The sequence below is a fragment of the Armigeres subalbatus genome, chromosome 3 (assembly GCF_024139115.2).
Source record: "Armigeres subalbatus isolate Guangzhou_Male chromosome 3, GZ_Asu_2, whole genome shotgun sequence".
NCBI classification, from domain to species: domain Eukaryota; kingdom Metazoa; phylum Arthropoda; class Insecta; order Diptera; family Culicidae; genus Armigeres; species Armigeres subalbatus.
In genome coordinates, this window is record NC_085141.1 from 401,484,852 (window position 1) to 401,556,940 (window position 72,089).

Genomic DNA, 72,089 nt, shown 5'->3' on the forward strand with positions numbered 1-72,089 from the left:
ATCTGTGCCCTTTCTTATAGATTGGGCATATGAGGCCATCCAACCAGCCGACAGCCAGTTCTTCATCCTCCCATATTTTCTGGATGATGTGGTGGATCGATTGAAGCAGCTGCTCACTCCGTGTTTGAGAAGCTCGATCGGGATCTCGTCCGTACCAGCAGCTTTACTGTTTTTCAGCTCGTTAACCCTTATGTGAGTGACGGGGTACCCGGGTACCCATTCTGATATTCAAACTTAAATAACTTGTTATATGTGAGTTCAAATTCTATGAAACTTTCTGACATCTCGTAGAATGTTGAGACGAAGCGACGAGTAGAGTTTGAAGTCTAGGTTGCAATTAGAGCGCTAATTAGGGGTCGAAAACTATTTTTAAACGGATGACGGGGTACCCGGATACCCAATCATGAAACAGTGGGCCTGTATATTTATACTGCCGCTAACCGCAAGTCTAGCGCATCTGTATATGGACGTCATATACAGATGTGGTCGACTTGCGGTTAGCGGCAGTATATGAGTGTTTGATTATGAGAATCTTTGCGTATGTCACTGGCGCAAAGGGTGTTCAAGTGCATGTATGTATTTTTGGAGGTATGTGTGTGTTTTAGAGGCCACCGGGTGGTCCCCTGGAAGATCCGGAACATCCGTAAAAATGGTCAATTCGTAAATTCCATCGTAAAGCCACGGATTTTTTTTTAGAATTATGTTACGTCTAACCCTGAGTATGGAATTAATGCTTTGACCCACATACGGACCATTGTGTCCACTGGGTGGTCCCATGGAAAATCCGGAACATCCGTAAAAAAGGTCAATTCGTCAATTCCATCGTACAGCGACGGGATTTTCTTTAGAATTATTTTTTTACGCACCCTGAGTATGGAATTGATACTTTGACCCACATACGGACTATTGTGTTCACTGGGTGGTCCCCTGGAACATCCGGAACATCCGTAAAAAATGTCAATTCGTCAATTCAATCGTACAGCGACGGGATTCTTTTAGAACCATTTTCTGCCGAACTCTGAGTATGGAATTGATGCTTTGACCCATATACGGACCATTGTGTCCCCTGGAAGATCCGGAACATCCGTAAAAATGGTCAATTCGTCAATTCCATCGTACAGCGACGGGATTTGTTCAGAACCATTTTCTGCCGAGCTCTGAGCATGAAATCGATGCTTTGACCCACATAAGGACCATTGTGTCTACTGAGAGGTTGCCTAGAATATCAGGAACATCACTGAAAATGGTCAATTCGAATATTGCATTGTGAAGCGGTGGGATTTTTCAGAACCATTTTCTGTCAAACCCTAAGTATGGAATTGATTCTTTGACCCACATGGTTCGGCAAAAATTAGTTTTATAAAAATGTCGTCGCTTCAGTTTGCACACTTCTCTGAAACCACACTCACACACATGCGCATACATAGTCACAGCGATACACACGAACATACACACATACAAACATCTACAGACACATGAATGCCCATTGTAAGACGGTTGGGTACCGGGTACCCCGGCACCCATCTTCGTTGGGAAAAATCGTCACTCACATAAGGGTTAAAAGCCTTCTTTACCCCGTCCAGCGTTGGTGGTTCCATAGCTTGACCATCGCTGACAATGTCCATCCTGCTGCTTAATACACCTTCATTTTCACCGTTCAACAAATCTTCGAAGTGTTTCTTCCACCTGGCTGCCACCATAGTCTAGTCTGTCAGAAAATTCCCCTCTCGGTCATTGCACATGGCGGGCACTGTCGCACGCCATTGACAGTCGCGTAAAACCTCCGCATATCGTTACTATCCATGTTCTCCTGCGTTTCAGCTATCGCACTCTCTTCGTGTTGCCTTTTTATCTGAAGTGGATTCGTTTCTTTTCTGCCCTTGGTTCACTGTACCGCTTTCTGTTGGAACGGGTACGAGCCACTAGCATTCGACTCCTAGTATGATTTTTCTCGTCCGTCACTCCTCATCAAACCAACCATTTTGTTGGCGTCGTTGTGCAGTGCTTAGCACTTCCTGCATTGTTGTAGTCACAGCTTCGTGGATATTTTCCCACAATCTGTTGACGTCGCCAGATCCGGTGGCATCTCCTATCCGCTCGTCCAGCTTCTGGTGGTACTGTTCAGCAACTCCTTCAACTGACAAGCGTTGGATATTGATACGCATCGTTCTGTTGTTTCGTGAATTCATGACGCTGGAAAGTCACGCCCGAATTTTTGCAACTACAAGGTAGTGATCTGAGTCAATGTTCGGACCTCTGAAGGACCTTATATCTATAACATTCGAGAAATGTCGTCTGTCGATCAGTCTATCTGTGAGCAAGTGTCTCCACTGGAAAGTTTCCAGGTGTGTTTTCGGATTTTCTTACGTGCGATACGAAGTAGGTAATACTGATTGCCATCCCTCTAGCAGCAGCAAAGGTTACAAGTCGCAGACCATTATCGTTGGTAGCGGAATGAAGGATTTCGGGCGAAAGAAGCTTTCTATTCTAATCTGCGCATTTGAATCCCCGATGACAATCTTTACATCGTGTGTTGGACACTGTCCGTAGGCCTTATCAATGCTCCGATAGAACTCATCCTTCACGTCATCAGGCTTATCATTCGTTGGGGCATATATGCTGATCAGGATATAGTTGAAGAATTTGCCCTCCATTCTCAACATGCACATGCGGTAGCTTATCGGCTTTCACCAAATAACACGCTTCATCTGCTTTCCGACCACCTAGAGGCCAACTCCATGTTCTGCTCTGTCACCGCCGTTATAGTAGATGTGGTACTTGAGTGAAGTGTTAGCTATGGGATCCGCCCCGAAATCACGTTCTCCAGTTCTTTTTTTTATTATCAGACTAAGGCCGGAGTGGCCTGTGCTGCACATAAAAGTCTTCAACGTTCTCCAGTTCTGGGCCACCGTATTTCCTGGATTGCTGCCACAGTGCCACACTCACGCCAACCTGCTGCAGCTCACTACCCAGGAGCCCAATACATGCGGGTACATTCGACGGAGGTAGGGATAGGAAATACTGGGTTACAGGCTAAGGGACGCGAAATTTTATTCCTTCAGGTACGCATTACCCAGCATTTACCATGCCACTCTGAGTGCTCCTCCTCCTAGAGCTCCTCTGGATGTCGACAGATGCTTTCAAAGCACGCTTTTTTACTCACTTTAATGACCTTGTTGATGACTGACTTCGCAGTGCCAAACTCTATGCGGCAAGCGATCCTAGCCTCGTCTATACGGGTTATTTGCATCTTTCTCTTTGCCATAAGGCAAATTGTCCAAAGGCTTGCGATTTTAGCATTCCACCAGTAGGTTGGTGGCTTACTGTTTCTCGGTAGAGTTTCTAAGGGCTACCCATAGCCTGAAACCTTTCACATACGGGCTTGGTGAGTGTTGGTTCATCTAGCTTAGTGCCCGCCATGGCACAATCTCATAGTGAACTGCCTAGTGGTCGCTATTTGTGTAGCCTTCGTCTACTCTTCAGTTCATGGTCTTACATGAGTTGCACAATAGCAATATGTATGTGCTACTTGGAAAGAAGAAGAAGAAAAGCAGTTGCTGAATGGGTTGAGGACCTATTACATGACCGTAATACCGTTACAAACCTTCGATAGGATGTGGAAGACGTGTTGCAAGTGATAATCTAAATCTGGATGTAGATCTGTTAACGGAAACTTTTATGAGGGCATGCGACGACGCATAAATATTGAGAAAATAGAAACCGCGGATCAGGTGCCGTCGAGCTTACTGAGGGAATGAGTCACTCATCATTCTCCGTGCTGTTTGTCTGATACTTTCGACATCTTAATACCTCGTTCTTCGCAACGAGCTTTCCAGTGATGAAGGTGCAAAGCGATCACTACACATGCGTTGCTTCCACTTTCAGATGACAACAGTAGTTCATTTCATTCATTTATTTAGTCTACATCTATACAGATAACACTGAATCAACAATTTGAAGCCACAATACACGGTTCGAGGCCGCATCTCTCCATCCTCGAATACGCCCCACGCTCGCCAAGTCGTTCTGCACCTGGTCTGCCCATCTCGCTCGCTGCGCTCCACGTCGTCTCGTACCTGCCGGATCGGAAGCGAACACCATCTTTGCAGGGTTGCTGTCCGGCATTCTTGCAACATGCCCTGCCCATCGTACCCTTCCGGCTTTAGCTACCTTCTGGATACTGGGTTCGCCTTAGAGCTGGGCGAGCTCATGGTTCATTCTTCGCCGCCACACACCGTCTTCTTGTACACCGCCAAAGATGGTCCTAAGCACCCGTCTCTCGAATACTCCGAGTGCTTGCAAGTCCTCCTCGAGCATTGTCCATGTTTCATGTCCGTAGAGGACTACCGGTCTTATTAACGTCTTGTACATGACACATTTGGTGCGGTGGCGAATCTTTTTCGACCGCAGTTTCTTCTGGAGCCCGTAGTAGGCCCGACTTCCACAGATGATGCGCCTTCGTATTTCACGACTAACGTTGTTGTCAGCCGTTAGCAAGGATCCGAGGTAGACGAATTCCTCGACCACCTCGAAGGTATCCCCGTCTATCGTAACACTGCTTCCCAGGCGGACCCTGTCGCGCTCGGTTCCACCCACAAGCATGTACTTTGTCTTTGACGCATTCACCACCAGTCCAACTTTTGTTGCTTCACGTTTCAGGCGGGTGTACAGTTCTGCCACCTTTGCAAATGTTCGGCCGACAATGTCCATGTCATCCGCGAAGCAAATAAATTGACTGGATCTGTTGAAAATCGTTCCCCGGCTGTTACACCCGGCTCTCCGCATGACACCTTCTAGCGCAATGTTGAACAACAGGCACGAAAGTCCATCACCTTGTCTTAGTCCCCGGCGCGATTCGAACGAACTGGAGTGTTCGCCCGAGATCTTCACACAGTTTTGCACACCATCCACCGTTGCTTTGATCAGTCTGGTAAGCTTTCCAGGGAAGCTGTTCTCGTCCATAATTTTCCATAGCTCTACGCGGTCTATACTGTCGTATGCCGCCTTGAAATCAACGAACAGATGGTGCGTTGGGACCTGGTATTCACGGCATTTTTGAAGGATTTGCCGTACAGTAAAGATCTGGTCCGTTGTCGAGCGGCCGTCAACGAAGCCGGCTTGATAACTTCCCACGAACTCGTTCACTAATGGTGACAGACGACGGAAGATGATCTGGGATATCACTTTGTAGGATGGTGATCGCTCGAAAGTTCTCACACTCCAGTTTGTCGCCTTTCTTGTAGATGGGGCATATAACCCCTTCCTTCCACTCCTCCGGTAGCTGTTCGTTTTCCCAGATTCTGACTATCAGTTTGTGCAGGCAAGTGGCCAGCTTTTCCGTGCCCATCTTGATGAGCTCAGCTCCGATACCATCCTTACCAGCTGCTTTATTGGTCTTTAGCTGTTGAATGGCATCCTTAACTTCCCTCAAGGTGGGGGCTGGTTGGCTTCCATCGTCCGCTGAACTGACGTAGTCATCTCCTCCGCTGCCTTGACTTTCATTGCCTGTACTCTCAGCGCCATTCAGATGTTCCTCGTAGTGCTGCTTCCACCTTTCGATCACCACACGTTCGTCCGTCAAGATGCTCCCATCCTTATCCCGGCACATTTCGGCTCGCGGCACGAAGCCTTTGCGGGATGCGTTGAGCTTCTGGTAGAACTTGCGTGTTTCTTGAGAACGGCACAGCTGTTCCATCTCCTCGCACTCCGCTTCTTCCAGGTGGCGTTTCTTCTCCTGAAAAAGGCGGGTCTGCTGTCTCCGCTTCCGTCTATAACGTTCCACGTTCTGCCGGGTACCTTGCTGCAGCGCGACCGCCCGCGCTGCGTCCTTCTCCTCCAGAATCTGTCTGCACTCTTCGTCGAACCAATCGTTCCGTCGACTTCGACCCATATACCCGACGTTGTTCTCCGCTGCGTCGTTAATGGCTGCTTTGACTGTATTCCAGCAGTCCTCAAGAGGGGCCCCATCGAGCTCACCCTCTTCCGGCAACGCTGCCTCGAGATGCTGCGCGTATGCAGTGGCGACATCAGGTTGCTTCAGTCGCTCTGGGTCGTACCGCGGCGGTCGTCGGTACCGAACATTGTTGATGACGGATAGTTTTGGGCGCAGTTTAACCATCACCAGATAGTGGTCAGAGTCGATGTTAGCGCCACGATAAGTCCTGACGTCGATAATGTCGGAGAAGTGCCGTCCATCAATCAGAACGTGGTCGATTTGTGATTCTGTCTGCAGTGGCGATCTCCAGGTGCACCGATACGGGAGGCTGTGTTGGAAGTAGGTGCTGCGAATGGCCATATTCTTGGAGGCGGCGAAATCAATTAGTCGTAGGCCGTTTTCGTTCGTCAGCCGGTGAGCGCTGAACTTTCCAATAGTCGGTCTAAACTCCTCCTCTTGGCCAACCTGAGCGTTCAAATCTCCTATGATGATTTTGACGTCGTGGCTTGGGCAGCTGTCGTACTCACGTTCCAGCTGCGCGTAGAATGCGTCCTTATCATCATCAGTGCTTCCGGAGTGTGGGCTATGGACGTTGATTATGCTGAAGTTGAAGAACCGGCCTTTGATCCTCAACCTGCACATTCTCTCGTTGATCGGCCACCACCCGATCACGCGCCTTTGCATGTCGCCCATCACTATGAAAGCTGTTCCCAGCTCGTGTGTGCTGCCGCAGCTCTGGTAGATGGTATGATTATCTCTAAACGTTCGCACCATTGATCCCTTCCAACAAACCTCCTGCAGCGCTACGATGCCGAATCCACGGTCCTTGAGCACATCGGCGAGTATGCGTGTGCTCCCGATGAAGTTGAGAGATTTGCAGTTCCACGAACCGAGTTTCCAATCGCTAGTCCCTTTTCGTCGCAGTGGTCTTCGCCGATGGTTCCGGTCCGTACTCTCTTGTTGATTGTTCGTTGCTTATGATTTTTTAAAGGCTGGCTTGCAGGGCCTGACACCAAACCGCAATTTCCGGAGGACCATTCCTCCTTATTTCCGGTGGACCATGGTGCACAGTTTCACTTAGAGTCCCTCGCTGGCACTCGGACGATGATCAGCCGCCCCTAACACGGAGAACAGACGCTGTTATGAGCCGATCCTAACATGGAGAACAGACGCTCAATAAGATTTGCACCTCCGGAGAGGAGCAAAACCCCCCTTCCCTGTCAGCATACGACCATAGTTCCCACCGGGTTGGTTACCCGATCTTCCCTAAGGTTGCTCGTATCCCGGCCAGCACCGCGGGAGGTAGGGATAGGAGTTGCTGGGTAAGAGGCTAAGGACCGCGAGATGGGGTCTATTTTATTCCTTCAGGTACGCGAAGTACCAATGGTACGCTTTACCCAGCATTTGCCGTGACAACAGTAGTTCATTGTTTGTTAATCTCAAAATTAAAATATGGATTAATCAAAGACTTATTGATTAATGATCATTAAAAAGAGGTGACATTTTTGCGACAACGTTTTTCGAAATGTATCGATGACCTGCCATAAGTCACCTTATAAGTTCACAGGCTGGTTGAGCAATCAGATCACTATCAATTCATTTTTATTTACTTACAACTTATTTTTCAAGAGGAAGTAGTAAGTGGTAGAAAATTTGAAGGAGAACAAACCACGAGCCACTCCACTTCTGCTCTGATTAAGTACTTAGTAATTAAATTGCCCTATATAAGCACTAGTTTGCGCTCAATCCGCAGTTCACTCACAATGAACCACGTAAAACTACTAACATTGTTTGCAGTCGCAATCTGTCAAGCTTTGTCGGTGTCCGTCTCAGCCACAAATCGCATCGTAAATGGATCAACTGTCGATATAGTGAACTATCCCTATCAGGTGGCAATCATAGCCTGGCCCAATACGGATGAAGAAATCGGTTACGCAGGTGGCACACTGATTGCCGATACTTGGGTACTTTCGGCTGCGCATCTGTTTCGGTACAAAAGTAAGAAGTAAGATCGTAGATAATGACTAACATTGCCAACCTTACTTCTCAGATCCCAGAGAGCATCTCATACTGGAGTACGGGTGGGTTCATCCGAGGTCAACGAAGGAGGAACCGTTATTGAGGTCGCTGGGTTGTCGTACCACCCGAACTACAATCCAAAAAATGTTGACAATGATTACGTATTGCTTCGACTGAAGCAATCCTACAGGATAGATCCAGTTGCCCGGGCGATTCCAATGGTAGATGACGGCGAGGTGACGGCCGATGGGACTGTGTGCACGGCCAGCGGATGGGGTGATACCATGGGAACCGGCAACAACGATACCTTGCAAGCTGTGGATGTTCCGATTGTCAATCACAGTCAATGCAAGAAGAATTATGCTGCATCGAAGCTGAGCATTACTGACAGTATGCTGTGCGCAGGCTACGATGAAGGATTGCAGGATTCATGTACGGTGAGTGACCTGAATCGGGTACGGTAGGGTAATAGAGCTGTGAGTTGATAATATTGATTCTATTTTCCAGGGTGATTCAGGAGGTCCTCTTGTGTGCCAAGGAAAGTTAGTTGGAGTGGTATCGTGGGGAAGAAAATGTGCTTCAAAGAACTTCTATGGGGTGTATGCAAATGTAGCCAAAGCTCGAGATTGGATCAAACGAAAAACTGGAATATAAATTGGATGTTTTTAAGTCAAACACTTCAAATATATAGGGTAAAACGACCTATTATGGAGGGGTTAAGCCCCGTGTCAAAACAAAATTGATTTCAAAAATTCTTTAAAAATGACCTGTTGGTCTTTTTCCACATTGCAATAGTCGAATAGGTTGCTCGTTAACTATAGATTCGTAAATATTACGTCAATTGTGGTAAAATTATGTTGTTTTGTTATTATCACAATAAAAACAAACTACCGCAATAATAGGATGCTGTTGCCTATCGTTGCGACATTTTTTCAAGGTCAGTCCTATTGTTGCGGTATTGCATGCAATTCTTATGGAAATCGATACCACAACAATAGGACCTTAGCACTACTGCAATAATAGGCTCAAAGGATTCAAATTTTTAATGAAAAATGTTGATTTTTCATTATTTTGAACGGAATTTTATCAAACAAAAGCTGTTCTAGTCGTTCATTCGATGAGTTTTAGCGTATCGACAATTGTTTTTATGCTATTTTAACACTACCGCAACATTAGAACATACCACAACGATAGGACGTTTTACGTATTTTATATTCTCCATATGTGTTGCCCACTACTTATATACATAGTGCAATTGTTCCATCATTTCACTGAAACAAAGTTATTTCATGTCTAATTAAAGAAATAAAGCACCACATTTGTCGGATTTTACTTACATGTGTGCCTTTAATCCTTTCGTTTTTGAGTTTACGTTTTCCCTGGCTGAAATGATTTACATCCTTGATTTCTTGAATCTTGATTCTAGACTATTGCTTTAAAGTTATTTTTCATATATGTCCTAAATGCCAAGTGTTGATAGTTTGATTTATTACACGGAAAGTTCTGTTGTAAAATCCTCTAACATGTGTTCATCATTTGCCATTTATTTCATGTCTATGGTAATGTAAAGGGAGTTGAGGATTAGATCAAATACGGAAGGTAAAGTTCAGAATAAACATTCAGATGTTTAGCATCCTGTGAAATAACTATCACTACAACGAACATGAAACTAGCAAACGAAATTTATCACATCCTCTAAATCCAATTGCTCCGTAAACAAAATTTATGATCGTGATTAAATGTAACAAATTTCTTTCAGGAAAGCCGTGACGTCTCTCGACGGTTCTCAAACATCTCGTACGGTACGTATGCACGTTTGCAAGCGAGACGTGCAGATGATGTGTCGTCGCTGTCATCGTGCTCATCTCCATAAGCTCTCTCCATCCGGCAAACGCCCCAGCAGCACTGATGACGGTATAGCTGCAGTCAGCGGGCGGGTGGGCTTGCTGCCTGACGCGACGTACAAACAAGAATAAGCACAAGGTGACGCATCGTGAAGCGTGCATAATTTTCTTTGCAAACAAAACTCTCAAGAAGCATATCCTTCCGCTTTTCATCCCGACCATGGCATGGATGGTTCACAGTCGGTACATGGAATCTAGCCCGAGGAGGATCAACGTGTGTCGCTCGACCAAGTCGTATGTCTTTTCTTATGGTGGATAGGAGCGAGGATGCAGCCGACACGCCTGGGTTGTAATTGTTTGTAGCTCATTTTTCACGTCTCTGCTAAAACCAACCGATTACAGTTTTCCATTCAGTTATAATGATTTTTGAACTGAGATATTAGGACAGGATAAACGGATTTTGTGTTCTCTGGAAGGGGCACTACAATGAGTTTACTGTAAGAGGACAACGCCTCTTGTGACATTCCCCAGAGGATGGACCATGGAATGAAAATTCTTCCATTGTTTGGCTGCTATTTTCCTGCCTTTTTCAACAGAAGTAAACAGCGGAAATTCCGTTTGAGTGAACTTCTTCATAGGAAGAGGCTTGTTGGCGAGAAAGAATTTCGCCAACGTCGTAGTGTCGATTTTATGCATACATGCAGTGGCTTGTTTTTTCCGAGAGCTCTTTCTTTCCTATTGTTTGACTTTGGTTGAATTGAAATTTATAAACATTCTGTTATCTGATTGAAATTTATAAACATTCTGTTATCTGATTTGCAACATTGAATGTAAAAGATTAAATGTAAAAAATGTTGTAACTCGATTTCCTTGCAGGTTATATTTGACGAGGAATGCAATATACTTTTTCATGATTGAAAATAAGCTCGATTGCTCTTGCTTTCTGAAGTTATTAATTACTAAAAATACACACCGGGAAAAAAAAGTTTCGGAGATTGCAGCGATGCATTAAAATGAGTGCATAAAAAAATGATCTATCCATTTTACACAATTCCGAGAAAACAACAAAAAAACTGTTTTTTGAACAAATTGGCACCGAATCTTTATGAATATACAGGACATTACATGGACGATCTTTAATTTCTTCTCAATGTATAATGATTAGATGGTATTGTTATTTCTCAATACTGGGGCTACTTTGTACATTTTTAAACAGGAATTATAACATAAATTACTATCAAATTGCTACTATCACCATTCGGGTGTCTTGTTGATAGTTGGATGGCGACTATCTGTTTCAATCTTGGTATTGTTTTCGTTTAACTTTTTTAGAAATCAAAAATACAAAGTAGTTCCCGGAGTCAAAAGAAGCCCCGCACGACGGTACCATTTTCACAAAGTATATTTATTGAACTTTGTTAAAAATTTCAAAAATACTCAGTTTAATATTATGAACTTCTTATTGTTCATATGACAAGTAGTCACTACGTTTGTTTTTTCTTTATTATAGTTATTTTTTCGCTGGATGAAATTCATTACTTGAGCTCCGCAAGGGGGTGTAAGCGTGGGCTTTGGTACAGATCGTCGAATGACATTGAGTCAAAAGGACAGTTGGGCGAAAGGACAGTTGGTCGAAGGGACATTTAGTCGATTGGAAATTTAGTCAAATGGACATTTGGCCGAATGTTGAAAGTGTTTAGTCGGTTATAGGTAATTAGTTAAATGAATAATTCGTCAATGGATTTTTGGTTGAATTTGAATAAATAATCCACAAGTTACATGGATAAACTGATTAGATGAATTTAATGGACGTGAGGAAGTTCAATCAGCAATGGTAGAAACAAATACGGAAGCCATTGAGGGTTTTTCACCTGAGCTAACGGAAACTTCTGAAAACCTAGGTGGATTATAGAAAAAATGAAAACCTTCATAAAAAGCAAAATATTGTTTTTATTTTTCGGCACATGGTCAAAAACCAATGATATCAATGTTATTTTGCCAATACTTCCTTCTAGTTGGCTTTGGAACATTTCGTTGTTTGTCATTTAGTCTAATGACATTTGGTCGGAAGGACACTTAGTCGGAGGGACATTTGGTCGAATGGAAATGGTCGGGAATATTCTCGACATATTCACGTTTTCGTATTATTTATTCTTTTTATGAACTCATCATTCTTCGAACAATATTGTAGCAATAATTATGGGACTTTAAGGAACACCACAATAAATCATTTATTTTTTCATTGATGTTGACAAAGATTCTGTTCTTTCAAAAAGCCATTCGACGGAACATCATTAGACTAAATGTTCCAAGATTATTAATTCGAAAATCCGCTTTCGACCAAATGTCCTTTCGAACAAACTTCATTCGACAAAATGTACGAAGATTCTTTATTCTAAAATATAATTTCGCCTTAATGTCTATTCGACCAAATGTCCATTCGACGTAGTGCCCTTTAGACCAAATGCCTGCGTCTTTTTCGACGAAATGTCCATTCGACGTAAAGTGCTTTCGACCAAATGTCATACGACTAAATATCATTTGATGAAATGTGAAGGCGTGAGATGGTACTAATCAAATAAAAAATGGATCCTTTTTATTGATTGTGCTTGTTGGAGAGAACTCAGTTTGGTAGTTTTGTTTCTCAAAATCATGCAGATCAGGACAATGATTAGGTTGTAATCACTTAGAAGACACTTGAAAATTAGCACGTTAAGACTGGCGGTGCCAGAGTTCTGGTTATGTTGATTCACCAGCTATTTTGGCGAAATCAATTCATTCATAATTTGGCGTCGGCAGTAAGAATTGTAAGGTCGGAACCAGTTTAATCCAGAAACAAAACAAAACTTTGTTTGGCTCTGAAATTTGAGCTGCATACCAAGAAAATCCCCCAAAATATCGAGATTGCAATCAATCCATTTCCACCAGGAAATTTTAGGACGAAAATCCAGGAATACCCAAACGGAAGAAAGGAAGAAAGAATTATAAAGTTCCCTAATTTTCTAAGAGAAGAATTCTACCAAAAAAATATTTGGAAACATATTCGGAAATTCCTATAACGATTTCTTAAGGAATTCCTTCGGAAACTCTAAGATGAAATTCTTGGAATTTCGTCGAAAATTCCTTCAGGAAGTACTTCAAAACTTACATAAGGAGTTTTTTTTAGAACATTCTTATGAAATTCGGCTAGAACTTTCTTTGAAACTGCATTAGGAATTCTTTTGGATGTTCCTCGCGAAATACCTTTAGAACATTTTCCAGATATTTCTACAGGCATTCAAAAAATCCGTCAGGGATTCTTTCGGGAATCTTTTTAGAACTTTATCTAAAGTTCTCATTCTTCAATGAATTTCGGTAAGAACTCCTACAGAATTTCTGGACGAATTCCTTAGAGATTATTTTTTTATATGGATTTACTGAAGGAATTTCTGAGGAAAATTCCGAAGGATTTCTTAGATTTTCAGAGAGTTTCCCATAGGAACTTTCTAAGAAATTTCAGGGGAAATTTACAAGGACTTTAACAAACAAGCTCCCGAGAGTATTTCTAGAGGAATTTACAAATAAGCTTTTGAAGAAATTTTACGGAACCGAACGGATTTTTGAAAAGTATTTCTAAAGGAATCTCTGAAAAAAATGCTAGAGGTATATCCAAAGAAGTTTCTAAAAGAATACCTTAAGACACTTCCAGATGATTTCCTGACGGGTTTATTTTAATTAAATTTGCGATGGAATGACGAATGGTATTTCTGAAGATATGCCTAGATTTCTCCAGGAATAATTTCGGGAATTACATCAGGGCAGCAGGGACTATGTCCAAGGGCTTGACGATCCCTTGGCCATCTGCGAGTTGTGGGGCTTGCCTAGGATGTGGTGGGGTTTGACAGTGGGCCCTGTTAAACCTCTATAAAAAGCTGCATGTATCCGCAAGTAGGCCCCACCAAAGCGACCGTGTGCCGCTCAAAGCGCACAAGCCCAAGTCCTGGTGTTAGGTGGAACGCTAAACAGCCCTGACACGACGGCCCTCCGACGAGACAGGAGGTTTGTGCAGGCCCAATAAGCCGCCTGGAAAACCAATCATTACGAACAATATAAGAGATAATGCGACTCGATATAATCGGCAAAGACCTAGGCGACGAATACAGGATCACGATTGGAAGCTTGGAACATGGAACTGCAAGTCGCTAGGTTTCGCAGGTTGTGACAGGATGATCTACGATGAATTACATTCCCGCAACTCCGACGTCGTGGCGCTGCAGGAGATTTGCTGGACAGGACAGAAAGTGTGGAAAAGCAGGCATCGGGCGGCTACCTTCTACCAAAGCTGTGGCACCACCAACGAGCTGGGAACCGGCTTCATAGTGCTGGGTAAGATGCGCCATCGTGTGATTGGGTGGCAGCCAATCAACGCAAGGATGTGCAAGCTGAGGATTAAAGGCCGTTTCTTCAACTATAGCATCATCAACGTGCACTGCCCACACGAAGGGAGACCTGACGACGAGAAACAAGCGTTCTACGCACAGCTGGAGCAGACATACGATGGATGCCCACTGCGGGACATCAAAATCGTCATCGGTGACATGAAAGCACAGGTAGGAAGGGAGGAAATGTATAGACCGGTCATCGGACCGGATAGTCTGCACACCGTATCGAATGACATCGGCCAACGATGCATAAACTTCGCAGCCTCCCGCGGAATGGTAGTCCGAAGCACCTTCTTTCCCCGCAAAAATATCCACAAGGCCACATGGAGATCACCTAACCAAGAAACGGAAAACCAAATCGACCACGTTCTAATCGACGGTAAATTCTTCTCCGACATCACGAACGTCGACACTTACCGCAGTGCAAATATCAAATCCGACCACTACCTCGTTGCAGTATGCCTACGCTCAAAACTCTCGACGGTGTACAACACGCGTCGAAGTCGGACGCCGCGGCTTAACATTGGGCGGCTACACGACGGTAGACTAGCCCAAGAATACGCGCAGCAGCTGGAAGTGGCACTCCCAACGGAAGAGAAGCTAGGCGCAGCGTCTCTTGAAGATGGCTGGAGAGATATTCGATCCGCCATTGGTAGCACCGCAACCGCTGCACTTGGCACGGTGCCCCCGGATCAGAAAAACGACTGGTATGACGGCGAATGTGAGCAGTTAGTAGAAGAGAAAAATGCAGCATGGGCGAGATTGCTGCAACACCGCACGAGGGCGAACAAGGCACGATACAAACGGGCGCGGAACAGACAAAACTCGATTTTTCGGAGGAAAACGCGCCAGCAGGAAGATCGAGACCGTGAAGAGACGGAGCAACTGTACCGCGCTAATAACACACGAAAGTTCTATGAGAAGTTGAACCGTTCACGTAAGGGCCACGTGCCACAGCCTGATATGTGTAAGGACATAAACGGGAACCTTCTTACGAACCAACGTGAGGTGATGCAAAGGTGGCGGCAGCACTACGAAGAACACCTGAATGGCGATGTGGCAGACGAAGATGGCGGTATGGTGATGGACCTTGGAGAACGCGCGCAGGACATAATTCTACCGGCTCCGGATCTCCAGGAAATCCAGGAGGAGATTGGCCGGCTGAAAAACAACAAAGCCCCTGGGGTTGACCAACTACCAGGAGAGCTATTAAAACACGGTGGTGAGGCACTGGCTAGAGCGCTGCACTGGGTAATTACCTGGGTAAGTTTTGGGAGGATGAGGTTCTGCCGCAGGAGTGGATGGAAGGTGTCGTGTGTCCCATCTACAAAAAAAGGCGATAAGCTGGACTGTAGCAACTACCGCGCAATCACATTGCTGAACGCCGCCTACAAGGTACTCTCCAAAATTTTATGCCGTCGACTAACACCAATTGCAAGAGAGTTCGTGGGGCAGTACCAGGCGGGATTTATGGGTGAACGCTCTACCACAGATCAGGTGTTCGCCATACGTCAGGTATTGCAGAAATGCCGCGAATACAACGTGCACACACATCATCTATTTATCGACTTCAAAGCCGCATAAGATACATTCGATCGGGACCAGCTATGGCAGCTAATGCACGAAAACGGATTTCCGGATAAACTGATACTGTTGAATACGAAATGTCCACACCGTTCAAACACTAAAGCTTCTAGAACAAGCGCTACGCTATGCAGAAATTGCTAAGCAGTATCAACACCTACAGGATCTTCCGGTGGTAGATTACGAAATGGAGCCACTGAAGATTCTTATAGGTTTAAAACATTTGCATTTGTTCGCACCACTAGAGTCGCGGATTGGAAAACCAGGGGAATCAATTGCTGTGAGATCTAAGCTAGGATGGACCGTCTATGGCTCTCAAATTCCTGAAGAAATCATATCACCACACGTTGGCTATCACTCATGTGATGGTATAAACAATCAAGAATTACACGATTTATTGCGCTCACATTATGCTTTGGAGCATATGGGGTTTCCGTAAATTTGCTGCCAGAATCAAGCGAAGATCAACGAGCAAGAAGAATCATAAAGAACACGACAATAAAGATAGGTGACCGGTTCCAAACGGGGCTATTGTGGAAAGAGGACGATCCACTGTTTCCGGACAGCTATGGCCGGAGCAACCAATGATAAAACCAAATGTTCAAGAAGAGCTTCGTACAACGTTCCTCTTCCACGATTTAGAGCCATCAGAATCGTGGATAGATGTGATTAGAATATCTAGATGGAATGTGCTTGTGAGGACGATTGCGTGCGTTTTACGTTTTGTAGCAAATATCTACTGAAAAAGTCGTGGTCAACTGATTGAAGTTCTTCCGACAGTAAGCAAAGTCAGTGGTATAATTAGGCGATCGGTTCCATGTTTAAAAAAATCATTGAGAAGGGAAGAGTTTCAAGAAGCAGAACGATTGCTTTGGAAGATAGCGCAAGGTGACTGTTTCGCAGCGGAGATCCGAATTCTTCATCAAGTGACCAGCGATGGAAAACTTCCTAAGGCAGATAAGGACAGTGACCTTTACAAACTCACACCGATACTAGATGAATTTGGCATACTCCGTCATGAAGGACGAACAACGAAAGCAGAATTTCTTCCGTTTGAAGTGCGATTCCCGATAATTCTGCCTAGAAAACATCCGATCACTATGAAGTTAATGGAACATTACCACCAAAAGTTCGGCCACGCAAATCGGGAAACTGTGGTAAACGAAATGAGACAAAAATTTTACATTCCATACATCAGAGCTTAAGTTAAGAAAGTTATGAAGGAGTGTGTATGGTGTCCAAAAATGTCCAAGTCCAAAAATGTCGACCAAGAATCCCACGAATGGCTCCACCTCCCATTCAACGGCTGACTCCAAACCCGCGACCATTCAGTTTCACCGGAGTCGACTACTTCGGCCCGTTAATGGTCACCGTCGGCCGTCGCACAGAGAAGCGTTGGGTATCATTGTTCACCTGTTTGACAACTAGAGCAATACACTTAGAGGTGGTGCACAACATGTCCACCCAACGTTGTGTGATAGCAATTCGCCGCTTTGCCTGCCGGCGCGGAATGCCGGATGAGTTTTTCTCCGATAATGGAACAAACTTCATTGGTGCATGTGAAAAAGTTACCCAGCAAATAAGCGTAGACTGCAGTGACACCTTTACTAACGCTAGAACAAAATGGAACTTCAATCCACCATTGGCACCGCATATGGGAGGAGCCAGGGAAAGGTTCGTTCGTTCCGTGAAGGAGGCAATGAAAGTATTTGACGATGGGCGGACGTTGACAGACGAAGTTTTACTGACAACGTTAGCTGAGGCAGAAGATATGATAAAATGCCGTCCGCTAACGTATGTTCCACAAGAGTCGGCCGAGGATGAGTCGCTAACGCCCAACCATTTCATTCGTGGACACATGTGCACGAGTGGTACGACTTTCACAAAGTCCGTCCAGTTATTTGGTTTCGCCGACGACATATATATCATGGCACGTAACTTTGAGAGGAGGGAGGAAGCTTACATCAGACTGAAAAGCGTAGCTAAACGGATTGGACTAGTCATCAACACGTCAAAGACGAAGTACATGATAGGAAGAGGCTCAAGAGAGGTCAATGTAAGCCACCCACCACGACTTTCTATCGGTGGTGACGAATTCGAGGTGGTTGAAGAATTCGTGTACTTGGGCTCACTGGTGACCGCCGATAACGATATCAGCAAAGAAATTCGGAGACGCATCATGGCAGGAAATCGTACGTACTTTGGACTCCGCAAAACGCTCCAATCGAATAGAGTTTGTCGCCATACCAAACTGACAATCTACAAAACGCTCATTAGACCGATAGTTCTCTACGGACACGAGACCTGGACGATGCTCGTGGAGGACCAACGCGCACTGGGAGTTTTCGAAAGGAAAGTGCGTACCATCTATGGTGGGGTGCACATGGTGGACGGTACGTGGAGGAGGCGAATGAACCACGAGTTGCATCAGCTGTTGGGAGAACCATCCATCGCTCACACCGCGAAAATTGGAAGACTGCGATGGGTCGGGCACGTAGCCAGAATACACAGTCAGTCACAGGACAGTAATCCGGTGAAAATGGTTCTCGACAACGAGACGGGAACAAGAAAGCGAGGTACACAGCGGGCAAGGTGGATCGATCAGGTGGAGGACCCTCCGCAGACTGCGTGGTTGGAGAAGTGCAGCCATGGACCGAGCTGAATGGAGAAGACACTGGCAGCAGAAGACACTATTGCACAGGCCACTCTGGCCTTAGTCTGGTATTAAATAATAAATCGGGAGGCAATACTTTATATTAAATTCTTTTAAAAAAGTTCCAATTGCTGGGACATCGGTTCTTATGATGCATTTCAACTTGTTTCACACGTCTGGTGCACAAAAATATGATCCCCAACGTAAAAATGAAAAAAATAAACAATGATTTCTGGTTTTCACGCAGGGACACGTTCCGTGTAAATTAAAACCGCGTAAATCTCAGTAACCGCACACCGTGTACATCTCAAAACCTGCAAATCCCGGAGCTCCAAAATTGGTTTCTGTCTGTTTTAAAGTGCACGTTGATATGCTTTATTATTGTGCATTATGTTACAATCATACATAACAGTGATTTTTTTTATTACCATACAGATTTATGAAAACAATAGACGAGCTCGGTGGTCTAGTGGCTACCGCTTCTGCCTTATAAGCAGGAGGTCGTGGGTTCAATTCCAGGCTCGTCCCTTTCCTAATTTGTATTTCTATCATAGTTCTTTCTGTGTTTCACGTTCTACCAACACGATTCCTACTGTTATAACCTTCCACACTAACAATTCCAAAACCTCCCGTGGCACCTATGAGAGGTCGTAGAGTTCTCTGCATCTTTCTTAAGTAAGTGTCCGACTAACCATCCTACCCCTTCCCCAGCATTCGCAAGGACGTGGCCAGGACAGATCTGGACTATTGGAGAGTACATTGCTTCCATCTAAGAGATAGTGATTAGTCCCAAATCAATATCTGTGGTAACGGATGAAAGTGATGCTACTCTCATACAATAATCCAGGCTTGTACCACCTACGAATTTGTGCGAATTGCTCAATGCTAATGCTAATGCTAATACAGATTTATGAAAGCAATATTGTGCAGACCTGGACAGTTACAATGCTGTAATGCCAACAAAGAAGAAAAAGAATATGAATTCTAATTTGAAGGTAGAGTTAGAGGAATATATTTTAGTTGTAGTCAGAACCAATCCAACAAACAATTTAATCTGAATAAGCTAGTTTTTTTAGCTGCAGAAGACGATTTTTGGTTGAATAAGCGAGTGACCACGAATGAATTAATTTGTCAGGCACATTGAAAACTCCATACTAAACCAGCATAATTTTGATTCATAACAAATGTCTGCCTATGTTGTATTAAAGAGTTCTGAAATTACATCTCAACAAGCTTTCGGAATGACCAATCGAGCATGCTTCCCAAATAAACCGAGGGATGCCCAACCATTTTGGGAAAATGTTGGCATTCATGAAAGTTGGTTGCGTCCCTCGTGCCTCACCGTTTTGTGATCTGATGATCTGTGAAATTTAATTTGAAAAGTTCAACCTCTCGTCACATCCTCAACGCTCTACGACGATACTAACTTCTACCGCGAGCTGCCAGTGACAGCTTGAACCGTTTCCGATATGGTTGGGAAGACACGCGCACCACGCAGTCGGTGTGATGGGGCACAATCAGTTCCATTGGAATGAAACTTTTGCACTTCATGGCAAGAAGCACACTAGACTAGACTAGGGAGAGAGAGAATGGGCAAAGGAGCTCCGGCAAACCTTCTGGGTACTGATCCAACGTCACACTATGTGGATAGATTTTCTCGGGGTAAGGAGTGGACGATGGACGGATGGGGCACAAAGTGCAATTTATCTTGAATACGCGCAAAAAGTTTGTTTCTCCGTATTCTGAGTTCGAAGATTTTGCTTCGTTGCCTCGATAAACAGGTGACACCGGCACTGACTTACGCACAGTGTTGCATTGGGACGGATTTTCCGATTTAAAACTAATTTAACATGTCGAAACATACGTTCTAATTTATTTCGACAAAATCGGGAACCACCGCAGCTCAGTAAATTATAAAACAAAATTTGGGTAGAAAAATGTCATGTCCTCTAACTTTCATCTTCTCAACTGAATAAAATTTTATTGCGGTCTCTTTTGTTCTTCAGGAAAATTAGCTCAAATTTCGTTAAAAATAGGAAAACACAAAATTTAAACAGAAACAGAAGATTTTTTTTTCCTTTGAAAAAAAGAGACAACAATATACATATGTTTAACTTATTCGCTGAGTAGATGAACGTTAAAGTGGTTTAAGTTTTACTGATTCTCAGCTAAATATTTTCTGTATCTCAGCAACCGAGACGTAAGTTTTACTGAGATTTCGGTAGAACTTATTTTTTGTCAAACTGGGCAGTACCAACTTTGGGAAAATAAAACAAAAATGCTAAGACCCTGAGAAAAAATGAGGATATATTATTTGAGATTTTGCTTTTCAGCGACTTAGTTTTGCCTATTCGTGATTGGCAATTCATTAACTTTTTTGATAGCTCTTCTTTTAAACTGGAACTTGAGCTGCTTTTGAACTTAGTATTTATACTCTATATATTTTAAAACTCTAAATGATCGTACAAGCTTAAACTTCGATATTTTTCCATTGCCGAGATTCCAATATCTTAAATGTCGGTTAAAATGTTTAGGAAAATTCAGTCAACTTTATCGAAACATAGTTAATCATTGCTCATTGCTGGTAACTCGGTGAAAAACTCTTTCACAAAAAAAAAGATTGACTAAATTTGAGTAAATAGACAATGATTCTTGTAGCATTATTTTTCAAAAATAAGAAACGCTGCTAACAAATTGTGATTGGAACCGTGCATTTTTGAGCCTTGGTGTGGATTTGCTTCTTTTTTCATTTCCTATAAAATTAATATTAATAACCATCGAAATTTGTGCAAAATTCATTTTTTTTCGAAGTAAGATGCATTTGTGTTCATGAGATGCGAAATTTATTAGATTCCACTTAGTAATTCATTGTACTGTCGTGCGGAATTGTCTCATTTTGATGGAAAAATCTAAACTCAAGTCAATTTTCTCCATCGAAAAATGGAGTTGTCGTTTGATGATAATGTAGACTGAATAACGTATAAGTACAAATGAATATGTACAAATATTTGTCAAGTTTATTCAGATATCTATCGAACTGATTATATCTTGACATGGATATTATGCTTTAGAATATTTTAAAACAAGTCGCACAACACATTTCAATCACATGACTTCGCCAGTCCCCGCTTTTTGCTATTTTTTTCCAAGTTCGTTTATTTGGTAGGCTCAGGCGTGTATAACACTTTACGGAGCCACGTTTCTTTGTGATATGTACAATCGACATAATCTTATTATTAAAATAGTAAGAAAGGGAAATAAGCCAACGTACTCGTGGTGACTCGAGGTTAGGTTTACAATGTTTAAGGATGGATGGGGATTAGGATTCGGGAATCAGGGAATCATCATAATCAAGGAATTTCAGCAGCTCATCCGGTCATTTGGCGTAGGGGACGATGTGGTGTGTCGTCGTGCTCGAAGAATGGTTCGCATGGGAGCATCTTCCGGATGGCCAGAGCTACGGCGCTCTACGGGACAGAAAGACAGAGACAACACAAAAAAACTTCGAAGAAAAAGAAAAAACAAAAGTATTAGACTTTTATGTCAGAGGAACAAAGAAAACTATAAATGGCTTGCATATAGACCACATAACGATCCCCCAAAACACCTCTCCTGGAAGGGTTGTTTACCTCGGGTCACTAGGGTATCCATTAATTGCTCTCTGGAGGCGTCGTTTTCCGAGCAGAACCAAACTACGTGATCGATGTCATCATAACCGGCTTCGCACCTACATAAGTTGCTGTCGACAAGGTTCATTCTGTACAGATGTGCGTTTAGTGAATAGTGATTAGACATAAGTCTCGACATCACGCGAATGAAGCCTCGACTTAAGTCCTCACCTCTGAACTACGCTCGCCCAGAAACTTTTGGAATTATGGAAAATAGCCAGCGTCCAAGTTCGTTGTGTGTCCAATTTCTTTGCAAACTTTGAAGAGTACTCTGACGGACTAATGGGAAAAACTCGTTGCTCGAGAAGTGTCTATCATAAACCTCACCTTCCTGTGCACCCACCTTTGCTAGCGAGTCTGCCTTCTCATTGCCGTAGATTGAGCTGTGAGATGGGACCCAAACAAAGGTAATCTTGAATGATCTTTCGACCAAACCACGCATCTGCTCTCTTATGTTTGTAAGAAAGTAAGATGCGTGCTTAACAGGTTTCATCGACCGGAGTGCCTCGATAGAACTAAGACTATCCGAGAAGATGAAATAATGGTCTACGGGCTGATTTGAAATTATCCCCAAAGCGAAGTTAATTGCTGCCAGCTCAGCAACATAAACCGAACACGGTTCCTGAAGTTTTCGGAAGGTGGTTGAAGTTACATTGAAAACACCGAAGCCAGTGGATCCGTTGATGCGAGAACCATCAGTGAAATATCTGTTGTTGCAATTGACATGTTCATATTTTTCAGAAAAAAGTGAGGGAATGGATATTTTTCGAAGATGATCTGGTATTCCTTGAATGGCATGTTTCATGGACAGATCGTATTCAATTGAGAAACTGTCATTGGTGAAGTCAACTCGAGGGAGAGTATAACAGGGAAGACAAAGATCTGACGATATGTAGTTGAGATAAACTCTTAGGAATCTTGACCGATGAATCAGTTCAAGCATATTATCGAAGTTATGTAAGACAAGTTTGTTACTTGTTCCACATTTGATTAGTATTCTTAATGAGAGCTCCTAGTAACGGTGCTTTAAAGGAGTGACTCCAGCAAGCACCTCCAGGCTCATGTTATGCGTTGAATGCATACAGCCAAGAGCAATACGCAAACAACGATATTGAATTCGTTCCAATTTAATTAGGTGGCAATCAGCTATTGAGAGGAAACAGAAGGAGCCGTACTCTAAAACAGAGAGAATAGTCGTTCTATATAGTTTGATGAGGTCTTCCGGGTGAGCACCCCACCATGTTCCGGAGATAGAACGTAGGAAATGGATCCTTTTCCAGCATTTCTCTATCAAATACTCAATATGAAGTCTCCAGGTGCATTTAGAATCAAACACGACCCCAAGGTATTTAGAAGATAAAGATTGGTTGATGTCATCATTCAACAGTTTTAGTTTCAGTTGAGCAGGATACCGCTTCTTAGTAAACACAACCAACTGAGTTTTTTGCGGTGAAAACTCGATCCCTAAATGTCTGGCCCAAACAGTCAGATTATCCAGGGTACTTTGCAATGGTCCTTGCAAGACATCTGCACATGGACCTCTTAGAGAGACCACGGCATCATCTGCAAGTTGTCTCAGCGTGCATTGTTCTTCCAAACAATTGTCAATATCTTTAACATAGAAATTATAAAGCAAGGGACTTAAACATGATCCTTGGGGAAGGCCCATGTAGCTAGTTCTGGAAGTTGTCAGAGTGCCGAGTGTGAAGTTCATTTGTTTTTCTGACAACAAATTGTACAAGAAATTATTCAAAATAACGGGTAATCCACTACTGTGCAGATTGTCTGACAGTACTTCTATGGAAACTGAATCAAAAGCGCCCTTAATATCCAAGAATACTGAAGCCAATTGCTCTTTGTGCGCAAAGGTCAGCTGTATATCTGAAGAGAGCAACGCTAGACAATCGTTTGTTCCTTTACCCTTACGAAATCCAAACTGAGTATTTGAGAGTAATGCATTATGTTCAACCCAATGGTCGATTCTTGAAAGGATAATTTTTTCCAAAAATTTTCTCATGCATGAAAGCATGGCAATCGGTCGGTAGGAATTGTAATTAGACGCTGGTTTCCCAGGCTTTTGAATAGCTATTACTTTTACCTGTCGCCATTCAGGTGGCACAATGTTGTACTCCATGAAACAGTTGTACAGGTCAAGTAATCGTCTTTTTGCGATATCTGGGAGGTTTTAAGAAGATTGAATTTGATGTTATTGCATCCCGAAGCAGAGTTATTCGATGAAAGAAGAGACATATAAAGTTCCAGCATTGAGAATGGTCCGCCCAAAGAACCGGGATCATTGACTGATTCTCGAAATAGCGGTTCTGCTGGTTCGGAATCTGGGCAGACCTTTTTGCGAAGTTAAATATCCATCGATTGGAGTATTCTTCACTCTCATTAGTGGAAATGCGGTTCCGCATGTTGCGGGCCGTTTTCAAAGTGTTGTCATTGAGGTTTCTCGCGATAGTCCCTCGACAAAACGTCGCCAGTAGCTACGTTTTTTGCCTTGAGAAGATTTTTGAGCTTTCTTTCAAGCCTCAAATACTCTTCAAAAGCTCAGACCTTCCGTGTTTACGGAAGGCCTTGAAACATCAGATTTCTCAGAATACAACTTAGTACATTCATCATCCCATCCAAGAGTGGCTGGTCTTCTTATGACAGATGTACTTGGAACGCGTCGTTTCTGAGCTTCCAGTGCGCTTTTATGAATCAATTCGGTAAGGAATCGATACTCATCCAGTGGCGGAAGAATATCAGTTGATTCAATACCAATTTTCACCGCCGATGCAAATTTATGCCAGTCAATGTTCTTCGTGAGATCGAAAGGAACATTAACTGGCTCAGATTCTTGTAGCCATTTTTAATTGTGGTGACTATCGGCATATGGTCACTACCATGGGGATCTTGAATTACCTTCCACGTGCAATCTAATGATAGTGAATTTGAACATAAAGACAGATCAATATGGCTTTGTTGCCCATTTCGTCCTATTCGAGTTACTTAACCAGTGTTCAAAATATTCACATTGAAATCGTCACACAAATCATAGAAAACTGGCGCTCGATAATCGCCAAATATTTCGCCCCATCCAATACCATGTGCGTTCATATCACCCAATGATAGAAGGGAGACTGAGCTCCAAAGTTGTCGATGATTAAGTGATGCGTTTGATGGAATATGAACTGAAGCGATGCAAAGATCTTTATTCTATACATTTACTTGCCAGGCGACGATTTGTAAGCCATTTACAATCGGAATGGGAAGTCTGTAGAAGGAGTAGCATTTTTTGATCCCCAAAAGAACGCCACCATAGTGGTCATCCCGATCTTGGCGAATAATGTTAAAATCGTGGAAGTTGATTTCATCTTCAGAAGAAAGCCATGTTTCACAGAGTGCAAATATATCGCAATCGGAGTTGCGAATTAAAAACTTAAACTCGTCCAATTTATGTTTCAGACTATGACAGTTCCACTGCAGCACAGTGATTGTATCTTGTATGGTCGTATTATCCATCGAAAGATACAAGTACTGCAAGAAGGGGCCATGAAACAGTCAATTGCTTCAGATAACTTTCAACTGTTGGAATAAAGAGGTCAATGATTGGCCTCAATGAATTCGGAATATTGAATAGATTCAAAAAGCGGTCCACGAGGTCCTTAAAGGATATCAATCCTCGCATGGACGAGATTCTCCCTTCGGAAGTGCGAGTAGCATTTTCCTTTCCATTGATAATCCTAGCCGGATGTTTCTTAGGAACATCGGTTTTAGGCAATGGCGGGAATGTCTTAGTGCAGCAAGGATCTGCAGACTGGTTGCTTCGGGATTTTAAATAATCCCCATTACCTTCAGATTTTGCCAAGCCATTATGAATGACTTTTGTTTTCTTTCGGCGCGATCCAGGAAGACGGTTGCTTCCTCTTTTCGGGCGCGTGTACCTCGAAGAATCATCCATATCGGCTGCGTCAGAGTCCGATTCATCAATGGAGATGGAATCATAATAGTCACTTACTTGAACGGTAGCTGAAAAAGCAATCTTTGTGGTGGCAGTGGCGGATGTGTCTTGCGCTTTAACCATTTCCGCATAAGACTGCTTGGAGCGCTGTACCAACGAGCGCTTCACTTTTTGGGTGCGCTTTCTGTACACCGGGCAATCTTGCAAACCATGGGCAGGATCCAAACCACAATAAGCACATTTTGTGGCTTGTTGCTGGCAGGTATCCTCCCGATGTCTTTGGAAACATTTACCACAAAGTGGTTTGTTGTCACAAAAGCTTTTTGCTATTTCTTATCACAGAACTAGTTATGGCCATTTTATTCTTAGCGAGTCAAAAGATGTTATTTGATATAGAAAGTAATGATGAAGTTATTTTAATACTTCTATCATGGTTAACCAATCGATTTTAAAATTAGCATGAGCATGAGCATTATGACCGCACAATTCGTAGTTGCTACTCCGTAATTGACTGAACTTGCGAAATTGTACAGAGAACACAATGAATGGGGCTTGGGATCAGCTACCCATTCTCAATGTACGTACATGTTTCGGGAGCTCTAATATTTAAAGTCAATAACGGCGCCGGCCACGTCCTTACGGCCATATAGGAATAGAAGGATTGTTAGTTCGATTCTCGTTGCTGCTAGAGACAGAGTATACCTCTGCATCTCCACGATTGTCTTGGGATAGGATATCGTTTTAGTTACAAAGGATAATTTATCTGGATTCACTTTGATAAGCGATGCTAAAAGTTAAAACATACACACCCGGTGGCATATGAAAACTGAAGAGAGTCGCGTTTTGGACGACCGAACACAATATAGATATTTTATTTCTTTTCCGACGACTAAAACACGCCCTGCACTTACTTGTTCGATGGCTACTCTTATTACCGGCCGTGAAACAAAAGAAAAAAAAAAACAAAAGAAATCACGCACAGAACTCTAAATCAATCGATTTTGAAATTAGTGAAACAAATTGGCGCTAGTTTGATTTATTTTTACATAACATAGGACAGTTATGTGTAGAGCGGCAGTATAGTGTACCACCCACAATATATCTTGCCTGGTATGTTGGCGGAAATAAGACTAGTGCAGCTTTTGTATTGCACCAAAAACCTGCTGCTTGAAATAATTAACGCATTACCGCGGCAAAAACCTGATAACTATCACAACAAATCCAGTAGAAAGTTTATGCTATTCCAGTTAATTCCACCTTTGTAGGCAGATACGCAGCTCGTAAATACACTCTACTAAACAAGCATGTAACAAATTTCATAATAGAATTTGTTTAACTCATGACATGTAGATAGATCGCCAAATTGTCGTCTCGTATCACTGTGCGATATTTGAATCGCGGGCTATGAGCACAGCAACTTTGGTATAGGGGATGATGACTCAGGGCTGAGTCAACTTTGAGTGATGGAAGGGCAGTTTTATAAACAACGGAGGAGAGAAAGTGAGCTTCTGGAGCTGCTGACAGTTCATGGTTTTACGGGGCTTTATTTATTTTTTTTACACCGACTAAAAGACGACACTTTGTTACTTCTTATGCCAGCTGTTGGACTTTCGATTCTTGCGCGCGAAGGTAGAGACAAGAGCAGTTGATTTTCTTCCCTCCTTGTGAAAAAGTTTGTCCCTTCCTTTTAGCAGATAACAACACGAATGATGGATGAGGTTCGGGTGCGCCGAGGTTAAAAGATAAGGATAAGGTCCCATCGAAAGTTTTAATAATGATTCATTTTCAAAGTGGAAATTCATCTGCGCCCCCTCGGTAAAGTCCAGTAGAAGTTCATAAAGAAGACAGTTTTTAATGAGAGCGAGAACTATTTGAAAATTTCTCAATAGTTAAAACAAGATAAGAGTTGCAGTATCTCGATTTTTCGAAGTATCCAGCTTTGCTGTTGAAAAGTTATTTGTTTGAACGTGATTTCCGGTAAACAGTTACAAGTTTTAATCAAACCTTCAACATAAAGGAGTGTCTAATTTGTTTTCAATTACGGTCTTAAACTCAATTAATTAGGTTTGAAATCAATTTACAGTGATAAAATTTCCTAATTCGTTGCGTCCTGGAGGGCGGTGATGCTTGCGAATCATATCAGATTTCGGTTACGCTACGGATTGTGTGCGATGGTTGTGCGGACTGAGCAACGTCGAGTATTTTCGAGGGATGTTCACGAAGAATGGGTTAGGTAAAACGACCTATTATGGAGGGGTTAAGCACCGTGTCGAAATAAAATTGATCAAAAAAATTCTTCAAAAATTACCTGTTGGTCGATTTTCATATTGTAGTAGTTGAACAGGATGCTCGTTAACTATAGTTTTATAAATATTATGTCAATTGTGCTAAACTTAAGTTGTTTTGTTTTATCACAATAAAAACAAACTACCGCAATAATAGGACGCAGTTGCCTATCGTTGCGATATTTTTGAAGGTCAGTCCTATTGTTGCGGTATTGCATGTAATTCTTATGGAGAGCGATACCGCAACAATAGGACTTTAGCACTACCGCAATAATAGGCTCTAGAAAATGTTGATTTTTCATCATTTTGAACGGAATTTTGTCAAACCAAAGCTGTTCTAGTCGTTAATTCAAAGAGTTTTAGCGTACCCACAATTGTTATCAATGGTATTATATCCAGAATGCACTACTTTAACACTACCGCAACATTAGGGCATACCACAACGATAGGACGTTTTACCCTAGCAGTGCTCAATGCCTTCTATGTATATCTTTCGATGGCTGCTCGAGCAGGTCCGACAAGCAGGAGAGAAGGAACAAACCATGCTAACAACGTACTGCTTGGCTTAGGAACGCGTTTTAATTGATGAAGATTTATGTAGATAATACATTAAATCACATTTTACAAAATACTCAAAGGTGCTGCCCAATCGGGTTGTACGCAAAGGTGACGTAGGACTACGTAGCTATTCAAAATTGATGGTATATGCCATGATTATTTGTGTCCTTTGATTAACATTGAGCAAACTGCTCGGAGGACAACTGAATCAAGAAGTCGAATAGTTGCCCTCTGTTAGATAGACTTTAAGTCTCCAACCGTGGAATTAACATGACTCATCGGCCTCATCGCTGCTGAAGCCACTCGACTGGTTTTCATTGGAGGACATCACAACCCTAGAGAACACCATCCTCAAAAATGTCCGGAATAAAGGAGAAATAAATAAAATCAAAAGTAGCGTCAAACCAAACCCAAATATATTTATTTGAAACGTTTGGTTTTCGCCCGCAATGGAAGCGTACGTGGCAAAGTGAGGAGAACTTCAAGAATTAATTACAGACAGTCCTCGATGATTTTTCGCTAAGCCTCCACCATTTGGAATAAATTTTTCAGCATTGCCACTACTACCCACGCCTTCGTACTGCTGTGTACGCTCCACTGCATCACATTTTGTCGAACCGCTCTTTGCAAAATCCCGACCAAAATGGCTCGCGCGCCGGAAAGTAGCTTTCTTGTATTCTATAAATTAAGCCCGCCCTTTGTTATCTGATATGGGTGTAAATATAATGTGCACTCATAATGATTTATGAAGGGGCGGGGCTAATGCTGCTTTCCGGCGCGCACGAGCCTTTTTGAAAGTAATTCCGCAGATAACGAACCGTTCGGACTCAGAGAATGACAAATTCTAAGAATCCTTTGAAATTTTCTCGCAATTGTTTCTGAATTTGGTTATAAGCTGTTGTTTATCTAAGATCCGTATTGTTGCGAAAAATAACAACAGAAATTTTACTCAAGACGAAGTTTCTTCATACAACAAAACATTATCTCTTGGCATATGTCTGTCCGAGCGACGTTCGCCGGTGGGTAGTTGCTGTAGATAGTTTCCACTGAGATGGCGTAGACAAAAGAAGGTGGAATCGACTATCCGAAATAAACTTTCTTCAAAGTGCCAAACTCAATCGTAACATGCGTAACTCAAAGTGCGAAACGCAATCGTAACTAGCGAAATTGATAGCGCGTCGGAGGGAGATGATGCAGTAAATTTGAATGGATGGAATCACTAACAGCAACCAATGCCACCGAAAGGTGCCGACAAACCTTGCGTTGAAACTGTCCGACCACCACTCGATGATTTTTCGCTAAGCCTCCAAAATAGGGATTGCCACTGCTACTCACACCTTCGTAGTAGTAGTAAAATTCTTCTTTATTTAAACATTTTTTGTTCTACAATTATTTTTAACCATGTACAGTGATCGGCCGGCTTGGCCCTCCAACTTCAATTTTAATTATTATTATTATTATTATTTTTATGTTTTTACTTAATTTTTAAAATATAATGTATCATGACGGCCTTCAGGAGGCGCTAGTGTGTTTTTTTTTTAAATTTGATAACCTAACTACTATGTACACTAATATTTACAATAAAAATTTGATAACCTAGATTGGAACTAGCGCCCTAATTGGAGCCTGATCCGAATGCAAGCAACGGACCCTAAACTTTTCTTTACACTCACCAAAGCGTTCATGTAAGGTTTTTATTCCGGCCAGACGGTGGACCTCGGATGTTCTTGTCCTGGGAGGGGTGTTGGGGATCATCCTCAGGAATTTGTTTTGGACCCGTTGATATTTGAGGTGGTGGGTTTTAGCGCAGCTCTCCCAGACCGGCATGACGTATTCGATCACAGGGAGGATGGTTTGCTTGTAGACAGCAAGCTTATTTTTCAGGGACAATGACGACCGACGGTTGACAAAACGATACACTTTGTCGCCGTCTTGTCAACCTTTTGCCTGAAAATAAGCTTGCTGTCGAGGGTCAAGCCAAGGTAGTCGGCCTCATTGGCCCATTCCACAGTCGTGCCATTGAGGATGTTTACAGTCCCCAGGCAGAACATGTTTGGGGGATTCAGAGTAGGGGAAAATGGTGACCTGGGTCTTCGCTGCGTTGATTCAAATCTTCTAGCTGGTGAGGTACTCTATCAGGGCATCCAGGCCTCGTTGGAGTTTTTCTGACCACTACTGATTACCGTTGTAAACGATGGAGGTGTCATCTGCGAACAGAGACAGAATGCCGCCTTCTGGAGGCTCTGGCCTATCGGAGGTGAACAGATTGAAAAGCAGGGGCCCAAGGATATTGCCCTAGGGGACGCCTGCGACGATGTTGTGCGCATTGGAACTCGCTCCGCTGATTGAGACCCGGAATGTCCTTGCCGACAGGTAATTGTTGATGATTTTCACCAGGTAGCTGGGAAGATTGTAGCGTTGTAGTTTGTACACCAGGCCATCATGCCATACATTGTCAAATGCCTTCTCGACATCGAGTTAGGCCATGGCGGATGTTTTTGAGACAAACTTGTTCCGTCTGAGGACGTTGGTAACTCGAGTCAATTGGTGTACAGTTGACCGACCGCGTCGGAAACCAAACTGTTCCTCGAGCAAGATGTTGAGATTTTCGGCAGACTCAAGTAACCGGTGATAAATAGCTTTTTCGAATAGCTTGGATAACCCTGAGCAGTTGCGCCGGGAGTGGGTGGGACAAGTAGGACATATCCTATGCATGAATTTGCCTGGGTGGAACAGTCAAAGCATTGTCCTACCCATGATTATGGTAATGAAAATACCATATGGATGACTAAAAAGATCTTATACTATCAATACTGTTTTAATTTCTAGATCTAAAAATATCGTATAAAAGTTTCATAGTTAATCAGTGGTAAAACAGTCGTGGAAGCTTCCGGGATTGTAAAGGAGAAATCTATTCCGAAAAACTTCTTAAAGTCTATGAAGAATTCTTTCCATTTTAAAAAGTTCTCAATGATGTATTGAGATTTTCCAAGAGTCTTCAAGTTTCCAATAGTTTCTGCTATATGGAACTATTTGTTGAACGTTTTCTGGAAGTACGTAATATTTTTGCTAGTTCAGGGAGGCTCAGAAAATTTCTGAAATTTTATAAGAATTGACAGACTGACAGGTGAAGTAATCAAAAGATGAATATCTAAATAAGAATATAGCTTAGCTTAACTTAGCTAGGACTGACTGTACTTTTCAATGGTTGTTTCTCCGTGACTGGTCATAACTTGTGTAAATTGTGCTACGATCCGAGTGAATAAAGGTTGGTGTTCACTACATACGGGTCCACCCAGTTGGGAAAGGAGAGAAATGGTAGTGTGGTTATTGTTGCTACCTCAGAATCCGAACATTAGCACGGAAAGAAAATTTAGTTATCTTGATAAGGTAGATGACCAAAAGTATGGATCGAGTTCACTTAAAAATATGTAGTCTATTTCACATTATGTGATGTAGTTGTTTAGTCTTCGCCAAACCACCTGTCTATAAGGCAGAAACATTAGTCAATAGACTGCCGAGCTCGTCTCCAAAAGTTAAAAAAAGAAGCAAAAATATGAGAGAACAATCGCTGAAATATGCGAATATGAATTTTATAATAATTGTAGACCATGCGGATGGCTGGTCGTAGGCCTATGAGAGAGAAAAATGTTGAAAGCTTCTAAGAGTTTATTGAAATCTGCAGGAATCACGAATATACCCACTTTTGCATAAAATCTTCGAAGTTAGAAAGAAAACTGGAACACTAGTATTGAAAACTGGAAATAGAAAACTGGAAATAGTATTGATCTCCTTAGAGATTTTTGAACAATCATAAGCTTCACTGATAGATCGTAGCTGTTTCCGAATTTTCTATGGGTTCGAGTTCTTAGAAGTTAATTATCACTAACTGAGACCATAAATTTTTATAAAATTTAAAGACTGTCTTAACAGGAATTTATAACTTATCTGAGGATGTCCGAAAAAATCTCTAGAAATGTTACCTGGGGATCTCCGGAAAGTCTCTAAAAGTATTCAATAGATATGTCCAGTCTGTCCTACCCACGTCTCAGAACGTGACGGCGCTTCTGCGCACATACATACATACACACGCACATACACATATACGTACAGACTTAATTCGCCGAGCTGAGTCGATTGGTATATAACATTATGGGTCCCCGGGCCTTCTATCACAAAATCGTCTTGGAAGTAGCCTTTTTGTTGCACCTTGGTGTACGAGAAAGGCAAAAACACACACACATCAAAAGTAAAGTGAGCATTTTACTTAACATGGATGTTTATTACCCCATCAGAAATGCTTTAGATAAATATAGAATTTAAAAAATATAATATGCGAACCTGAGCAATACATATATTACAACCGAAGGTTTCGACTTGTTAATGAGTCATGACCAAATCAGTTCAGATTCGACTCAGATTTCGAATCGCTTATTTCCATGGCTCTTTAATATTCATCCTTTCGTAAACACATTCCAGTATTCGGAAACCATGCTAATTTAAATTTTCTGCAATTCATCTTCGCGCTGCTTCATAGATGCGTTGAATCGCAGGTGTAAGAAATTAAGGTCGATCTGTTGTTCAACACCTTCAAAGCTTGTCACCTAAATCAATTTCGTCAAGCAATGTGGAGCGGTCACATGATATTTTGAGCACCTTATTTTCATTTAAACACATGTAAAGCGTATTAATGCCGTTTAGACTTAAATTCCGAACATGACTCACATCACGAACGCTCGTGTTTCAGCTCCCTGAAACTTGAATTTCTAATTTCTATTGGTTTTAGATACGGAGGATCAAGATTGCAAATGAACTCAAAATCCTAAGGAAAGAATTACACGAACAAGGTTGAAAAAGCCTTTTTAAAGAGAGTACAGGCATACCTCAATAGTACGTACCCTCGATAGTACGTACCCTCAATTGCACGTACATTTTACCTCGATAGTACGTACAACGAAAACATTTTTTTTTCGTTTTATTTTCTGCAGGATTTTAGTTTTAAATTTGAATATGTTTTGATTATGGCAATTGTGTGGGGTGCATCATATGCTTATTGCGTAGTTTTACATCTGATTCAACATTGTAAGCTTATAACGAATTTAGTAGCAAAGCTTTACAGTCAGTCACGTCTTACATAACACAATTTATACTATTATTTTAAGCAATTCAAAGGACCATTTGAAACAGCTGATTGGATACTCTAAGCGTATTATCAGCAACAGAAGCGCCGTCACGTTCTGAGACGTGGGTAGGACAGACTGGACATATCTATTGAATACTTTTAGAGACTTTCCGGAGATCCCCAGGTAACATTTCTAGAGATTTTTTCGGACATCCTCAGATAAGTTATAAATTCCCTGTTAAGACAATCTTTAAATTTTATAAAATATTTTATGGTCTCAGTTAGTGATAATTAACTTCTAAGAACTCGAACCCATAGAAAAATTCGGAAACAGCTACGATCTATCAGTGAAGCATATGATTGTCCAAAAATCTCTAAGGGAGTTCAATACTATTTCCAGTTTTCTATTTCCAGTTTTCAATACTAGTGTTCCAGTTTTCTTTCTAACTTCGAAGATTTTATGCAAACGTGGGTATATTCGTGATTCATGCAGTTTCAATAAACTCTTAGAAGCTTTCAACATTTTACTCTCTCATAGGTCTACGACCAGACATCCGCATGGGCTACAATCATTATGCTTCATATTCGCATATTTCAGCGATTGTTCTCTTATATATTTGCTTCTTTTTTTAACTTTTGGAGACGAGCTCGGCAGTCTATTGACTAATGTTTCTGCCTTATAGACAGGTGGTTTGGCGAAGACTAAACAACTACATCACATAATGTGAAATAGACTACATATTTTTTTAAGTGAATCCTCGATCCATATTTTTGGTCATCTACCTTATCAAGATAACTAAATTTCCTTCAGTACATTCAAAGTTAATTGCCTATATGCCGGGTATTAAGCCACCCGGAGTGGACGACGGAGGTCCTTCGTAGCTTAGTAGGGAAAGCACCTGTCATGCGAACTGGGGTCGTGGGATCAAACCCCACCGAAGGGGCGGTTACCCTCCAATACCTTTTCCGAACTAAATCTATCACATGTTGTACATATGCATAATCAAGTTTCAGACATAGTAATTAATTTCCACTCCGGGTGGCTTAATACCCGGCATATAGGCAATTAACTTTGAATGTACTGATCTCGAGTGGCGATCTCTCTTCGCTTGTGTGGTCGTGTTGGGATCTGACGACCAAACTGGCACACCTCACACAACCCTACTTCATTGAGCGCCGTTGCTGATGAAGCAAGTGTGTAGGAGCCGGACAATATTAAATACTCATCCTACTTGGTTGACATTGTACAAAAATACATTTGAGAGAGTTAGTTCTGAAAATGTATTGCGAGAGATCGACTGGTACCTGGTGCTGGGAATTTGGTTTCATCAGTACCTGCTAAGCTGCAGTGGACGACGGAGGTCCTTCGTAGCTTAGTAGGGAAAGCACCTGTCATGCGAACTGGGGTCGTGGGATCAAACCCCACCGAAGGGCGGTTACCCTCCAATACCTTTTCCGAACTAAATCTATCACATGTTGTAAATTTCCTTTCCGTGCTAATGTTCGGATTCTGAGGTTTTCTCGGTCTCTAATAGCAGCAATAACCTCACTAACATTTCTCTCCTTTCCCAACTGGGTGGACCCGTATGTAGTGAATACCAACCTTTATTCACTTGGATTGTAGCACAATTTACACAAGTTATGACCAGTCACGGAGAACCAACCATTGAAAAGTACAGTCAGCCTTAGCTAAGTTAAGCTAAGCTATATTATCATTTAGATATTCATCTTTTGATTACTTCACATGTCAGTCTGTCAATTCTTATAAAATTTCAGAAATTTTCTGAGCCTTCCTGAACTAGCAAAAATAATTACGTACTTCCAGAAAACGTTCAACAAATAGTTCCATATAGCAGAAACTATTAGAAACTTGAAGACTCTTGGAAAATCTCAATACATCATTAAGAACTTTTTAAAATGGAAAGATTTCTTCATAGACTTTAAGAAGTTTTTCGGAATAGATTTCTCCTTTACAATCCCGGAAACTTCCACGACTGTCAGTTTTACCACTGATTAACTGTGAAACGTTCAATGATATTTTTAGATCTAGAAATTAAAACAGTATAGATAGTATAAGATCTTTTAGTCATCCATATGGTATTTTCTTACCATAATCATGGGTAGGACAATGCTTTGACTGTCCTACCCAGGTATTTTCATGCGTAGGACATGTCCTACTTGTCCCACCCACTCCCGGCGCCACTGATCAGCAATGGTTGAAGTCGTATGGGTATGAAAGTATAAATGATTTTATTAAAAAAGCAGAATAGCTATCAACTTAATTGAATAACTATTATGTCTATGAATTCCGTTATCTACCAAGGAAGTTAGTTCCAGTTCTCATGCATTAATCCACCTGAAAGATCAGATAATAGGGTATCTGTTTCATTATTAATAACATGCTCATATACTTATCAATAACATTCGTAAAACAGAAAATTTAGGCTCAATTTGTGTCGTATTATTGTTATTCGGCGTGCTTACTGCTGAAAAAATCACAAAAATGAGAAATAAAACAATTTGCGCACAAATTCTTTTTTTTTTTCGAATGTAGGGGTAGCGGGGGTAAAGTGAACAGGCGGGGTAAAGTGGGTAACGGCTTGTTTATCCCTTGTTTATGGATTTCTCGTATTATTTTCCATGCTACATCACAAATTAAGCATTTCATACTCTCCGAGCTATTTCAAATAATGAAATTTCTATTTAAAAGCTAGATTTTAGCAAAATTCTGCGCACTTTCGCAAAATGCTAGTTTGATGTAATTTTGGAACTGTTGCATTTAAGCCATGAAAACTCTGAGTTAGTAGTTCTAAACCACAATATCGTTCACATCGTTCATTTTGCTTGTTATGAAGCGGCACTGGTTGATTGTAGATAGTTTTTTTAACTTTTTTCGTAGTTTAGGTGTTGTTTGAAAAACATGTAGCTATGGGGGGAAATTGGTCATGTCGCCTGGGGGTAAAGTGAGCAATGTTCTGACAGAGAAATGGAGATAAACTAGCTCAAATTTCAACCTTAATCGGTTCGGTTGACAGTGGGATCATCAATCAGGAGGTGAAGAAAAGGGGGATCTGGTCATTTACGCTCCACACACACATTTTCGCACAATTTATACATTCTTGAACGAATATTTTCATACAACGCACCTCGTTCATGAAAACATCCATATCTCAGATGTTTTTCATCCGATCTGTGATATCCATATATCAATCAACTCAGAAAAAGCTCTAGTTTCTTTAAAAGAGTATAACAAGGGCCATCATTTCATCCATTTTAATAATGTAGGCGCGCAAAATCTAGAATTTTTGACATGTCCTCAAATAATCCGGAATTTCTCCTGCGGCCAGAACATAGTTTTTAACCCGTTTTTCAAAACTAGATGAATTTACTGGAGAACCATACCAAAACCAAAGGAACCTGGTAATATTGTACTGAGCAATAGTCAATTGAAAATTTTAAAAAAATTCCCGCCCTACCATTTTGACCAAGCCCGGTAAGTCTACTTGTCTGTGAAAAAAACGAAGGGTTTATACCTATCAGGTAAAATTTAAAGTATTATTAAGAATATGTATTTGGTTTAAAATATTTTGATCGACTTATTTGTTTTATTTACAATATTGTTCACTTTACCCCACCTCCTGACCATTTTACCCCGCCCAAAACTTAATTGAACTATTTTGGACTAATTTTAACCAATAAGATAAGCTTCGACACACCTGCATTGAACAATACAATTTCTTAATAGCCACTTGATAATCAGCAGCAGTTCTTAGTGTGTCTAATTTACCCCCATCACCCTAATTGATTTAAGTAGATGGTATAAAATTGAATTTGCGACAAGATGTTTATTAATTTAATTCACTTGTCATAAGACAAATTTGTACAATCCTATTTAATTCCACCACTTAATTGTACCTTGACAGATACGTATTTCGACCTCAACAGTAAGGTCGTCCTCAGTGTCTCGTACTTTACTCGATTCGAGTCGAAGAAGACATTCCACTGAAAAGCTCAAAATAATTTTCTTAACAATTTAATTCGGTTTAGCAGCTTTACTAAAATGATAAATTTATTTGGTTAAATAATAATTTTTATTCTGCTATTTTTTCAGTTACTTATTTATTCAATACTAGCAGATTGGACCATGCGTTGCCCGGGATCGACACTTTTAATTGGTAAATATCAAATATTGCAGCAACGCACTCTAGATCGATTTATGTTAAATTGAATTTCTTTTCAACTCAGCAATGTGTAGCATATTATTGATTTTTGAACTATCTCAGTGAAAATTCATGTCTTTTTCTACATATAAACACAGCCCATTCTAGAACGAATCGAACCGTGCACAAATCTACTAATCGGTTCATCCATTCGTAACTTATAATGCGTCAAAGAAAATGTAAACTTATTTTTATATATAGAGATAAAAGTTATCGTCTATTCTCAGGAGTACCTACAAAAATTCATCCCTGTATTTCACTAGAAATTCAATCAAGAACTCCTCTAAGATTCCTCGTCTTGCTGAAATTCCCAAGAAAGTTTCCCCTTGAACAGCAGTTGTTCCCAAGGGTTCTTCCTGGGATACAATAAAAGTTTATTCGAAAATTCTATACAGTATTTCACTAGATATTCAATCTATACCTGTGGGCCGATTGAAATTTTATCGGCGGTGGCGTGATAGATCAGTCAGCGGAATTCATCCGGAAGTTCTCTAGCAATTCGTCCTGAAATTCTTCCAGAAATTCTTCCAAAAGCTCCGCAGGAATTCCTCCGCAAGTTCCTCCAGGAATTCCTCCGGAAGATCCTCCAAGACTTCCTCTGGAAGTTCCTCCTGGAATTACTACAGAAGTTCACTAGCAATTTGTCCGGAAGTTCTCCAGGAATTCCTGTGGAAGTTTCTAGGAGTTCCTCCAGAAATTCTTCCAGGAATTCCTTCATAAGTTACTCTAGGAATTACTCTGCAAGTTCGTCCCGGAGCTCCTCCGGAAGTTCCTTTTCGAATATCCGCAAGTTCCTCTAGGAATTCCTCCACAAGTTCCTCCTGGATTTCCTCCGGAAGTTCCTCCAGATATTCCTCCGGAAGATCCTCCAGGAATTTCTTCGGAAGTTACTCCAGGAATTCCTCCAGGAATTCCTCCACAAGTTCCTCCAGAAATTCTTCCAGAAGTTCCTCCAAGAATTCCTCCGCAAGTTTCTCCAGGAGTTCTTCCGGTAGATCGTCCAAGAATTCCTCTGGAATTTTCTCCAGGAATTCCTCTGGAAGTTCCCTCAAAAATGGCTCCAAAAGTTTCTCTAGTAATTCATCCGGTTGTTCCTCCAGAAATTCATCCAGAACTACCTTCAGGAATACCTCCAGAAGTAGCTCCAAGAATTCCCCCCAAAAATTCAACTAGGACTCGTAGGCGTTATCCAGAAATATATCCGTGAGTTATTTCAAAAATTCCCCCAAATATCCATTTTAAATTATTCCCATGTATTTCCGCGGTAAACTCAGCAATTCGCTTAAGAGTTCCCTAAGAAATTTATACTTCTCCTATCCCAGAACTACCACCAGAAAATCATTCAGAAATTCCCATGTAAAAAAATCTCCGAGAAGCTCTCTCCATATCTTTATAAGTTCCCCTGAAAATGTCTTCAAGAATTCCCCAGAAATTTGTTTCGGAATTCCCACGGAAATATCTCAAGCTTTTCTGCAGAAAATTTCTTCTAGAACTGCTCCGGGAAGCTCCTTTTTTAAGAAGAATTTCCTGTGAAATGTTTGTGGGAATATTCAAATGAGTTCCCAAAGGATTTCCTAGAGAATACCCTAAAGCAATTCTCGAAGAAATTCGCGTTGGGACTCCTGGTTTGGGTTCCAAGAATATTTTTTGGTCAACTTATTGATGGATTTTTCGATGGATTTACTAGAGAAATTCTCGGAGGAATTCCTAGAAGAGACCTGAAACAAATCTAGGAGATATTCTCTAACAAGAATTTCAAACGAATTTCATATGGAATCTACAGAGGAAAATATTTTTGAAATTCCAAACAAATTCCAAATAAAGTTATGAAATATTTTCAGACTGAAATACGAAATAATTTCTAGAAGAATTCTAGCAATTTCTTAGTTTTCTGAAGAACAATTCCCACATTTTCAGAAAAGTATCTTTATGTTTGGTCGAGAATATGTTAAAGGGATCTAGTGGCCATGTTGCCAAAGATATTTTCCCATGTCGCACTTTTTGGTCAGAGATCAGCTCCATGCTAGTTGCAGTTGTGAGTAGATCCCAATCCAGTGAAATAATTAATGAAATAATTAGTATTGAGCGTCTTAGGGGAAAATGTCACAAGGTTAAAAAATTTCAAACTTCCATTTACTTTCACTATAATCACTAATGTATCATCTGATACGAATTCCGTTTTCTACTTGAAAACTTCTTCAGTGTTTTGTTATCGATTATTTTCTTCTTTGCAAAGTCTTGTCAGTTTTAAATATGTACGTATTTTCGTCTTCCAGGTTGCGTCTGTTTTTGTCTTCGTAACCAATCTTCTAACAAGGTAATAGCTTCTTTCATTGGGACACTGGGGCCAGCCACATCAAAAGAACCGATCCAAGTGACATGCCCTAATTGTACCTACATAATTCATACCTTTTGTACCTGTACTCCATATTTAATATTAGAAATCAATGTTTTTCTTCAGTCGATAACAAAACACTGAAGAAGTTTTCAAGTAGAAAACGAAATACGTATCTGATGATACATTAGTGATTATAGTGGAAGTAAATGGTAGTCTAAATTTTTGTAACCTTGCCCAATCCAATGATTTAGATTTAAAGACTCAATCTACAGACATCACCTAAATTCGTCGAGCTAAACTGATCGGTAAATGAAAGTCGGCCCTCCAGACCTCACATCAAAAATTCGTTTTTGAGTGAGCACATAGCCTTCTCGTTACATCTTGGTGTATGAAAGAAGCAAAAACGATTCAAAAGACGAGAAGATTAATATAACTTAGAAAGTTATCCCTTTTTTACATCTTCGAAATCAGTTTTCTTGTTATCTTTTTACTTATCTTATTCTTTTATGTTATACATCTTATATTCATAAAATTACGAATCATAACAAAGGTTCCTCCAAACAAACGCGATGCGACTGTTGCTATAGCTGGTAGTTTGACGCTTTGGTGAGGAAGCGTCATTGGAGCCAATAGAGTCACAGTGACAGTTCAGTGCAACCCTAAAACTTTTTATTCCCGTAAAATCTATAGGAGAAATCTATGAAAAACGTCATGTAAAAATGTAGTGATCTATAACCCACAATTGTTGTTTTTTGTGGTAGCATGCATAACTATGTATGTTGAAAATAACATACAATCAAAGTAGTCACGGGTAGCCGAGATGATCAAGTAGGCCCTTGTTTATGTCCTGTCAACCGGAGCGGCTATAAAAGCCGCGACATCCAGAGCAAGAGTTCATTCAAGATTGGATCATAACAATTTTACTTTTCAAACTGTAAATAAAAGAAATACTATTTATCAAGTTTTTACCCTGCTGTTTTTATCAAACTTTTACCAAAATTTTCATCATTCTCCTTGATCATCGCCTACTTTATTTGATTCCAAAAGCGGAATATACACTGAGGATAATCCGCACATATTTATTGGCGAAAATCCATAAATTTTTATTTTCAGATTTATATGTGGGCACATAACTATCCACTATCCCAGGATGCACTTAAAACAAATTAGTGTAATATATATCATGAGCAGCTGCACATACATTTCATTAGCGCAATACGATTTTTATTAGCCCAACAAATGAATCACAAGTGTGAGGTTAGCTGATCACATTCTATTAGTGTACACATATGTATTACGTGCAGATTATTTTGAGTGTAGAAGCACAGGTACGGCCGATAACGTCGCTACATCCCTGGTTGCAGTCGCTGACATTTGGCCCTTCTCTCCGGCAGGTACGGCCGATAACGTCGCAACATCCCTGGTTGCAGTCGCTGACATTTGGCCCTTCTCTCCGGCAGGTACGGCCGATAACGTCGCAACATCCCTGGTTGCAGTCGCTGACATTTGGCCCTTCTCTATGACAGGTACGGCCGATAACGTCGCAACATCCCTGGTTGCAGTCGCTGACATTTGGCCCTTCTCTCGGCCGATAACGTCGCATCAGCCCTGGTTGCAGTCGCTGACATTTGGCCGTTCTCTCCGGCAGGTACGGCCGATAACGTCGCAACATCCCTGGTTGCAGTCGATGACAATGTACGATGTGTAACATATCTTTAGAATATTCCTCCTACAATGTCACGCAATTTATGAATGTTCCAATATATTTCTTGAAAAATAGTAGCTCCATATTTACAAACACAATTATTTTGCTCAATGCTACATGTAGGCACCATTTAAAAAAAATCTGGGTTCTGTTGGTCCGTTGTGTACTATATCAAATACAAATATTTATAGAATACAGAGCTTTCTATCGAAATTTTTATTTCTGGTTGGTTTTATTAACTTTCTGCTACTCCTAAATGAACAAAAAGGCAAAAACCTATACGTACTATCGAAGTATGCTTGTATTCGGAATATGAGTCTAGTCATACTTGAATTGACTAGAAAGCCCTTTCAGTTACTTCAGTAACGCATTTTGCTGTCTAGGATCGATGTATCAAAGCATTTGATTTTTACCTAGTTGATGTCTTCTTAGCAGTGATTAAACCTAAGAAAGCTAAATCTCTGATTTAGCTTTCTATCTAATTTACGAGCTTCGAACTCATGGGGTATGTGAGAAAATCTAGACAACTTTTGTACGGAAGCTCACATTGCGTAGAGATGCGCAATGCCACGTGAAACAATTGCAATCAAGCTTCATCGGGATCAAGGACAAAGTTAACTAAATGGCGTTTATCACTTTCATTTGAAGGAGGGAAACACGTCGAAGAGAATTCCAGACAGATCTTTAATTGATGGAAAAATTTCTAAAACTTTCTGTTCGTGCTTATCGACGCACCTCTATCTTCATAGCATCCGCATCCTTTCCCTGGGATGGCAGAACAAAGTATTGTTCGCACGAAGCAACAGTATCGGACAAAAACAATGAAAAAAAGGTTTTTCTTTTGTAGAACGTTAAGATGTAGATAGTCGTCAGTTAAAAAAACTAAGTTGAAATGTTACTTTTGTGTCGCCTATACTGTTTTTAATGAGCAACTTTCCTCAAAATTTGTCGTTGTTTTATCGTTGCGCTTCTTCACATGGAACCAGCAGCGTGCAGCCCTTGCCGTCGGCATTCTCTTTAATTTACGCCTTTACGCTACTGGCTTTACGATAGGCTGCCACAAAACAAACTCGCTGTGTCATGGTGCACCACCAAAAAGTGGATAAAAAGATAAATCTTTCCTGTGAATAGAATTTGTGAAACAACCCAAAAAATTACATGACATACAATTACATTGTATTTAATTGTTTTTTTTTTATGATTCTTTATTCCATTAGAGATTACGCCATTTATTATATAAAATGGAATGTATGGGGATTTACATCAAGTTTCTCTTATGTATTATGTTTATTATCATAAATGGCATTATCTGAATAGACTATAGGAGAGTTTATCTGCAGATATTCTCCTTTTTCAATAGCTCAACATTTCAACTGGAACTGGTTCTACTTTTCAACTTAGTGTTCTATAAGAATTTCCACAGTAATTGAATGAAAGTTGTTTTTCACGCTGCCATTGCATGGCAAGCGCCACGGAGCTATGCCCAAGGTGTCGAGAATGTTTCCTATCCGAAAGCATCCTTAACCGGTCCGAGAATCGAACTCGCCACCTCCGGATTGGCAATCCCACGCCTTTGGTCTCAAGGCTAATTGGAGAGGCTATTAACAGATATTGTTATTTGTTTGAAGAAATGAAAGGTGCTAAATATGAAGGCGCTCCTATAAATCTGAAGCAGGTCAGCGAATTCCAAGCGTCCTTTTATTTGGTTTTCGATGACTAGGTGAAAGCTTTCGACCGTACATGTACATTATCGTACATGTGTGAGTCCTTCTCGCGCAGAGTGCTGCACAACGGAGTCCTATCCGATCCCCTTTGGGTCGTAGTCCTTGTGAGAAATATCACCGCTACTGTTCATCATCGTAATCGACGAGATTCTGTCAGATGCGATTTACCGTGGAGCAAACCGTGGGCTGCAATGATAGTCTCCAATAGTGGAGCACTTGAACGACTTTACATTGACTGATGAAGTAGCACTTCATCTTGCATGATAATATTTAAGTTATGTGCAGAGTGATCTCAACTATCTTGTCGCACACTCCTTATCGGCTGGTTTAGTTACGTCAACAAACCAAATCGTTGGATGTGAATACGGTGACCCCTTCCAGCTTCACAGTAGCTGGGCAATCGGTGGAGAATTCGGAAAGCTTAAGAGTAGCCTCCGTTACCACAGATATTCATTTGGGACTAATCACTATCTCTTAGGGCCGATGTCCTCGTAGCGGTTTTTAAGCTCTCCACGCAATCATCAAATGGAGTAATGCACACGTATACGTGGGCACGATTACATTTGATACTGGGTACCTTGCGTGAACGCGCCGTGCTCGCAGTTTGAAAGAACGTTTCGTGGTCGTCGATCCTTAGATGGAAGCAATATGTACTCTCCAATAGTCAAGATCTGTTCTGGCCACGTCCTTGTGAATGCTGAGGAAATGGAAGGATGGTTAGTAGGACACTTACTTAAGAAAGATGCAGAGAGCACTACGACCTCTCATAGGTGCAACGGGAAGTTTTGTAATTGTTAGTGCGGCAGGTTATAACAGCAGGAATTGTGGTAGAACGTGAAACCCAGAAAGAACTAAGATAGAAATACAAACTAGGAAAGGGCGAGCCTGGAGTTGCACGTCAGGAGGTCCAAAGCAGAAGCAGTAGCCACTAGATGACCGGGCTCGTCAAGAACAATTGATCAGTTTGTTTATTTCATAATTTCAGCTGGATAATTATAGAATGTTATAGAATTCATTTATGTGTGATAATCGAATCTATGATTTTTGTGAATTTGATTAAATTGATCTCAACCTGTAAACTTAAAGATAAAAAAGTCTTACTCAGAAAGGCGGAACCAACATCATCATAATCAACAGAATTGGTGTTGCATAGTTTGATTTTCGGGATTCAGTCATGAATAATAGCGTTGACAATTTTATTTCATCGCCGACGATTTGATATAGGGGATCTTTTCCAATGCTCTACGGCAGTCAATTGGGCAATTATCGCCGTATTCGTAAGGGGGTTTGTCATGCGTTTGGTGGCAAATATTTCCGGCTTAATTGACCAAATATAATTAACTTCAAAAACTTTTTGACACTAATTCTGTTACACACTATAGGGGGCGAATACTTTCTTTACATGAATGCACAAACATTCAAATTGATGTTGAGCACTCCGCTTTTTTTTTTTGGAACAGTCTGCTGCGCAGTTTAGGGCGCATCGATTAAGTACTGTTTAGCGCCTTTCTATGCAGGTCGACGACTTCCCTAAAATATGATGTTATAAGTTTCAAAAGCATAGATCAACTAGTCAGTGAGATAAAGCTATCGTATCAACGATGAAGACGTTCTGTTTCCTAGTTTTAATAACAACCTATGAGGTCACTAGTTCAACGTTTAACGCAACAAATGATTCCGTTGTGTATAGGCAGAATGCCACTAACACTGAAATGACGTTGTCGAGGGGAAAGAGGTTTTTGCTATTCCCAAGAAATGCTTTATTACTTGTGAGTTCAAAACAAATGGTCATGGTCAAAATAGTTTTAACTTAATTACCTTTTTTTACAGGTTACGATTGCGGCAGCAAAAATTCTTATGTTTCGTTATCCAGCGGCGTCTTATGGTCTTATAGAGTGGGATTTGTTATACCCTCTTCCAGATTATACAAACCGCATTACGCAATTCCAATTCGGCGAAATATTTACAAAGCCAAATGGACCGGTGTTACTTCCCCCAACGCCTCCACAGCCAACAACGACATCAGCGCCACCCCCATCCGCAGTTCCACTGGAACATTCCCACCATGAACACCACCACGGGCATGAAGTATCGGAAATGGAGCTACAATCGTATCTCAAAGATCATCCAGAAACGTGGGTACCTCCGGGATACGGCAAAGATAGATCGGACTGGATCGCACCGAACTCCTACAATCCATATCAGAAACATCGCATTAGCCCTATTAATGATTCATACAAACGACGCGACCAGACCAATTTCAATCGCATGGGGAGAGATGCGGATGATTCAAGTGATAACAATTTTTTAGAAGAGGAAGATAGGCACAACATCAGCCAACATCGCGATTGGGAAAGTTTTTATCATTACCGCGAAAGGCGAGATTTGTATCATGCCATGGAACATGCTTTAGGGAAAAGGTATGTAGTATTGAGCGGCAGTGTGTAACAGTTCTGCTAATGCAATCGCTCTATCGATTTCCAGCCACCGGTTGCAGATAAAAACATGCGTTTTGCGAGCCATATGTGAAGCACGAAATCTACTCCGTCCAAAGAAAAAGTCCATGATTGTGGAAATGGCCAGGCTTATGTTCAGGTTGGTCATGGTTCAGTTCTGTGATTGGTGGAAGTCCTAACGGTTCGAATGTGTTATTTATTTGCAGTGTTCCATTAAAAGATGACCTTCAAGATGACTACAGTGAAGCGATGAGACATGACAATTTGGATTGTACAGCTGTTTATGGCGACAAATGCGCCGTGAGTATTTTGTCAATGCTTCTGTTCGGAAAGTTTGAACCTTCGTTCGAATAAACTAATATATTCAAAAAAATATATAATCAGGTTTTTTACTGCTTGGCTACTATATTGATTGAGATTCATGTGCCCTAACGTAAGGTGGGGCCGTCTCAGCCTCACTTCTGCTCCTGAACCTCTGATGCTATCGCCGCGGCGTCTGGTGACAACAACGATAGAATTTTAGTGCGTTCACGTATTTGCCTGTTATCCCCAGGGAGAGGAGGCGGAACAGAGGCCCTACGCTGTCATGTGTGACACCTGGATCTGGTTCTAAAATTATAACAACAGTGTTAATTCTCTACCACAATTTTGTTATGGCGATGCAATTTTTATGCACACTTTTGACGTAAACTACGTCTAAGGGGAAGTCTCTGATACAGGGTGTAAAACCGAAATTTCCAAATTCGAGACCGTCACGAAATTAGGATAGATTTCAAACGCTAATACCGTCTTTATCTTTCGATGGATTTTCGATATTTGCTTATTAATCGATTAAGAAACTCTCCAGCAATTTGCCAATTCTATTGATACTATTGATTATCAACGTTAAACTATTGAAAATGTTGTTTCTTTCCAAACCGGGTGAAAAATTCAATTCCGTTCATAAATCCCCAACACAGACATCAGATTGCAGTAAGGTACGGGCCTTTTGATCCACTGCTTCGTTTTCCCTGTGTATAAAGCCCCGTGTTTCGCGTGCGCGCGTCATTTTCATTCTGGATGTCACGGCGAGCGGACCAGGGCGTCCAGAAGCGGTGGTGGTGCGGATGAAAATTTTTCGGTCGGTGGTGGTGGCGGTCGTGGAAGCAGGAGCACATCATTTTCATCCGTGTCCCATCTTCGGCGGATCTGGCAATCGACGGCGTTCGTTGAGCCGAATCATCGGATGGCGGTCGCGCAGCCCAGTGGCTACTGATAAGGCACATAAGTGGCAATTAATCGGTTCTTTTCAGGACCATCATTATATTTGGAAGGAAGGTTAAGTGGAAATAATGTTCCTAAAGTGCAACCGTTAGGAACTGGAAAATTCTTCGGTGAAATTTTCTAGCGTAATTCGAAGTTGTATGATTTTAGTGATTGAGAATGTTGATATTAGACGAACTTTCTTCATAGAACAAAGCATAATTGTTTGGCATCGGTAGCGGAATCATAGCATTAGTGCCGGTCCGAGCATAGGCTGTCATCGGAAGATTGCTACAGCAATTTATTCACTAATGTGGATGTTGTCGGCACAACATGAAATTTTCCCGCCAGACTAATTTTGTATTTTTCCTGTTGATTGAAAAAGAAATCGGTTCCGAGATGAACTTTATTCAAAGCGCAACGCTAACGTCGGTAGTTGAATCCCAAGCAAGTATCGGAAGGGGACCATGCAAACAATTGTTTCGCATTATGACTGAAAAAAAATGTATGGCGTCAGTATTGATGTTTGCTACAGATTTTTTGACGTAAACTTCGTCTAAGAGGAAGACTCAGATACAGGGTTTAAAACGGAAATTTCCAAATTCGAGATTGTCACAAAAATTAGGATAGATTTCAATCGCTCATAGCGTCTTTATCTTATTTTCGACATTTGCTTATCAATCGATTCGAAAACCCTTCAGCAATTTGCCAATTCTATTGATACTATTGATCATCATTAATGCTTAATTTTTTTTCCAACACAAATATGATTTTGAAAAAGTATCACCGGCGCGTGCTTACTCGCTATCTAAATGCTGATAGATTTACAGTTACATCAAACAACTGAAAACCGAAATACGCCACTCCAAAATTACGAGGTGACAATGTTAGAAAGAGACAAAAGATAGGAAAAATAACACGGTGTGTAGTGCCTCCCCGAGTCACTTTAAGGGAAGATCCTTTAATTACGTAACGCAAAAATTGGGCATTTTCAACCCCCCCTCCCCTATGTCACACTTTTTGTATGAAGCATCTAAAAATTATGTATGGGTCGTCACACTTCGCCCAATCTCCCCCTCCCCCTCTAAGCGTTACGTAATTTGTGGACGCTCCCAAGAGCCACTTTCATTGATGGTAGCCGATCGTTAGTACTTCATATCAAATATCATATCATATCATAGCATATAAAAGAATATTTTGGACAAATTTCATAAAATTTGGTCAACAAAAACCCCCCTGTCAATAATAGAACAAAACCTGCCAAAGCCGTCATTCCTCGTACATCATACAATAAAATTTAATCTGAGCGCTGCAAATGTTAATGACGACTACCACGCGACCCACACCATCGCCGGGAATAAAATTTCCGGTATACCGGATATAGGAGCTCCGCCGATGCCGATGGTGGGCTACGATCTGCTTTTCGTGACATCTCGAACGAAATGGCTCGCGCGCGTGGAAGAGCTGCTTTCTTGTAATCAATAAAGTTAAACCTGTAGTCACGCCCCTTTAGTAAGTGTGTGACGGATGCACAATATTTGCAGTCATACCGGACACAAAGAGGCGGGACTAATGGGCCATCTTTATTGATTATAAGAAAACTGCTTTCCCCCGCGCGCGTGGCATTTCATTTGAAATATCGCGCAGAGCGGTCCCAGCATCGGTAGAGATGTCGCAAATTAATCTATTACTTCGATTAATCGATTATTTGTTGTGATAATCGATAAATTTTAAATCGATTACTTTCAACGATCAATCGATTAAATAATCGACAAGAATCGAGAGTAATCGATTAATCGGGATTTTACGACAACTATTAGATTTCGATTACTTCAATTAATCGACTCATTGTTATGATAATCGATTAATTTTGATTCGATTACTACTCAACGTTGAATCGATTCAATAATCGTCAAGAATCAAAAAGTAATCGATTAGTTACTAATCGATTAATCGAGATTTTACGACATCTCTAAGCATCGGCGGAGTTGCTTAGCAAATTTTATTCCAAATACATATGGGATATTGGAAAAATCGGTTCTTCTCAGGGCTTCCATTCTATACAAAGAAAGATTGAGGCGAGGGTAACTTTTTTCAAAGTGCAAATTAACCGCTTGGAGACGCCATAAAGTTGCCTGGCGTCCGTAGCAGAATCACGAGCGCGCGTCGGAGGGAGATGCTACAAATATGTACTCGCATGGATGGCTTCAGTGGCATCAAGTTTAATTCTTTCAAGATTCTTATTTGGTTTTGTTATTCCAGCCTATGGCGTGGGTCGTGTGGTCGTTAGTGATTCGAAATATGCATTATTGGGAATTAATCGATTCTTCTCATGGACACCATTTTAAACATAGGAAGATTGAGGCGAGAAGAATTTGTTCAAAGTACGACGTCATAGCAGAATTACGTTGCCGTCCGTAGCAGAATAACGAGCGCGTATTGTAGAGAGCTGCTGCAAACATGTATTCTTGCACTGGTTTTCTAGACTAGACTAGATTCTTCATTTCACCAAACTGTTTTACGTAGTTTACGTCGGGCGGTCGTGTCTTGTACACAACCCTTATGATTTTTTCGATAGTTTATCAAAACCAAACACTCAATCATGCAACAATGTAAAGATGTGGTATGCTTGAGAAACCTGCTTAACCTTAACCTGTTTGTGGTCAAAAAAACTTACGTTGTTTCCCAAGTAACATTTCAAGTTTTATTCCGCTCTAGAAATGGTTTTCAAGATCGAATTACAAGAGCTGACAATAAAACCCATTACTACAGGATTACCTTCTGATGACCACTATAAGAGTAAGATATGTCCAAATGGCCCTCTCTAGATTACCACTATAAACCTCTTATAAGAGTATATAAAAATCCGTTTCAAGCCGCCCGCAAAAAAGGGAATTTGGCTGCGGCAGCTGTCAAAAATTTGCTTTGAAAAAAGAGAAACAAAATCTTGCAAACAAATAATAACAAACTAAAGTGTTGATGGAAATCATGATGAGGATGACTACAAAATAATACTTTTTAAAGTTTTTTTACAATGTACTTTCATGGAAATGAGGTGCGCGCTCGATTTCATGGTGAAAGCTAGTGCAAAAATGAGATTAAGCACTACGCGCCCGCAAAATAATATAGTTTTGGGCAATGAATTTAAAATTATTATAATATCAATAACGTAAATCTTCACTAAACTAATTGATATTACACCCAGATATGTTTCTTTTTAAATATCCTTTACCAAAAACGTGTCTTTTGCGGCGAAAACACCGTCTAATCATAAATTCCAGTGATAAATTTCACTGACTTGAAGATGGTTCCCCATTTCCAATATGGCCATCATAGATTTCGATCAGAAAAATGTTGCTCTTATTAAACACCGTTATAAACCCTTTGCAATGTAAATATTCTTATTGGGGTTATTCATTTGACAACATTACGACCCAAAATTATGGCTTTGATCAAGCTTTGAAAATTGGACTTATTATGCTCTTCGTTACAACCGTAGAGCTGCTTTTAAGACCAGTCGGCATTTGACGTTTGAAGTTTTTCGAACAGATTTATTAGAGGTTTATTGATAGCAATTGGCGATCTAATAAATCTGAGCAACTAGCCATGGTGACTGCTGTCATAAAACCGCTATAAGAAATAAATAAATCTAACAAGCATGAAAATTGTTACTTGGGTTGTGCTCTGGGGTCAAATTGATCCCAAATTGAAATTTCTATAAATTTTTTAATGTTTGGCCAATTTTGGAGTTTTTGAGCTGTTTCAAAACATAATTTAATCATTTTTAAGGTCGATACCTAAAATTGATCATAGGTGGGCGGGAACCTCGTGGAGAGGGGTTTCCGTGGAAAAGGATACAAGAACAGATTTTTATGCCTATTTTGCTTTTATCTGACAAACCTACCCATTTTGAACTGCAGCTTTTCAAAAAGGTTATGCAGGAAGGCGTGTTCTTTGACATGAGGCATTGATTAGCCTAGTATTTGGCCGCTAGGGGGTGATATATTTCTAACTTAAGATATTCCGATATGTGGAATTTCCGACATTGTAAATATTCCTATCGCACAAATTTGAAATTTGTAAAAATATGTCTTTAGCAAACTTTATCTGGTGGGAACGGACTATCTTGTAACGGAAAAATTGGGAATTTCACAATTAGGCAGCGCTTGTGTGCTTGCAACATTCTTACATGTGTGAAACATTGCACTATGGACCAGGATACAGATTTACGCGGAAAGATGCATTTAGTAAACTTGGGACTTCGATCAAATTAAATGAAGATGTGGTTCGATTCGTGGTTGGTAAACTAATCATCTTTATTGTCAATCTTATTGAATAGGAAACTTCATTATTCATAAACTTCATTATATAAATCATTATTTCTTCATTATGCTTTCTCTGTCTATGGAGTGAGAAGCTAGGAACAACTATTTACTAATTTACCAATCAGAGAAGCGTAAATCGTAAAGGCAATAACCGATACGTAAACATAGTCATATCGAAGGGCGTGTTCACTTTGGTTGCGTTGGAGTAGGTCAGTTGTGTAAAAGAAAGAACATAATTGCTCAGCGCTCTAGGCGACATGAAATATGAATCCAAGGGATCGTGAATGAGTCATGTTGTCATTGAAGAAAACCAGCGCCTTGCTCAAGTTACCAGCACTTGTGTGGTATGGGAATCGATAGGTGTAAAGTGACATGACACAGAATTATTCTTGGAAATGTTGTATGTCACCTAAAGGAATTTATTAGTTATGGAACGTTGTGTTCCAGATGAATTCATGGAATTGTTGTATTCCACTTGAGTGAATGTGAAGTAAGCGCATCTGACTTGCGCGTGGGAACATTCTGAAATTGAGCTGCATGTTTGCTCTGTTGGAAAACGACAAGATCTCTAATTTATGATCTTTGAAGATGAAAAGGATATTTAGTATGCTACACCATCCCCCTTTGGGTGAATGATGCAATGAAATGAAATCATTCAATTGTTGTCAACATATATCGAGAAAATTTCAAAAAAAAATGTTCCAAATCTTCTTTACAATATTTATTGATACACTACACTTTTTATTTTGTTATTACTAGGAGGGAAAAAAATAAAATCAAACTTAATTTAAATCTAACCGAATTGCGCACTTCTTAGCTATTGCCAAGAATTTTTACCTATCTCATTTTTGTTTATTATTTTTTGAAGTTCAAATTTTTTTTCTGAGATTAGGCTCGGTATTTTTAACACTTCTTAAGCTCTAATTAATCTATTTTTATGTACTAATAATGATTGATTTGTCTGTAAATGAATTATCTCGCAATTTGGTTCATTAACGTTTTTGACCCTATATGGACCTCTATAAAAGGAATCTAACTTTTTCTATTTTCGTTTTTAAGATACACTAAATCTCCTATATTTATGTTTATTGGATTTACAAATTTATCTGCTAATTCTTTTCGTAGATGTTTTGCTCTAAAAGTTTTTGTTTAACTATTTCATGAGATTTTTGCAATTTGTATTTTATTTCTTTACTGTAAAGATCAAAATTGTAAACAGGTTCAATGTCGTTAGCAAATGTTTCCTGAGGTAGTTTAGCCTTGACTCCAAATACAAGTTCATAGGGTGTATACCCATGTTCTGTATGTGGGGTAGTGTTATAAGTAAATGCGTAGTATTGTAACCAATCATCCCAATCAGATTGATGGTTATTTACGAAAGATCTCAGGTATTCATTCAAACACCGGTGATTTCTTTTCTAACGAACCAATTGTCTGAGGGTGATATGCTGTTGAAAAAGTTTGTTTGATTTGTAATAATTTACATATTTGATCAAGAACCTCGTTTTTGTATTCGGTTCCTTGATCTGATTTCAATTCTAAAAATATGCCGTATATTAAAATAAAATTGTCAACTAAAGCTTTCGCAATCACGTTAGCTTCTTTAGTTGGAATTGGTATTAAAATTATATACTTAGTCAGTTCACATTGTATAGTGACTGCATATCTATTGTTATTACCAGATTTTGGAAGTGGACCTATTGTATCAATGGATACCACTTCAAAAGGTTTTGATGGTGTGTTTGTAATCATTAATTTCTCTTTCGTGTGTTTAGTAATTTTATTCAATTTGCACAATTCACAGGCCTTGATGAATTGAGCTATTGAACTTTTCATGTCTTTCCAACTATATATTTCTCGTAACTTTAGGTACAGTCTGTGCTGCCCTATGTGTCCTCCGGTAGGTGTTGTATGATGTTTATTCAAAATACTTTGAATTTCACAAAGATCACTAATGAACTTTGGTGGATTAAATATGATTATTTGTAGACTTTTCATTGTTTCAAGAACTAGTTCTTTAAATGACTCTTTGGGTACCCATTCAAAATTTATCATGACTTGATAATGCAATTTTATATATTTTCTTCATTTCCATTTCTTTTCCAACACTGAAAGTGCAACCACTAATGATTGTCTTATGCTTTGCAAATGTGTTGTTATTCGTATTATTATGTTATTCTTCTGCGTTCCTTTAAAGATTGTTAATATCAATTTATTGTTCTCAATTGTACTTCGAAGTTTTGGTATTTTCCTCGTCTCAGTCTGGTTTTCAGTAGTATAAATAGTGAGTTGATCAGACTCGCTATTGTCTTCGTTTTGTCGATAACTCTTGTCAAGTTGCTCTTTGTTTTGTCTAAGTTTTTCATTCCTTTTTCGTGTCATTGACCTTGTATTAACGATAAATATATTTTCTGTCTTTAAATCCTCTGATGTTTTTGGTATACGTGATAAAGCATCCGCTGTAACGTTTGTTTTACCCTGTATATACTCAATATTGAAATCATACTCTTCCAAGTCCAATCTCATTCTTGTCAGTTTGGACGTTGGATTTTTCATGTTGTATAAGAATACTAACGGTCTATGGTCTGTATAAACAGTAAATTTTCTTCCATACAAATAGGCTCTGAAATAATTTATAGCCCAATGTATTGCTGTCAGCTCTTTCAAAATAACTGATTTATTTTTTCACCGGGAGTAAAACTTTTACTGGCAAACGCAATAGGTAAATCGTTGCCATCAATAATTTGAGATAAAACTGCTCCACATCCCACGTCGGACGCGTCAGTTGTCAAAATGAAAGTTTTTCTGAAATCGATACTGTAATAATTTTGGTGACATCAAAACGACTTAAGAGCTCTAAAAGCATCTTCGCATTGAAATGACCATTTAAATTGTATATTTTTCTTTAACAATTGATTCAACGGATACGCAATTGTTGCAAAATTTGGTACAAATTTTCGGTAGTAGTTGCAAAAAGCTACAAACCGTCTAACTTCATCACTACTTTGTGGCTTTGGATAATTTTATAGTTTCAAATTTTGAATCATCAGGAAGAATACCTTTATCGGTTAATTTATGACCAAGATAAGTGACTTCTTTGTTGAAAATTTGCATTTTGTAAATTCAATTTTAAATTATACTCTCTTATACGATCAAAAACTTTGGTTAAATTATGAAAATGATGTTGTATAGAACATCCAATAACAATTATGTCATAAATATAGACAAAAGCATGTTCTGGTGTTAAACCAGCCATCGCGATCGTCATCATTCTTTGAAACCTATTTGGACTTATATTTAATCCAAAAGGTAATAGTGTAAATTGATAATGACCTGTCTGGGTCGAAAAAGAAGTAAATTTTCTAGAATTATTGTCTAACGGAATTTGATGGAATCCAGACATTAAATCTAGTGTTGTAAAATATTTTGCTCTACCAAGTTGATCCAGAATAGAGTCAATTCTTGGTAAAGGAAATTTATCAGGAAGAATCTTTTTATTTAGCTGCCTGAAATCTATAACTAGGCGCCATTTTTTAGTATCATTATTACTCTTTTTAGGTACGAGTAATATTGGATTATTATAAGGTGATATTGAAGGTTCAATAATGTTTTCCTTCAACATCTTGTTAACTTGTGTTTGAATTTCTTCACTTTGAGAGTGAATAGTTTTATAGTTTGGAATATAAATTGGAACTTTGTCATTCAAATGTATATTTTGTTCATAGAAATTATTGATAGTAATCGATTCATCAGGTAGTAAAAAAATGTCAGAATAGTTTGTTATTAATGTCAGGAACATTTGTCATATCAATTTCTTTTAAAATATCCTGGTTTCTTTTTTGATTATTACATTTAGTTTTATTTACGTTCATAATTTTATATTCACTTAAAGGTTCCATTTTCAGTTTAAAACCCACATTCGATACATTAATTGGTTGAAATGTTGTGTTCATCAATTTTATATATTTACTTTTGGGTGAAATTATTGTATTACCACAGAATAGACCAGGTTTGATCTCTTGTGAAAACAATACCATATCCTCTGTAACGTTTAAATTTTCAATTTTTCGGACCACTTCACATCTTTGTGGTATGATGTAATTTCCATCTACTGTATCCTGAATTGGAATAGACACAGTTCAATTATCAATGTTGAAATTTAATAACCAATATTCATAATCGATGTTACATTTAAAGGACGACAAAAATCTCTCCGAGAATTCCATCTGTTAAAATAGGGAAATCTGGTTTAACTAAATGAAATTCGTGTTTCAATTGTACATTATCTCCAAAATCTAACACTGTCTCAGTAATGGCTAGTGTTTCTATTTCTTCTTCAGTAATCCCTGTCAATTTAGTTTTAACCCTGTTATCTATTTGCTGATGCGCAAGTACTTTATTTGATTTAAAAATTGAAATTTCTGCCCCTGTATCTACAAGTAGAGTACAAACAGAATTTGCCATACGCACTCCAACTTTAATAAAATTTGAGGCGCTTATATTCATCGTTAACACTGATCTAAAAATGTCTTTCTTGTTGTAGATTTTGTTGTGAAACCATCCTATTGGACACTCCATTTGGTTGATCAATATTAACCAAATACATTCTGTTCCTCCGATCAAATCCTGGGCGATCATTGTTATACCTGCCGTGGTTATTATAACCTCCACGTTGATATCTTCCGCTAAATGAACGATTATTTCTAGAGGAATACCCTCCTCTAGAGTAATTTCTGAAATCTCGACTTCTATTAAAACCATTTCCTCGAAAATTGTTTCTATTGAATGCGTTTGGACGCGCATTATTTTGTTTATTTCGAATGTTAAAAATTTGCGAATTGCTTGAATTGTCAATGCTGAATTCTTGAACTTTCTGCAATGCATCTTTTATTGAGGCAAAATTCCTGCCTTTAAAATCAATTTAGTTTCACTGGCGCTAGTACCATTAATCAAGGCATTTACGCCTGCCTTTGTAGTCATTGCCTTAGCAACTTCTTCAGGCACTTTTTGAACAATGTAACTATTTTCAAGTTTTATGAAAAGATTTTCAATATCCTCGCAAAAACTTGTAGTTTGACCACGCTGTTTGGTCGAATTTAATTTAGCTATTATTGTTTCTGGAATGGCAATATCTCTACATTTATTTTTTACATGATCAATAATATCATTTATTGTAACAAGTGTGTCAGGAAGGCCACTACGAGCTTTCCCTGACAGTCGGGTTCTTATAAATTTCACGGCCATCGCCATATGTGTTGGCTGAATTAATTCTCCAAGTAGTTTTGCTGAGTCGATGAAAGCATCGAGCCCGGTTGCTGAACCGTCATATGGTTGTAGCAACGACGTAGCTTGGCGTAAATCAAACCCAGTTTCATTTGCTTCCGTCATTGTGTACTGTTTTGTTTTTGCTGCTCTACAAGTGCTAAATGTTGTTTTTGTACGACTTTGTTTTTTCAAATGTAATTTTTCTAATTTACTTTTTACAATATTTTTAATTTCTATATACCACTTGTTTGCATTAGCTATGAACAAATTTGAATCCTCTTCTGAAAATTGGTCTATATTTTCGTAAAATTTTATTTCAAGTATTTTATATAATTCGTCGCATTCCTTGAGTTTACTCCTTAACGTATTCTCTTTTATTGTAGTATTTATTGACTTTTTAACATATGTGTGCAATTGCTTCAATTGCTCATATTCATTCATTAATAAAATCTTATCGTATTCAAAACAATTATAAAGAAGATACACAAGAAAAATAGATAAAAGGGGTACATTACCAGGTAATAAATACTCATTTACTTCCTTATGCTGCTACCTTCGCCAAACATTCCTGCATTCGCCGCTCTGCTGCATGCACACTTCAGCTACTCTGGTCGGTCACCGTTGCACACTCAAACTCCCAGCCGTTGAAATTCAATACATGTAGTTTTTTTTTTTCTTCTCTGGCTGTCCACAGCACATTATGTTTGCTTTCCTGATTAACTGTCCAAATTATTCCGCTTCAATCCGCTTTTGCAATTTTCTGTACTTCTCAGTTTTATTCATACATGAGTTTTTGTTCTCGTAAACTTTTGAAATATTCACTCTAGTCTTTACACTGTAACCATCATTATCGACGTAGTCAATTTCTAATGTATAGCTTGTTGCACTCGATTTTGTAAAGTTTTTATATGCACTACTGTTTTTGAAATTCTTTACTTTAATGTCAATAAGTCTTTCGACTCTAATTCTCTCAAGCACATCATTCCAAATAGTATTGTTTTCCATTTTAAATTTTTAATCACTACTGTTTTTCTGTGTTGACCGGTTTTATCAGACTTGCCGCATAGTGTTAATTTGTAATTCTCGTCGAGCCACTTCACTCACTGTGCTTCTTATGTATTTCGTATAGATTTTGGTACACAAAAATATCACTATAATCATAACAATCACTATCAATGTTACTGCGATCAATGTATTATCACTGGACGTATTTGCACTGGTGACGATCTCGTCACTGCTGAAAAATCCCATCTTCTATTTGTTATACTCACTTCGCGAAATGCACAAAGATACTTTTTGAATTTCAAACTTTTAATTTACCACTTCTAACTGTCTGGTCGCCATTTAGTAAACTTGGGACTTCGATCAAATTAAATGAAGATGTAGTTCGATTCGTGGTTGGTAAACTAATCATCTTTATTGTCAATCTTATTGAATAGGAAACTTCTTAATTCTAGTACATCATTATTTCTTCATTATGCTTTCTCTGTCTATGGAGTGAGAAGCTAGGAACAACTATTTACTAATTTACCAATCAGAGAAGCGTAAATCGTAAAGGCAATAACCGATACGTAAACATAGTCATATCGAAGGGCGTGTTCACTTTGGTTGCGTTGGAGTAGGTCAGTTGTGTAAAAGAAAGAACATAATTGCTCAGCGCTCTAGGCGACATGAAATATGAATCCAAGGGATCGTGAATGAGTCATGTTGTCATTGAAGAAAACCAGCGCCTTGTTCAAGTTACCAGCACTTGTGTGGTATGGGAATCGATAGGTGTAAAGTGACATGACACAGAATTATTCTTGGAAATGTTGTATGTCACCTAAAGGAATTTATTAGTTATGGAACGTTGTGTTCCAGATGAATTCATGGAATTGTTGTATTCCACTTGAGTGAATGTGAAGTAAGCGCATCTGACTTGCGCGTGGGAACATTCTGAAATTGAGCTGCATGTTTGCTCTGTTGGAAAACGACAAGATCTCTAATTTATGATCTTTGAAGATGAAAAGGATATTTAGTATGCTACATGCATTTTACGCCAAAACTATATTTTTAGGAAAAACTGTTGTTCTAGAAAATTGTTTGAAATAGTAAGGCCATCGTTATGGTTCTTCCAAAAAATAGAGTGGCCCATCACATGAAAAAAAATTAGAAAATATTTTTTATTTTTCGGAATATTGACATTGTTTATTGTTTATTGTTTATTGTTGTTATAATGATTTAGAGCAATTTTACCTAATTGGATTAGGGTGTACCGTCGTCGTCGGGTGACAATGGGTCAAATGGGGATGAGAATGGGTCGCTGTTTCAAGTACTTAGAATGCATGTAGAATAGATTGAATGTATCTGAGGGCAAGAAGACTAAAATATAAGAGACCTTTTTGAACCATTTTGCTATCCGGGAATTCTATATATATGGATAGCAAAATGGTTCAAAAAGGTGTGTTGTTTTTCATATGATGAGCCACCCTATTTTTTAGAACAACCATAATGATGGCCTTACCATTTCAAACAGTTTTGTAGAACAACAGTTTTTTCTAAAAAATATAGTTTTGGCGTAAAATGCATCTTTCCGCGTAAATCTGTATCCTGGTCCATAGTGAAATGTTTCACACATGCAAGAATGTTGCAAGCACACAAGCACTGCCTAATTGTGAAATCCCCCTATTCCCTCCAGGCTGCCGGTGAGAGCGATGACCCCCCAGACCCATTGTCACCCCCGATGGCGGTACCTAAAAAAAACAGTATTTTTGATTTACTTTTTTTGTTTTAGATTTCTCGTCTTGAAAAAGTCGTCTTCAGGTGACTTTTAGAGCTCAAACAAAAATGCAACTTTGATGGGTAAATATGCTAAATATCTTCATCCGATCAAAAGTTATAATCGTTTTTCTGTTAAAATTACATTTTTTTCATAAATTGATATCTCCGGTTAGGGCAGACCCAAAAAATATATTTACACGGCATTTGAAAGAGAAATTATTATTCTTTATTTTGTTAAAAAATTGGGGATATGTTATTTTTTTATCTCAAGTTTTATCAATTTTACTAAAATCATGTTTTTTCAAATAAATTAATATAACTCGACAACCGAAGAAGATACAGACGATAATCTTATAGCAAAACACGCGTTTTGAAAAGCCCCAAAAGTCTACAGAAGATAAAATTTGTGGAACTTGAGATAGAAAAATAACATATACCCAATTTTTTTACATAATAAAGAATATTAATTTTTTTTTCATATGCCGTGTGAATATATTTTTTTTGGTCTGCCCTAACCGGAGATATCAACTTATGAAAAAAAAAATGTAATTTTTACAGAAAAACGATTATAACTTTTGATCGGAGAAATATATTGAGCATATTTACCCATCAAAAGTTGCATTTTTTCGAGCTCTAAAAGTCACCTGAAGACGACTTTTTCGAGAAATCTAAAACAAAAAAAGTAGATAAAAAATACTGCTTTTGAGGTACACCCTAATCCAATTAGGTAAAATTGCTTTAAATGAGCCGACTTAAGAGCTACAGAAAAAGTTTTTTGTAAAATTGATTGGAATAAGCTGCGCTACAACTTTGTAGAACATAACATGTCAATATTCTGAGAAATAAAAAAAAAATCTAATTTTTTTTATATGATGGGCCACCCTATTTTTTGGTAGAACCATAATGATGGCCTTACTATTTCGAACAATTTAGTAGAAGAACAGTCTTTTTTTCTAAAAAATATAGTTTTGGCGTAAAATTCATCTTTCCGCGTAAATCTGTATCCTGGACCATAGTGCATTGCTGTAGCTTGAGATCCTTCGTAAAGACACCCAAGTTGTATTCGGCAAAATTATTCAGGATGTCCAGGACTGCAAAGCAGTACTCAGTGTGATCTTCCAAGAGGTGACGCTAGTGAGCAGTTATATTTGAGTAGATTGTTCCATATGAGATCGGATGTATTTTGATGCGTAGTATTTTTGGCACATATGAATGTTGTGGTAGTAGACTCGAGTTTTTTTCTTTCTGTCTTGTTTCTGGTTTCACGTGTAGATTCAAAGGCCTTAGCTCCAGGGATTTAGAGGATGACGAAGAACATATTCTGAGATAGCATTCTAATCTTTGTACAACAAATTGGTTGATCTTTGAATATGCGTGTAGACCCAAAGGCTTTAACTCCAAGGTTTTATTGGATGACCTAAAACATATTTTGTGAACGCATTCTATTATAGCGATGCAGGAGCAGGTTGAATACTAAGTTTTGGTTCTTCCACAACATTAATGTTTGCCAAAAAGACTACGCATCAAAATACGTCGGAACAATCTACTCAAATATAATTGCTCACTGAGCACCGCTTAGCAGTCCTGGACATCCAGAATTATTTTGCCTTCGGTGTATGAACAAAGGATCTGAAGCTAGAGCAATGTTTCACCCATGCGATTTAGTTTTGATAACGTTGATGACTTAACCTGCCGAAAAAGAGCGCTCGGAAAGGTCGTTTAGTTTACTTTGTATATCATAGCGCCGTTGCGTTGGGCAAAGAGGGCAACGTCATTCGCTAATTCGAAGTGGCAGTGGCTGTTATAGAATACATCCTTGCCTCCCACCAGCTAAGACACGGATGGGGTTGGACAAGATCTCGCTGTGCAACTTTCTGCAAGATCACGCACTGTGCCTCGATGACGCCGATGATTTTCTCAGGAACCCTCTTGCGGCTCAGGGCGCCCAAAGCTTACTGTCAAGTATATGAATAAGATACGATTAATTATTTACCATAACTCTCTTCAATTTCTGCTAAATTTCCAATTTATGTTCGCTTCATACTGGTCGCTCGCTTGCGACACCTATTCATACTGTTATTCATTTATGCGCTCACTCTCTACTCTGAGCTTTAGATATTGTACTCACCTATTACTATTAATTATTATTATGATTTTTAAGTTAAAGTTATGTTTTACATATATAAAAGTATAAAGCATAGACTGGCGCTGTGCACCTTTAAATATGATCTACACCAAAAATCAAAAAAGTTATGTTAAAAAATATTAGGAATCAACATCATGCGAGCCAGCTCCTATTTTTGTATTAAAAAGTTTAAGGGTGTGTGTTTGCTAGAAGAAATGAAAATCTACAAATTGTTATGTAAAATCTTTGGTTAAAATTGAAGTTTGATTATTATGAAACTTGAGTTTCGATTTTATTTACATTTACTTTACCGACAACTAACCTTGCTCATCCTGTTTCTTCTGGAGCCCGTAGTAGGCCCGACTTCCACAGATGATGTGCCTTCGTATTTCACGACTAACGTTGTTGTCAGCCGTTAGCAAGGAACTTAGGTAGACGAATACCTCGACCACCTCGAAGGTATCCCCGTATCCCCTATCGTAACACTGCTTCCCAGGCGGGCACTGTCGCGCTCAATTCCGCCCACAATCATGTACTTTGTCTTTGACGGATTCACCACCAGTCCAACTTATGTTGCTTCATGTTTCAGGCGGGTGTACAGTTCTGCCACCTTTGCAAATGTTCGGCCGACAATGTCCATGTCATCCGCGAAGCAAATAAATTGACTGGATCTGTTGAAAATCGTACCCCGGCTGTTACACCCGGCTCTCCGCATGACACCTTCTAGCGCAATGTTGAACAACAGGCACGAAAGTCCATCACCTTGTCTTAGTCCCCGCCGCGATTCGAACGAACTGGAGTGTTCGCCCGAAATCTTCACACAGTTTTGCACAGCATCCACCGTTGCTTTGATCAGTCTGGTAAGCTTCCCAGGGAAGCTGTTCTCGTCCATAATTTTCCATAGCTCTACGCGGTCTATACTGTCGTATGCCGCCTTGAAATCAACGAACAGATGGTGCGTTGGGACCTGGTATTCACGGCATTTTGAAGGATTTGCCGTACAGTAAAGATCTGGTCCGTTGTCGAGCGGCCGTCAACGAAGCCGGCTTGATAACTTCCCACGAACTCGTTCACTAATGGTGACAGACGACGGAAGATGATCTGGGATATCACTTTGTAGGCGGCATTAAGGATGGTGATCGCTCGAAAGTTCTCACACTCCAGTTTGTCGCCTTTCTTGTAGATGGGGCATATAACCCCTTCCTTCCACTCCTCCGGTAGCTGTTCGGTTTCCCAGATTCTGACTATCAGTTTGTGCAGACAAGTGGCCAGCTTTTCCGGGGCCATCTTGATGAACTCAGCTCCGATACCATCCTTACCAGCTGCTTTATTGGTCTTTAGCTGTTGGATGGCATCCTTAACTTCCCTCAAAGTGGGGGCTGGTTGGCTTCCATCGTCCGCTGAACTGACGTAGTCATCTCCTCCGCTGCCTTGACTATCACTGCCTGTACTCTCAGCGCCATTCAGATGTTCCTCGTAGTGCTGCTTCCACCTTTCGATCACCACACGTTCGTCCGTCAAGATGCTCCCATCCTTATCCCGGCACATTTCGGCTCGCGGCACGAAGCCTTTGCGGGATGCGTTGAGCTTCTGATAGAACTTACGTGTATCTTGAAAACGGCACAGCTGTTCCATCTCCTCGCACTCCGCTTCTTCCAGGCGGCATTTCTTCTCCTGAAAAAGGCGGGTCTACTGTCTCCGCTTGCGTCTAGAACGTTCCACGTTCTGCCGGGTATTCTTGGAGGCAGCGAAATCAATTAGTCGTAGGCCGTTTTCGTTCGTCAGCCGGTGAGCGCTGAACTTTCCAATAGTCGGTCTAAACTCCTCCTCTTGGCCAACCTGAGCGTTCAAATCTCCTATGATGATTTTGACGTCGTGGCTTGGGCAGCTGTCGTACTCACGTTCCAGCTGCGCGTAGAATGCGTCCTTGTCATCATCAGTGCTTCCGGAGTGTGGGCTATGGACGTTGATTATGCTGAAGTTGAAGAACCGGCCTTTGATCCTCAACCTGCACATTCTTTCATTGATCGGCCACCACCCGATCACGCGCCTTTGCATATCGCATGTTCCATGTTCCCAGCTCGTGTGTGTTCCGCAGCTCTGGTAGATGGTATGATTACCTCTAAACGTTCGCACCATTGTTCCCTTCCAACAAACCTCCTGCAGCGCTACGATGCCGAATCCACGGTCCTTGAGCACATCGGCGAGTATGCGTGTGCTCCCGATGAAGTTGAGAGATTTGCAGTTCCACGAACCGAGTTTCCAATCGCTAGTCCCTTTTCGTCGCAGTGGTCTTCGCCGATGGTTCCGGTCCGTACTCTCTTATTGATTGTTCGTTGCGTGAGTTTTTTTTGGCTGGCTTGCAAGGCCTGACACCAAACCCCCTAAATTTCCGGAGGACCATTCCTCCTTATTTCCGGTGGACCATGGTGTGAAACTGTCCCTCGCTGGCACTCGGACGATGATCAGCCGCCCCTAACATGGAGAACAGACGCTGTTGTGAGCCGATCCTGACATGGAGAACAGACGGTCAATAAGATTTGCACCTCCGGAGAGGAGCAAACCCCCCCTTCCCTGTCAGCATACGACCATAGTTCCCACCGGGGTTGGTTACCCGATCTTCCCTAAGGTTGCTCGTATCCCGGCCAGCACTGCGGGGAGGTAGGGATAGGAGTTGCTGGGTAAGAGGCTAAGGACCGCGAGATGGGGTCTATTTTATCCCTTCAGGTACGCGAAGTACCAATGGTACGCTTTACCCAGCATTTGCCGTGCCAGCCGAGGTGATGTCTGTGCAAAATTATGGAGACACATGTGATCTACTCTCCTAAAGTGCTTTTTTGACCTTTCAAATATGATTTTTTTTTCAAATAACTTGTATGATGCACGAGGAAGGCAACATCGCCGACATTTGGAAAGATTTTATTATCCGGCCGACGACGGTATCTGAAACGCGTCGTTCGCTGTAGAGTAAAACGGGGCAAATTTGCTCACCTTAGAATAAATGCCTTAGAATAAATGTCGATAGGAATGCTTTCAAAGTATGTTTTGGCAACCAGTATGTTCCCTTTGTTATTGCCTTCGAAACATCTTACTACCTTATTGATAAATTCCACTTAAATTTGAGTGAAGGAGAGTTTTATGGGAAAATCAATTGCGCACACTTACCCCGTGTATGGGGTAGGTGTGCGCATTGCTCGGGATAAGCGTGCGCACGGAAAAAATAGCTAATTGTTTATAATCATTGTGACAACTTCCATTCTGTGTTAAAAGCAACAATCTATGAACCATTTGTTCAAGGTTATGCTCAGGTAGACCCTTCCTGTGGCTCAAAATCCGAAAATTGTAATTATTGTAATTATTTTTATGATGTTTGGCCAATACCCGTAAAGTTGGCAATTTAAAACGTTTAAAGTTGCGCCCACTTTCCCCATTGGTACTTTTCTAATTAAGCATTTTTTTTTACCAAAATCTATGAATTTTGTCCAGAAAAAACAAAGCGACACTAGTATTTTTATTATTCAAACAATCACTACGAACAATAGTGTTTAAAATAGCGAATCATTAAACCAGTGGCGTAGACAGAAAATTGGTCTGCCTTGGAAAAGTAGCCAGAAAATTGGTTATGCCCAAAACCACCCCCGTGGCTACGCCACTGCATTAAACTGATGAGATCGTAGGAATAATATATTCAAAAATTATATCAAAATTGTTGAAAATACAAATTACCTCATATTTACTCGAAACAACAATGAGAATGTTTATGATTTCATATACGATCCAGTGGCCTAATGATGTGTCAAACTCATACAGTGTTGACAATTTATTATGCCATGTTCAGTTCAATCAAAGTTAATTGCCTATTGGCGATTAAAGGTTGCATGAAGAAGAAGAAGTCGAAGGATGATATTTGAAAAATATTGCACGGGGAAGCGTACGGAAAATCCAACCCCGAACTGCTAATCATTTTTAATTAAATTGTTTCAAATATCATCCTTCGACTTCTTCTTCTTCATGCAACTTTTAATCGTCAATATTCCGGGGGTTTAAACCACCCGACTTGGACATTAATTTACTGTGTTCTGAAAACTCATATGTGAATAGGGTGACTATATGGTATCCTAAAGGAGGACATGTCAATGGTGCCAATCCGGCCGGATTTATTAAGGGGGGTTCCTGGGTCAGGTGCAGTCAAAAACATTTTTTTCATTTTTTTTTAAAACCATTGATAAGTGAACGAAAGTGCCCAGAATGTTGATGCAAACGTGGTCAATCATCATTGACCAGCATCAGAAGTGAGTTTTTATACAATTGGATCACCAGGACATGGTTCCGGATGTTCCGGGAACCTGGTTCCCTGGGGTAGTGGACACTTTTCAAGTGGTGTAAAACCAGTCTTGGGACATATTAAACTTCATGATTTTGGAAGACAATCTCAATAGATGAGTTTTTGAAAGGTTTTGGATACATTGGTCACGGCCGGAAGTGTTCCCGGAAACCTGGTTCCCTCAGGAAGCGGACAAATCTCGCCTAGCACTGAAAACCCATCTTGCGACATGTCAAACTCCATGATTTTGAAAGATGAGCTCACAAGATAATTTCAGACGTTTTGGACACATTGGCCACGGCCGGAAGTGATTACGTTTCGATCAACACCGAAACCCATCTTGCGATATATCAACCTGCATAATTTTGAAAGACAAGCTGAAAAGATGAGTTTTTCAGAGGTTTTGTGCACATTGGCCAAGTACGGAAGTGTTCCTGGAATTCTGGTGCTCTCAAGGAAGCGATAAAATTTCGATTAGCTACGACATTCATCTTGCGACATTTAAAATCCATGATTTTCACTGTCATAAGACGAGTTTAGTAGAATTCTATTTAATTCAACCACATCGTAGTGGAATTAAATGGAATTGTACTACAGTCAAGCCTCCATGAGTCGATGTTCTATGACTCGATATCGACTCAAGGAAGCAAATTATTCAATGGTCCCTTCAAACAGCTACTTTAAGGATTTTCTATTCCACATCGACTCAAGAAGGTTTTACTGTATACTCATCTTATGACAGTGAAAAAAATCCACTTAAAAAAGCTAAATAATTTTCTTGGTTCATGATTTTGAAAGGCAAGCTCTATAGATAATTTTTAATAATTTTTGGACACGTTGGCCACGTCCGGAAGTGTTCATGGGAAAGTGCACACATTTTTATTAGCTCGGAAATCTATCTTGCTACGAATCAAACTTTATGATTTTTAAAGTCCAAACAAGATTAAGTTTTGAGATCTTTCAGACATATTGACCACATCCGGACTGTTTGCTGGGCTTGTCTTTCGTAATTATGTAATTTATTATTTCGTAAAATGGGTTTCGAGGCAAATATAAATTTGTCCACTATACTGATGGATCCGGGTCTCCAGTTAGCCTGGCGAAAAAAGGCGTAGGATTGTCAATTGGGAGATGGCGAGTTCGATTCTTGGTCCGGTCAAGGATATTTACGGGGGGGGGACATTATCGACTTCCTGGGTATAGTTTATAGGCATAGAATAGCTTTAAATTAATTACTGTGGAACCTGGTGGCCAGTCTCCCAGCTTAGTATGGGGGGAAAAATGTTGTCGAATTCCACGGGGCTTTAATCAAAACCAATTTCCAGATCGAATGAGTGACGGAGGTGTATATTCCTATATATTTTGGATGAAATCCCCATACAAACTTCAAATCAAATGCGCCAGCTTATGCAACAAGCGATTGAGCTGAAATTTTCAGGGATTGATTTTCTCACCCAAAGACACAATCCTGGGGGGTGCCCCGTGGAATTTGACAACTTTTTATTTCCTGGGCCAGTCTAGTGGAAATGCTAATAGAACTGCAACTAAGTTGAAAAGCCATGCGAAGTTCCAGTTGGAATGTAGAGTCATAGAGGAAGAATAAGATACTGATGGATTCAGGTTCCGAGGAACGTTTTCGAACGTGGAAATGCGTCCAAAACTCTCAATAGCTCATCTGCTGGGTTTGTCTTTCTAAATAATGAATTATTATGTATCGCGAAATAGGTTTCGTGGTTAACGGGGCCCTCCTTAGCCGTGCGGTAAGACGCGCGGCTACAAAGCAAGACCATGCTGAGGGTGGCTGGGCTCGATTCCCGGTGCCGGTCTAGGCAATTTTCGGATTGGAAATTGTCTCGACTTCCCTGGGCATAAAAGTATCATCGTGCTAGCCTCATGATATACGAATGCAAAAATGGTAACCTGGCTTAGAAACCTCGCAGTTAATAACTGTGGAAGTGCTTAGTGAACTCTAAGCTGCGAGGCGGCTATGTCCCAGTGTGGGGATGTAATGCCAATAAGAAGAAGAAGAAAATCCTCCAATTCCTTGAGAGAACCAGGCTGCAGGGAACACTCCATATGGTCGATATGGTCAAATTTTCAAATTAATCTATTGAGCTTGTCTTTCAAAGTCATGGTGTTCGATACGTCGCAAATTGGGTTTCGGCGCTAATTGTTATTTGCCTACCTCACTTAGCGAATCAGGTCTCCTTGACTTCCGGACTTCCTTGACTTTGGATTCTCAGGAACGTTTACGAACGTGGCCAATGTGTCCGAACTCCTCAAAACCTCATTTATTGAGCTTGTGATTCAAAATCATGGAGTTTTGACATGCCAAAATGGGTTTCGGTGCTAATCGAAAGTTGTACGGTCCACTGAGGGAACCAGGCCGCCGGGAATACTTCCGTGACCAATGTATCCAAAACCTTTCAAAAACTCATCTATTGAGATTGTTTTCCAAAATAAATTAATTTAACCGATTCAATACGGATGGGTCATATATGACCCAAGACGAAAATCAGCTGTCAAAAATCAGTTTTAAGAGATAGAGCCTTGCTTTCTTCAGCAAAAATATTTAAAATTAACTATTATATCCAGGAAAAACATTGCCCAGGTCAGGTTACGGGCACTAGGATGATCTAGAGCATCCAAACTATCCTTGAGTTTTAATTTTGATGTTGTCAGATCTTAATATTCAACTCGATCAACATGAAGATCTTCGATGACCCCACTAGTTTTATGAGTTGGAATAGCTCCATGGTACCTCGTAACACCACTACAGACACACTAGAGAATTCGTTCAACATCTACGACACTCCAAACAATCCTTGAGTACAGATCTTAATATTCAAATCAATCAACATGGAGACCTTCGATGTTCCCACTAGTTTTATGAGTTGGAATAGCTCCAGGGTTCTTTATTACGCCATAACAAACACACTTGAGAATTCGTTCGACATCTACGACACTCCAAACTCTCCTTGAGATCAGATCTTTATACTCATAGCGAACAACATGAAAATCTTCGATGTCCCTATTAGTTTTGTGAGTTGGGATAGCTCCACGATACCTCGTAACACCATTACAGACACACCAAAGAATTTGTTCAATATCTTTGACACTCCAAACTATCCTTGAGTGCAGATCTTAATATTCAAATCGGTCAACATAAAGATCTTGGATGTCCCTACTAGTTTTATGAGCTAGAATAGCTCCACGGTACCTGTTACCACCGTTACGGACACACCACAGAAGTCGTTCGACATCAACGGCACTCCAAACTATCCTTGAGTACAGATCTTAATATTCAAATCGATCAACATGAAGATCTTTGACGCTCCCACTAGTTTTATGAGTTGGAATAGCTCCCGGGTTCCTCATTACACCATTGCAGACACACTACAGAATTCGTTCGACATCTACGACACACCAAACTATCCTTGAGTACAGATCTTAATATTCAATTGATCTATATGAAAATCTTCGATGTCCCCACTAGTTTTATTAGTTGGAATAGCTCCACGGCGTAGGATTGCCAACCCGGAGATGACGATTTCGATTCTTGGTCCGGTCTAAGATGTTTTCGGGTTGACAACTTTCTCGACACCCTGGGCATTGTGTATCCATTGTGCTTGTCACACAAGACACATACCCATGCACTGGTGGGCATAGAAAAGCTTCCAATTAACTACTGAGGAAATGCTAATAGAATACTAAGTAGATAGAATACTATCTACTTAGTACTCTATTAGCTAAATAGAATACTAAAAGCAGGCAAAATTCAAGTTGGAATGTAGAGCCATAGAACAAGAATAAGAATCACGGGACTTCGTTACACAATTATAGAAACATCACAGAATTCGTTTAACATCTACGACACTCCAAACTGTCTTCAAGCACAGATCCTAATATTCAAAACGATCAACATGAAGATCTTCGATGTCTGAACTATTTTTATGAGATGGAATAGCTTCACGGAACTTCGGCACACAATTAGAGACACACCATACAATTCGTTGACAATGTATGACACTCCAAACTGTCCTTGAGCTCAGATCCTTATTTCGAAATCGATCAACAAGAAGATCTTTGATGTCCCCACTATTTTTATGAGTTGGAATAGCTCTATGAGACTTCATTACATCATTGAAAATACATAACAGAGTTCGTTGAACACTCCAAACTATCCATGAGTACAGATCCGAATATTCAAAACGATCAACATGGAGATTTTCGATGTTTCAACTATTTTTATGAGTTGTAATAGCTCCACGGGATTTCGTTACACTATTATAGACACACCACAGAATTCGTTCGACATCTACGACACTCCAAACTGTCTTTGAGCTCAGATCCCAATATTCAAATCGATCAACATGAAGATCTTTGAGGTCTCCACTATTTCTATGAGTTGAAATAGCTCCACGGGACTTCGTTACACAATTATAGACACATTATAGAATTCGTTGAACATGTACGACAATCCAAACTGTCCATGAGTTCAATTCTTTATATTCAAATCGAACAACAAGAAGATGAAGTACATGATAGGAAGAGGTTCAAGAGAAGACAATGTGAGCCACCCACCGCGAGTTTGCATCGGTGGTGACGAAATCGAGGTGGTAGAAGAATTTGTGTACTTGGGCTCACTGGTGACTGCCGAAAATGACACCAGCAGAGAAATTCGGAGACGCATAGTGGCTGGAAATCGTACGTACTTTGGACTTCGCAAGACGCTCCGATCGAATAGAGTTCGCCGCCGTACCAAACTGACAATCTACAAAACGCTAATTAGACCGGTAGTTCTCTACGGACACGAGACCTGGACGATGCTCGTGGAGGACCAACGCGCACTTGGAGTTTTCGAAAGGAAAGTGCTGCGTACCATCTATGGTGGGGTGCAGATGGCGGACGGTACGTGGAGGAGGCGAATGAACCACGAATTGCATCAGCTGTTGGGAGAACCATCCATCGTTCACACCGCGAAAATCGGACGACTGCGATGGGCCGGGCACGTAGCCAGAATGTCGGACAGTAACCCGGTGAAAATGGTTCTCGACAACGATCCGACGGGCATAAGAAGGCGAGGTGCGCAGCGGGCAAGGTGGATCGATCAGGTGGAAGATGACTTGCGGACCCTCCGTAGACTGCGTGGTTGGCGACGTGTAGCCATGGACCGAGCCGAATGGAGAAGACTCTTATATACCGCACAGGCCACTTCGGCCTTAGTCTGAATAAATAATAATAATAACAAGAAGATGTACAATGGTCTAGCATGAATTTACCGCCAAAAAATTGTATGGTGAAGGACATCCAGGGAAGATCTGTATAGTACGTCATGCGGAACAATTACCATTTTCAACACCCTTCTCCCCTTCGCCACACTTCTTGTAATGAACCTCTATTTTTTTTTATTATTCGTCACGCTGCCCAGACCCCCTTGTCATAGTAAGGATGTGACGCACTTTGTGAATAACCACCTTACACAAATTTCATGATCAATGAGAGCATTTCTCGAAAAAAAAACAATGACCTGTTACCAGTCTACTAAATATTTTTTCGATTAAGAA

At 40.3% G+C, this 72,089-nt stretch overlaps 2 protein-coding genes across 2 annotated transcripts; both read left to right on the plus strand.

Annotated features, from left to right (window-relative positions):
- The first annotated feature begins 7,692 nt into the window (after positions 1–7,692).
- Positions 7,693–9,312, plus strand: LOC134224068 (trypsin alpha-3-like). Its single transcript, XM_062703306.1, has 3 exons — positions 7,693–7,925; positions 7,986–8,391; positions 8,462–9,312. The coding sequence occupies exons 1-3, from the start codon at positions 7,699–7,701 to the stop codon at positions 8,606–8,608; spliced, it is 780 nt and encodes a 259-aa protein (XP_062559290.1). The 5' UTR covers positions 7,693–7,698; the 3' UTR covers positions 8,609–9,312.
- A 7,773-nt stretch (positions 9,313–17,085) lies between these two features.
- On the plus strand, positions 17,086–46,835 carry LOC134223021 (uncharacterized). Its single transcript, XM_062702158.1, has 5 exons — positions 17,086–17,674; positions 45,649–45,794; positions 45,856–46,445; positions 46,510–46,620; positions 46,688–46,835. The coding sequence occupies exons 1-5, from the start codon at positions 17,086–17,088 to the stop codon at positions 46,833–46,835; spliced, it is 1,584 nt and encodes a 527-aa protein (XP_062558142.1).
- The last annotated feature ends 25,254 nt before the right edge of the window (positions 46,836–72,089 follow it).

Coding starts and splice junctions, on each gene's coding strand:
- LOC134223021 (XM_062702158.1), top strand. CDS start 17,086: ATGGCTCCACCTCCCATTCAACGGCTGACTCCAAACCCGCGACCATTC. Junction 17,675..45,648: donor TGGACACATGTGCACGAGTG/GTACGACTTTCA, acceptor TCTGTTTCCTAG/TTTTAATAACAACCTATGAG. Junction 46,621..46,687: donor ATGGCCAGGCTTATGTTCAG/GTTGGTCATGGT, acceptor ATTTATTTGCAG/TGTTCCATTAAAAGATGACC.
- LOC134224068 (XM_062703306.1), top strand. CDS start 7,699: ATGAACCACGTAAAACTACTAACATTGTTTGCAGTCGCAATCTGTCAA. Junction 7,926..7,985: donor TCGGCTGCGCATCTGTTTCG/GTACAAAAGTAA, acceptor CTTACTTCTCAG/ATCCCAGAGAGCATCTCATA. Junction 8,392..8,461: donor GATTGCAGGATTCATGTACG/GTGAGTGACCTG, acceptor TCTATTTTCCAG/GGTGATTCAGGAGGTCCTCT.